General features: G+C 52.6%; 1 protein-coding gene across 1 annotated transcript; it reads left to right on the top strand.

The window, feature by feature from the left end:
• The first annotated feature begins 36,265 nt into the window (after positions 1-36,265).
• On the top strand, positions 36,266-42,325 carry TLX1 (T cell leukemia homeobox 1). Its single transcript, XM_005154562.2, has 3 exons — positions 36,266-36,734; positions 38,281-38,482; positions 42,103-42,325. Exons 1-3 carry the CDS (start codon positions 36,266-36,268, stop codon positions 42,323-42,325), a joined length of 894 nt encoding a protein of 297 aa, XP_005154619.2.
• Positions 42,326-65,949: the final 23,624 nt, after the last annotated feature.

Raw genomic sequence — 65,949 nt, 5'->3', positions numbered from 1 at the left:
GCCTGGTGGTTTAGAACAAACTGTCATCGTGGGAAGGAAGCCTGGAGATGCTCCATGCTGGAGAGGGCTGTCAGGACCCCTTCCCATGCACATCCCAGGGCTGAGCTCACACTCAAGGGGAGCTTTGCCCCCCTCAAACCAGAAGTGTTTACAAGACTTCTGGGACTCAAAACTTCCCTGTGGACTGAACTGCTGCTAATTACTTGGTCCCAGCTCCAGGGAGGTCCAGAGCTGCGGCAAGGAGCCAGACCCTGGGAGGAAGGAGCTGGCCAGCCCTAAGGCAAAAGCAGGCAGGATGTAACAAGGCTAGCGGCTAGGGCACCGGGCTGCTCTCCTTCCCTTGTCTTTTCTTGTCTTCTCTTCCTCTTTCTCTGGAGAGCTGGCTCAGACGATGCAATTACAGCATCAAAACCTGAACAAGCAAATAAAAGGGATTTGTCTGGAGTTGGCAGCAGAGCAGAATTCCTGCAGCCAGTGAGGCTGGGGCAGCCTGGGCCCCTGTGTTACAGCTTGATGGGGCACAGCCAGCAGCACTGCTGCCCTGCCTGCCTGTTCTCTATGGGAACAAACCCACTCTCGGCTGTGGAAACGCACAAGCCACCAGTGCCTCAGTTTCTCTTTCCATCTAGCAGTGTAATAGCATCCTCCTGGGGCTGCTATGTCAGGAGTGACCAGGGACAGGAACGTGCTATTGGCTTTTATTGTGCTTTTTTTGGGCTCAAAACCTGCTTATGGGAGAGCCAGAGCGTTTTCCCCATCCTGATTCCCCTCCCTGTTTCACACACTAACGGGCTGGTGGAATTGGGCCATGATGAGGCTGCCATGGGGAAACCTGAGAGTGTCTGAGAGCTTCAGCAGCGAGAGCTGCTCACTGGGCTCCCTGCTGGTGCCCAGGGCTGGCTCCTGGCCAGGGCTGCCATGCCAACCCTCCCCAGAGCCAGGCTCACCCTGCTTGCATCGGCACAAAGCCAGGTTGTGATGGATGTGGGTGCAGTGCCAGGCTGGCTAAGGGGGGGTTGCACCCCCAAACCTGGTTCTCCATGTGCTCTGCAGTGTGATGCCCTACCTGGGTACATGTGGGCATCTGCATTTTGGTCTCAGTCCTCTCCTCTAAACTCCACACACGGTCCCAGTGGCACATAGTGGTTGAGAGTGTGGGGAGCTTGAGCAAGAGCCTTTGGCCAAAATTAACCAAACTGGGGGTTATGTCACCCAGTTTGCTCAGATCCTGGTGCACCAGGGGGCTGTTTGAGTTGCAGGCTTGCAGATTGGCCAGTATTGGGACTTTACTCCCCCCAAAGCAAGGGGCAGCAGAATGGCCGCAGGGTCAAGGTGGGGGCTGGTGTTCCTCCACCCCAGCTCCCAGTCTTGCCGTTTCCAGCCACTTAAAAATTAAAGGAGCCAATATTGCTGCACAGCTGGAATCGGTCACTGCCACAGAGCTTAATTGAGGTTATTTGTTGGCTCTAAAAACGTTTGGTCAGCTCTGCTGCCAGCTGCTCTGATGCTTCCCACAGACCCTGCCCTGAGGAAGCATCCCCTCAGGCTCTGCAGAAGCCCTTCTCAGCTCCAGGCGCATGGAGGGTCCCAAGGCCCAGCCAAACCTGGTGTCAGTGTGGGAACAGAGTACCCTGATGGTCTGCAGCACCAAGTCCCTTTGCCAGCCAGTCTTTGGAGTGGTTGCTTTCTGCTGATGGAGGGGACCAAGCAGACTCTGCCAGCCCAGCTGCCCATGTTCAGAGCAGCCCCTCAGCCCAGATACTGGGTTGACATCAGGGATGGGGGCAGCTGGACTGTGCAGGCTGGTGGGATCTTGGCTCTTCCCATTGCACTTCAGTGATGGGGCAACACCCTGATCCCCAGACCACTCCAGGGACCACTGTGAGCCAGAAGACCACCGAGTTGGTCAGCGGCTGACCCAACGATGACACCAGGGTGCCCTGCTCCCCTGAACAGCCGACCAGGCACCCCCGGTGCCTCCCTCATCCTTGCAGCCCCCGGTGCTGCCCAGAGCAGCCGGCACCCCAAGCATCCGCCAAGCCACAGGGTTTTATGGTCTGCAGAGAAATCCCACCAGGTCTGGCAGGTAAATACGACCCAGCAGCAAAACCGCGATGTCCCTGCCTTTCCTGCTCGCTGGCCACATCTGCGCGTCCATCCCTCCCCCCGGTCCAGCTTTGAGCCACCGGCATGATTAGCCGCTAAACAGTGCCATCTCCTGGCAAGGCCACCGGCCACGCCGAGCCCCGCCACCGTGTTGGGTACATGGGCCCCTGGGCACCCCTGGAGCACCCCGATTGCCCCAGATTCATCCCCGCCTGCTCCATGCCCTCCAGTGCCCCTAGCAACAGCTCTGCCTTGCTGGGAAGGGCGATGCCATTGCAAGGGACATGGATGATAAACTGTCCCTCGGGATGATCAGAGAGCCAGAGCATCCTCTTGACACCAGCTTTGGGTGGCTGTGGCAAACTGGGATGGGGCAGAGCTTGGAGATGTTCAGCTGCTGTCCTTTGGGGGTGTGCTTTAAACAGGGGTTGCAAAAGGGTCAGAACCCCTCGTGGCCACACTGCTGGTGCTGTGGGTATCCACCATGGGAGTTTGATGGCTTCTGGCAGGGGTCTGGGCCAGTCTGAGATGAATGCTGATCATACCTGGGTAGAAAACTTGCATTAACCTCATTCTCCTAACAGGTAAACTGAGGCACAGAACAGCCAAGCATTGGGAATTCAACCAAAGCCAGAGAGACAAGCAGGGCAAAGCAGTCAGCTGCACCCAGGACTTTGCCCACAACCCGACCCCATCCCGAGGTGGGGGGATATTTTCCTTTGCATGGCACGTCTTCATCTTGCTGTGCCGGCTCAGAGAGAAAATAAAAGGAGCAAGACTGCTTCCCTTCCTCCACCCAGCACTTACGCCATCTGATAAACAAAATGGAAATAAATCCTCCTGCATTTGCAGCAAATAGGTCTCCATGGGGGGTTGCTTTCAATAATTCAAATGCTGTTGCAGAGCAGAGCCCACGCCAATGGGTTTTAATAAACACAGCCATAATGTGACATGCAATTTATTATTAAGCTTAAAACAGGAAGCAAACAGTTTAATAAAAGCACCAGGTTCCCTGTATCAGTCACAGCAAGTGGCGGGGTGCTAGCTGTGGGGGGAGGCTGGCTGAGCTGGCTGAAGAGACACGCAGAGCTGGGTTTGTTTTGCCATCTGCCCCCCAAGCTGGGGCCACAGGGACCGCAGGCAGGTCATAGAGGTGTGATCTAGAAGCGGGGGGGAAATTAGTATTATCACATGGAGAGGGGTAAGGCATGAAATGCTGCCTGCACCCTGCCTGCTACACATCCTACAGCTGCCCAGCCACCCGAGGCAGCTTTGGCAGAGCTCAGCCCTGGTATCATAGCGTGCTTTTAAGGGCAGGTTAGAGCCTTTATTTTAGTCCCTCTTCCCCAGGACATTCTCACCCACATCGTAACTCGGCTCCATCTGGGCAGCTCTGCCCTGCTCCACCCTTGCTGCCCCTGGGCTGTCTCTAAAAGTAGGCAGAGGAGGCAGCTCTGTCTCCTGTGGATACTGTGGCTGTGCAAGGTGAGGCGCTGTTAAGGTGTGGGGTACAGGAGCTGGTGACTGGTGCTGAAGCAAGCATCCATGCTGCTCACTGGGATGCACACCTGTGCTTCAAGACATCGTTCTGTCTAATGCATGGTGAAAAACAGGATGTGGGGAGGTGGCTCAGGTGAGGGATGGAGCTGGGTGTGAGGTAGCTGGTCCAGCTACCTCTGAAGGCACCTCTGTGCAGAGATGAGGGGAGAAGGAGGTGCAGCATCCCATATTCATCACCCAGCAAGAGCTGGGCACTGCTTTCCCACTATCCCTCCTGTAGGCTTCCCTGGATACTTGAATGCTGAAGTTTTCACCAGGGATGTGGCTTTTTGACCTCCTTTCCTTGGTCTTGCATCCTAGCAGCATCCTTTCTGTCTGGGATGGGTCCTGGCAAACCCCACTACCCACTCCTGCAGAGACCAGCACAGCAGTTGTAAGGGAGGTGAGAAGTGGTTCAGGGACTGCCCATGTGTGTTCCCAATGGAAACTGGGTTTGTATGAGTGCCCTGTGCTCTGGCTTGGGGAAATGGCCTCAAGGAGAGGCAGCTCCCAGCATGCAAGTTTTGCTCATGTTATATCAGACATCAGAGAGTCCCTTCTGCACCAAGACTGTGGGAGATAGTCCAGCCAAATTACAGCCTGGGGGGGGGGGGGGGGGGGGGGGGGGGGGGGTGAGCCAGGGGCACCAAGGCACCTGCAGCTCTTTCCAGCAGTGAGCAGCCTCCTATCTTAAGGAGGGCTTTCCAGCCAGATAAACCCACATGGGCAGCTCTCTGGGGTCCTGCAGCCTGGCTGAAGTGTTGTCAGGGCTGTGTGTGGGGCACCTTTTGTGGGCTTTTAGCTGGTGTTGACAGCAGAGGGTTCATGCTGGGATTGATGCTGGGATAACACTCTCTGGCTTCTGCCAGCACTGGTGCCTGGTGGAGTCTGTGAAATGCTCTAACCTGATACTGCTCTTTTTCTCAGCGTTGTTTGCTGAAAGCTCCACTAGCTCTGCCTTTAAAATCCCAAGGGCTGCCAATGTGACTTTATGTGGTCCACTACCGATGCTGTGAGTTGAACCTGGACCCAGTGAAGGGACATGGTATCTTGCCTGTCTCCTTGAAGTGATGATCCCTGTGCACGGCCATCAGGATGCATCAGGCACCATCCCAAGGAGGGCTGGAGGTTCCCCACAGCTCTCCACATGGAATGGAGTCTCCTTGCAGTGCAGGTAGCTTTTTGACCTTCACCCACGGTCAGCTGGAGGAAAAGACCTGCTGCTGGTAGTATATGGGAATGGTGTAGACACAGTCCTGGTGATATCTCAGGTCTTGTGTGCATCGGATGTCCTGGGTCTGCTCCCCATGCCCAGCACTGCTCCCTTTGGGCTGAGCTTTCCCCTCTGCATGGGGCTGAAGTGTGGGACTGGGGTCTGACCCCATGGGGAGAGGAGGATGAGCTGGAGCAGGCAAATAACCTGTGCCAGGGCACAACCTGCAGAGAGCACAGGTACGCTTCAGAGAGCGCCGGGGGTTTGTTATCTCGGAAGCAAGGAGGTGCTCAGCAGGGACCTGCCTTATCGGAGCACTGGTTGCTGTCTCTCCTCGCAGCCCTTTCTGCCCCAGGGCTGCTCTCTGTCACTTCTCTGCTCTGTAACAGCCGGAGGCAGGCGGAAATGGGAGCCCCTGTGCCTGGTCCCTGCCGGAGCACACTGTTTCGGAAGTGGGGGGGGTATCTGACTTGCAATTACTGTGCCTTGGCAGGCCTGAAAGTGTGAGTGATGGGGTCTCTGTGGAGCAGCCCCTGAGACCCAGTGGATTGGGAACTGCTTGGACCCATCAGAAACTTCCCCAGCTGCCTGTTCTCAGTGGTTTGGGAAGAGCAGTTTTGCGCTACTGGTGAGAGCACTGTGAGAGCCCCAAAAATTCACCTGGCTGGATGTCTGCATCCAAAGCACAGCCTGAGCCTTCCCCTTTAATAACCTCTCTCTTCCAGCCATGGCTGGGAGGAGAGGCAGAAGCAGTGGGAGACTTGCACCTCCCATTCCCATCCACCCTTCCCACTTTGCAGCTGCACGTTGCTGTATATGGTGCAGGGCTGGGGCAGCAGTTCAGCATCTCTCCAGGACATCTGCTAGAGCCAGACCTTCCCTGCCAGGAGAGCTCAGGTAGGGTGGAAAAAACAGGGAAACCCCAACCCTGTTATTGCATCTTGGCTAGGGAGTGGAATCAAGAAGGCCTTGAGACCCCTTGTCTGGTGTGTCCTGCAGGTACAGCTGTAACCAGTGGGTTGAAGCCCCTGTCTGTAGACAGCAAACCACCAGCACTGGGTTGCTTCTGCTGCAAGATGCAAGTGGCAGCTCCTCCACAGGCACTTTGGGAAGGAGGATGCTGCCTGTCTTGCGCAAGGATGGAGGAGCCAGAAAGGAGTGCTGTTGATTCCAGCATAACAGAGCTCACTTTAAACAGTGGGGAGAGGGCCAAAAACACCAAGCACATTAGGATGGTGTCCTCAGGAGTCATCCCAAGCTCCAGGTCTCTCCCATGCCAGCTTGCCTTGGCCTTGGGAAATTAAGGGTTAAGCTGTAGGTCTCAGCAAAGCAAGTGCTCTCCAAAAAGCCAGCCAAGCTACCCAAATGATGGCCTCCCCTCTGCCCCCACCCTTATTCATCTCTCTTATCTGCCCTGGGCAAGAGCGGGGCATTTCCCCTCCTCAGCCTGACAAGGACCAGAGCTGGGAGAGGCGGAAGCTGGCGATGTCTGTGCACAGGGCTCAGGGAGGCCATGGCCATGGTGTCCTGGCTGGGGGATAGCCTCTGTAGCTGCAGATCAGATGTGGAGGGGTGGTATGGTCCATTATGGGGCTGGAATGAGTGAGGGTATCCCCTGTCCCTGGCTGTCTCATACCCCGATGACCTCCAGAGGAACCTCTTTTCTGCAGTATGCATGTAATAAGCTGCTGGGTCTCAGCTTCTCTGGGGAGTAGGGCTCATATTGCAGGGGATGGCAGCTCTGCAAGGTATCCACTGAGCACTGATAGATATCAGTGCTGATATCTGTGGTACTGATACCAGTATCCTCTGGGCAGTGGTATCTGAAGGCATGGCAGCCTGGTTTGGGGTGGCACTGTGCAGTCCATGGGCTTGGCCCTCCCTGTGCTGAGGGTGCGGATGGAAGGGGGCTTCCAAGCAGCCTAGATAGGGGTGTTTCACCCAGTGAGGGCTGCAGTGTGAGCAGGGTGCCAGGGCATCTCCGGCAGCGTGGTGAGCTCTGCCGACATGAGGCAGGCTGGGATAGGCTGTTTAATTAAATGTGAAGGGCACTTGCACTTCACAAGCTGCGGCCCTCACCACAGCCTGAGCGACTTTGGGAAAGAGGCCTTTTATTAAAAGAGAGAGAGGCTCCGGCTCTGCCAGGCAGCCATCAAATGGCACATTTAATTGTCTCGGCTCGTTTAGCTGTCTCACAGGGAGGGACACGATCTGAGCTCTTCAGCCTTCCCTATACATCCTCCCAGGCAGGCACATGTGCTGCCTGCACCTCGGGTGCTCCCGACGCCCTCCGGGAAGGCTGGGGAGGAGGAGGTGGAAGATGAGCCTCCATTCAAGACCAGCACTGGGAGCTTGCCAGGGAGTTGGCAAAGCCCTGGCCAGCTCAGTGCACTGATGACCCAGCCTGCCTGGGGCTGAGCACTAGGGTTTGAAAGGGCTTGGAAAAGCAGCTGGGGAAGTAAGAGCCTCCTGGGGTCATGGGAGCCGTCTGGAAGGCAGGGGATAACTAAATGGCAGCTTTAAAGTATCTTCTCTTTTATTCCCATGGTATAAATGAGGCAGAACATGTCTGGCTCTGAAGAGGTTATCCTACCCTGGTTGCAATGGGGCACCCTCAGAGTGTAAGCCACAGGGTAGGCTGGCAGTGGGTTAGGATAATTGTGCTGCTCCTCTCCCCTAGGAACTTAAGCCCTTGGAAGTACCTTCTGAGCTCTGCACCATCCCAGTAGAGGCGAGCTGACCTGTTCAGGATGCACATGGAGAGAGAAAGGACCTTCAGGTGGCTTTGCTTTAAATCTGCTGGATTACATGGAAAGACTGAACTTGGGTTCAGGTGCTGGTACCAATCCCACTGCCCTGGGGGAGAGGCTGTTTGGTTGAGTGAGGGGAGATGCCCTGCGGGGGAGTCACAGCCTTTCCCTCACAGGAGGGAGCAGCCATGCTAAAGCTCACCATTTGGGGATAGGCAAGAAAAAAGGATGAAGAGGGGGAGGAAATACAGGCTTTTATCAAAACCTCCTACTTCAAAGTTGTCCAGCTGAAGTGCTCCCCTTTGGTTTAATTTAAAGTGATGTTTCCTTCAGCAACTGCAGCTAAATGGCATCAAACGAGGCTGAAACAGCCGGAAAGCCTGGAAAAGAAAGGCACCATTTGGGAACGGCTCAAGGCAGACCTTACCATTGGGGTCATTGTGAAAGCCATTCCACGGGGAAGAAAACTGCCAATGCTGGCATTTCTCATCCCTCAGCTCATGGCATGGGATAAAAATCCAGACCCTTTTAGGAATGGGAATGTGGGTAATTTCCCTGTCTGGGTGCAGCTCTACCCTCTGAGCTGGCCACAGTGTCTGTGCTCATGAGCAAGGAGAGGGCAGGAGATGGGGACCCCGGTGCTGCTCTGCCCCAAGGAGCCAGCACATCTCCGAGGCCTGTGGTTCCCAGCTGCCAGCCCCCACCAAAGCCAGATGCTGAACACTGCTTGGGCAGCCCCTCCGCATGGGTGAGAGCTAAACCAGATCGCATGGAGCACCAGGGGAAGGGGCATGAATCCATCTTCCTGATGAGCCCTTCCAAACCCTCCTGGAGCGGAAGAGGCCAGCCTCTGCTCCCGGCGCCTGGGGAATTCCTGTGTGGGGGCAGTGGGGAAAACCAGCAACAGCAGGATACGTGCTCCCCTGTCAGAGCATCCCTTAACTACTCAAAAACTGCCTGGGAGGCAAAGCAGCTGGTTTTTCCTGGGAGAGCCCAATGCGCTCCTCCCTGCTGCATAGGAACTGATTGTCTCCATCTGGACGGAATATGGAGAGAAGTTACTTTGAAGGCAGCTGTGTCCTGTCCCTGCTGGGGACAGGGGGCCGGATGCCTCCTGGGCACTAGGTCTGGTCACTGGGAGGACGAAAGTGGTCAAAAGTGGCCAGCAAATCTGAAAGCGTCTCTGGAGAAAGGGATGTGTCCTGGGAACTGGAGTGAAAGGTTGTGGTCAACTCTTCCACCTCCAGCAGTGGAAGCAAGGTTTTAATGGCAATGATTATGCTGTACTAAAGCTGCAGTCCAGAGAGGAAAGTGGAGGACAAGTCACCTGTCACTGCACATGGAGGAGGGATGCTCAGAGCTGTCTGTTTGCTGAGGACTTCTCATAACAACGCCTCCAAACCTTCTTCCACCCAAAAGAATTCAGAGCTGTTCCAGAGGCTGCCTTATGGAACAGGACTTCAGAGACCTGTGATGGTGCAGAGCTGGGACCCTGATCCCAGATTTTCCTACATGAAATCTGAAGGAGGAGATGCTCAAATACACGCTTGTGCTTGCAGTGATGGGAGCTCCACAGAGCAGAAGACATTTGACCACATTCTCCTTCTCATGCTCTCCCTGATGTCTGGGGAAAGGTTTCTACCTATGTGTAGTCCTAAAGCTGCATGAAGAGACAAGGAGGGAAGAAAAATCCTACTCCCATAAAAGTGGGGTGAAAGGAGTTGCAATTTCTCTTGTCCCAGCCCAGCAACCCTATGTCCCCCACAGCAGACCCATTCTAGCACTGGCAGGATTGCTGCTTTCTCAACTCTCCCTTTTTCTCTGCCTCCCCCCATCTCTTCTCCATGTGCTCCCAGCTGCTCTAGGACGATACAGGCAGGCGCAGAGTTCATGGGAGCCGTACCTGTGCTTTGTCTTCATCTGTCACCCCTCCTGACAGTCAGATCCATCTTAAACTGGGAGCGAGAGGGGAAGAGAAGGAAGCAATAATTAACCTCTGTGCAGGCTGCTCCCGAAATGCTGCAGTCTGGTGATGCACGAGGAGACATCCCTGACACTTTTATTGCTACTCCAGCGCTGTGCTGTAGGAGGTGATTTGCCTGGGCTGGGATACCTGAGACTTTAATTATCGTTGAAGAGTCACTGGCATCTGCAGTCCTTCCCTGCTGGGTGCCTTAGCGAGGGCTCCACACCACCCTTGCTTGCAGAGCTGGGGGAAAAGCTTGTTCAGGGTGTTTGCAGGCAGGCTGGGATGGGGTTTTCATGGCATGCTCCTTGGGCGATAGTGTTAGATTTAGGAGCTGAAATTGTCTCTGGTGTGGGTAGAATACAAGCATGCAGGAGCAGAGCTGGTGGGGTGATCTTGGATGGAGAGTCTCAGCCCCAGAGTAAGCTGCCAGGGCATGCCTGAGGTATAGTGCAGGAGTCCAGCTATTATGGAGCCTGAGCTCCCATTACCTGTAACAGATCCTTGGTGACAGTCTTGTCCTGGACTGGGAAGTATCCTTAATGTGGTCACGAAGTGGGGAAAGAGGCTGGGGTCCTTTGGTCCCACTTGTGATGCTGTGCTAGACTGAAATGCCACCATTGCAAGGGACAGTGCTGAACATCCTCCAGGATGCAGCTCCCTCCCTAGGTGTCTGTGGGTCCCTGTGCTGGCACCTTTGGGATGATGTGACCCCACAGCCAACTCCCAGCAAGGCTGGGACAGCAGTGACACTGCACAGTTAACAAAGCCAGCTACACACCTTCCTGCTTGGGGTCTGGTAGCAAGAAGACCAGCAATTTAAGCAGCACTAGCGGCCAAACACCACGAGATACAAACACAACATCTGTTCTTGTGAGCCCCATGGAGATCAGGGATAAACACAGCCTGACCCTGCATGGAAATAGGGAAGAGCCATTCAGGGTTTGGTATTTGGCTTGGCTGTCTGCTCCTTGGTTCTTCAGCAGGATTGCTGGGCTGTCAGTTGCAGCAGTGACTGTGTTTCATTGCATGTCGATGCCCATTCAGCAGATGTTGCAGCCTCATCTCACACAAGCGTGAGAGAAAATCAGTGCCAAAAGCACTTGGCAGCTAAACCCTGGGTCATGCCAACCCAAAGTGTCTCGCAGTCAGGCTGGTGATGTACCAAACTCCTGGTCCTCCATGTGGGGGTGTGAGGCTGGAGAAGGATGGGGCAGCACCACCTAGAGCTGGGGACTGGATGTAGGACCAGATCCTGGTGTGAGATGTGCTATTGTGCAGTGTCTTGCAGTGCCCTGGACATGTAAGGTCCTGTGTCTGGGGAGGGGAGCAGAAAGGACTCTTTGGGATATATCTCTGGGATAGCACTGGCATGGGCCATGGCCATGGGATTGATTGCAGCAGCTGTTCCTCCCCAGAAATGGTCCCAAGCAACCAGGACTGTGAGCAGGCAAGAGCCTGACATCAGATCCCAGTGCTGTTCCCAGGGTCTGCAGCAAGAGGCAGCCATCCAAGGGCCGTGAGCTTCCCAAGATCAGGGTCGGTGGGTCAGTACCATCTCCTGCATAGGGGGATGCCAATGGAGCTGGCAGAGGGAAGAGCTAGGCTGGGATCTCAGTTCCAGAGGAAGTGCCTTGTAATGTCTGGTGGAGTGGTCACTCTGTAAGGAGGAATTACCAAGTGCTGAAGGACTGGCTCATGAGACTGCGTGAGGTAACCATTAATCTGGACCCAAGTTCAAACCAATAGGAAAACACTTAAAAGCAAGATCCATTTTGTTTTCCAGTTGTTTTAGCAGTGAGAGGGGCTGTGAAATAAGCCCATCAACCAAGATAGAGGTCTTGGCGTAGCCTGCTCTTGTCTGCAGAGCACACTGGATCCACTTCCGTGTGCTTTTGTCATAGAAATGCTTAAAGCAAACCCAAGTTACAGCTGTTGGTCTTTGGAGGCAGGCTGATATGACCTGGTCTGGATAATTTCCAAAGCAACTGCAAAGGATCCTGGCATCTATCCTAGCCTTGAATTCTGTCGTTGTAGCCTCAGTCCTGGCAGGTTTGTTACTCCGTGTCCTGGCACCCATATCTTATGAGCTGTCAGACCCATTGATGTCCCAGCCTGTTTCTAAGGGCTCTAGGAAAAGCCTTTAAGAAAGGCAGAGGTGGCTTCTGTACATGCCAGAATTTGGGGGAAATTCCTAGTGGGAAGCAGTCTCTGCATGTAAGAAATTGTCGCTTGTATCAGTTGGAAATGGGCAAACTGAGGCATAGAGGAGGAGGCTGATTTTTTTCCCAGGGACCTGATGGCAAGCCCAGAGATGACTTCGTCTCATCCAGCTTTCCCTCTTCAAGCTACAAAAGCATCCATTGGGAACAGGTCAGCAGAATGAAGAAAACCAGCCCTAGGCTTTCCAGCTTCAAAGGGCAGTTTGGGGCAGGGGGGGAATGCTTCTGAACACCTGAAAACTCCAGACAGGCTGCAGACAAGGCCGTGCTCAAGTGCTGCCAGCTCCCTGGCTTCTGAGCAGTGGCAAGACTCGGCCTTTCCCTGCACAGATGGGGGTTTAATCAGGCACAGTTTAAGCACATGGGTGTTCAGCACTAATCCAATTTTCCTCCATTCATTAGGGTGGTTATTCATCACTCAGGAATGATGAAAGGCTGCAAGTCTATGTGGATGCTGGAGAGCAGCAGCACTGCTCAATGCTGGTATGTGACAGTGAGACCTTCCCTTGCTGCTGAGCCTGATGGCCAGTGGGACGGCAAGGGAGGTGCTGGATGATCCCAAGCTCTTTACAACACCAAACTGCAAGCTAAGCTTGCTCCACCAAGCTCTGGAGATCAAGTCATCTTAGGCTAGTCCAGCAATCAGATGGGAAACTGGCTGAAGCACCAGGTAATGCATGCAGAGAGGTGACGGGTTAGGAGAGAACCTGAAGGGATGGAATCCTGTGGCCCCACTCTGCTCCATCAGACCCTTACATTGCTCCTGAGGTTAATTCTATGGTAACCTTGCAGGGCAAAGCCAATATCCCACAGTTCTGTGGACCCACAAACTGCTGTGTTCAACAAGCTGGTCCTAACCCTATATAAATAAACGATGGTCTGTGAGAGCAGAGCTATGGGGAAAGAACAAAGTTTGCACAAATGTCTTTCCCTCCCATCTTTCAGTCCTGTCTTCAATGCAAATATTTTGGCCTTTAAAGCCAAAAAGCATAAATTACCCTCCATGCTTGGTGTAAATTGTTGTGTGTGGTGACTGAAAGGGGCTGCAAACACTGTGCGGGAAGAATCAAAGGCTGTTTAGAGGATGCAAGTGTGAGCATTTCCCTGCTGCATTTGTTCCCTTGGCTCCAGTAAAAGGTCCCTGTGACATGTCTCATGGGGATGGGAATTACTGCCCTGCCCCAGGGAGCTAAAGGGTAACTGCCAATTAGTGGCTGGAGAATTACTGGATAATTCTCATTATCATGAGGTGTCTGGGGAGCTCTGGGTCATCACTGCAGGGCACCTGGGCTGTGAGCAGGTACTTAACAGTGTTCTGGAGTGGGCCACAGTGACTTTCACACCCTGGCCAGGGCCTGGTCTTGGCAGACCCCACTTGAGGGTGCCAGCACAGAACCCAGGAGGGGCAGGGGTGAGAGCTGCTTACTACCACCCATGGACTTGAGCTTCCGAGTTCCTGGCCAGTCCGTTTGCCCATCCTGTGTCCTCCTTGGCTGGGAGCTGTGTACTAACACATCTGAGATGCTGTCCGTCTGGACCTGGAAGCTGAACACACCTCTGGTACCCTGAAATAGCCTTTGGGCTGCCTGCTGGCATGGGATCTCCTTTGCCTCCTCCCCTTCCCCCTTTTCTTTCCTCTGCAGGATTTTTGCTCCAAAGCACTGACCCCTCATTCAACCAGCCTCCAGCTTCCATCCCCACCCAGCATCCTTGCAGCCCCCTGCCTGCCCTGAGCCTATCTCCCCTCTCTCCTCAGCACCACACTTCCCAAACCCTGGCCAAGCAGCGAGGCACTAACACCGGCACCCCTCTACCTTCCGAAAGGGGCTGGTGGTTGTGTTTGATGGAGCAATCCATCTCCATCATTGTAATGACCGTTCCCATTAATCGGCCATAAACTAATAAAGTAAGCACTTTCCCCTCCATCCCCCCATCCCCCCCCAAACTTCATTAAGTCTTTAGTACATTAATATGTCTTACTTAGTGTCTGCTTTGGCCTCTCTTTGGTTTGGTGGGGGTTTTTTGCTTGGTTTTTTTCTCTTTTTCCTGTTTTTGCTGTGGGTAGCAAGGGTTTACCTGATGATGTTATTCCCTGCAGCCCTGAGGCCTGACAGCTCAGGTCATCCCTACAGCAGCAGGAGCATCACGCATGCTGGTGAGCCCAGAAGAAAGGGACAGGGATGGGGGGGGGGGGGGGGCAGAGGGAGGAATAAAAGATCCCGTACACCTCCAAATTAAATTTGTGATGCCTGGCATCAGATGGGCCCGCAGCCAGAGATTAATTCGACTGATCAAGTTATAAAGAGCGCTGAGGCGGGTAATCAATCTTGGAGCTGTCAGGCGAATAGGCAGCAGTATTAACCTGGCAGGACTCGCACACACATACGCACACACAAACACAGAAGCCTTTTTAATTCCTTTCACATTGTCTATTATTTCCCAAGCCTGTTTATTTTGGAAAGGCTGGGGGGAGGTGAGGGGTAGCAGCACTTTGCTCTCTCCTCCTCCATCCCCAGCAGCAATAGCCCCATCCAAGCAGAGCATCCTTCTCCCCCTCTTGTGCCCACCAACTCCACCTGCAAAGGAGAAGCTCTTGGCCATGAAGTTAAAAGCCTTTAGGGGCTGTTTTCGAAGGGACAGCACTGGATTTTCTACCTCATACTGCAAAGACTCAGGCTGCATTTCCTCCTCTACCCAGTGGCAGTGGTGCTCCTCTTCCCTGCCATTCCCCAGACTGGGACTGTCCCCAGGCTTGTGATGCTCAGCTCAGGGCACCACCCAGGCAGGCACAGTCCCCATGTGTCCCCAGAGGGTCACAGAACTACTGAGATGCTCCAGGCTGGCTGTAATCTGTAACTTCTTGGAGCTCAATCTGCAGAACCCACAGCAGATGAAGGCCAAGAGCTCTCCTTGGTCAGGAATGAAATGCAAACAAAGCAGACTGGAAGTGATGTGAGCTGGGCAGCTACCTCTTTGATCTGAACTTTTTGAGTGACAACCTGGAAGGCAGACCCTTGTATAGGCTGGGGACCTCTGTGCTGGCTGGGTGCCGTGCAGAGACCTTGTCTTGTCCAGTCTTGGAGGCAGATGAGGCATATCTTACAGGCTCAAGGGTTGGAAGTCCAAAGAGTCTTGGATTTGCTCCACAGAGACAAGGAGGCTCTCAGGGAAGGGGAAGGGCAAATCCAGCTAAGGACCCACAATGGGCTGTTTCAGAAGGGAGCTAACCTTGGACCAGTTGGAATGATAACAGAAAAGGCAGGAGATTGGGGTGCTCAGCCAGCACTGTAGTCTATCTGGAAGATGCCCTGTGTTCCACAGGACCATTGTAAATGTGGACCCAGTGGCTGGCTGTTCACAGCAAACCACCTGTGACAATTAGGAGGCAGTGGGATCTCCTTACATGAAGACACCAGGATACTATCCCCTGCTAACTCCTTTCTGGCTGGGAATGTCTTCTCAGGAGATATAGTCAAGAAGCAATGTCTGCATTCAGAAATCACTGTGAGCAGACACCACAGGCTGTTGTTTTGTTGGGTTTGTTTGGGGTTTTTGTTCCAGGCCAAACACGGAGTGTTTGACATCCTTTAGGAGCTGGGAGAGGACCATGGCAGGTCCAGCTTGTACTGGTCCTAGCTTTGAATCCAAGCGCTGGGTATGGCCCAAATGCATGGGGACTTGGAGCTGGCTCCCCCGGGTCCTTCTCCTGATGGCTGGTCATCATGTGGACCCCATCTGAGTGTGAGTGCCTCTTTAATGTAAAGGCTCTGGCACATACCCTGTACAGCAGCCCTTCTGGTTGTCCTGGCTGGCCAAGGGGGCAGGAACCTGGGCTTGTAGTCCTTTGTCTCAGAGCTGTGCTGCCCCATGCCCAGGCAGGCTGCAGTTTCACAGTGGTCCTAAAGTCCCTTCCAAGTGCCAAAGCTGCAAGCCATCAGTGTGACACAAGCAGGACACGTGGCTGGTGCTGCTGGGAACGTTGTGGCCTTTCTGGGATGCTTAAGTGGGTCCTCTGAGGCTGGAACAAACTGCGGGGGCAGCTGAGGGGTCTCTGAGAAATGCTCTGGGGTGGGAGCCAGCATCCCTGCCAGAAGAGATGCTTTCCAAGTCCTCTGGTCAAACATTTCAAAATCCTTTTGCTCCCACAGTTTCCCTGCACATTCCTTTCAGGAGTTGTCAGTCAGGCTGCAATGGCTCCGATGTGAGCCAGGGCATCCAGTACAGCTGGAGCTTGCAGCCAGCACCCGTATCTGTGCATCCAGCTTAATATTGACTAGGTTGGAAAAGACCTTTAGGATCCAGTCCAACCTTTACCCCAGCACTGCCAAGACCACCACTAAACAGTGTCACTGAGGGCCTCATCCACGTGGGTTCTGAATACTTCCAGGGATGGTGACCCCACCACTGCCTTGGACAGCCTGTCCCAATGCCTGATCACCCTTTTGGTGAAGAATTTTTTCCTAATATCCAATCTAAACTCCCCTGGTACAGCTTGAGGCTGTTACCTCTTGTCCTATCACTGGTTACCTGGGAGAAGAGACCAGCCACCTCCTTTCTCCATCCTCCTTTCAGGTAGCCGTAGAAAGAACATGTCCGTGTGTAAGGGCTGTGCCAAGGACTGAGGGAGGCACTCACCTTCAGGGTGCTTGGGGTGGAACTTTGGGGAAGGATTGTTGATATGCTCAACACCAACACTCATTCTCTGTGTCACTCCCTTTCTGAAGGGGATGTGGGCTCCCCACAGCCTTCTTGTGATGGCTTATGTGTCCCAGGGGTGTCCCCATCCCTCCTCACATTCCCCATAGCACACAGCAGAGGTGCTGGGACTGCTCTTGCCCTCATGGAGAGCAGACATCCTCTCCCCTCTGCTCAGAGCACGTGGCTGCAGCCATTTCCCCACTCCTGTCCCCATGCTGTCCAGCAGACCTCTGATTGATGCCACAGCTTCTTCCTCCGGACCTGCTGACAAACACCTGTATCCTCTGCTGGCTGTGCCGACCCTGCCAACTCACAGGGCTGCAGGCAAGAGGGCTGCATCCCGCTGCCAAGCCGCTCCCACTCAGCCGGCAGGTTTTGGAGCTGTTCACTGCCAAAGTCTGCTCCAATTAATCTTCCCCATCTCTGGCTCCCTCCCCTCCTCACTGGGCCACGTCTTCAGAAGGATCCATCGATCTCGGAAGTGCCCAACGAAGCATCTGGAGCTCAGGCTAGGCTGCATTGCCCAGCACCTTCTCCAGGTTGCTGGGTACTGGTGCGGATGCTGTCTTCATATTTGATGGGATTATTAGAACAGGGGGAGGAGGGGAAAGAAAGCGCTAATTGATCTGGTAATAAAGTTAATAGAAGCTCTTATGAGCTTGCCCATTAAGAATAATTAAGGAAGGGTGAGTAAGGGGAGGAGGATGAAGGGAAGCCCACTGAGGCTGAGGAGGGCTTGCTTGGTGGGGGTTTGCAGAGGCAAACCATCCCACACCCTCTGTCCTTGGCCTTTCAACTCCAAATCCTCGCCTGTCCCTTCTCCCAACGTCCCAGGCAGGTCCAGCTTCTCCTGCTGACACTGATGCAGCCACGAGCACAGGTCACCCACACTTGGGAGGAGTGAGGCTTGGACACCCCCCATCTGTACCCAGGCAAGGCTGGGGTCCCAGGGTAATTCGGTGGGGACAGTGACTGGAGAGGATGGGGGGCTTCTTCCAAAGATCTTGCAGCAAAAGAGCACCAGCTTTTGCCAGGCTTTTCAGGGATGCCAGGACTGCTCTGGCTCACTGGCTGGCTTGGCAGGAGCAGCATCCCTGTGCTGGGCTGTGGACCCTTCAAGCTGGGAAGGGCCAGGAAGTAGCCTGGGCTGGAGACAGGATGGCTGAGCTCTGGATTGGACTAAAAAGCCAACCTCCAAGCACTTGGTAAACACAAATGTCAAAAGAAGAAAAGAAAAGCTCAGTGGGGTCAGGGGTTAATATGGACAGTGCTGCTACTACAAATGGCAGGGAAAACAGGTGGGGTTTAGGTGGCTGACAATAGGAGGCAACCAGGACAGGCGTGTTGTTAGGCTGTGAGCCAGCAGCGGCAGGACCAGCCTGGCTGTGGGGCAGGGAACTGCTGGTACCTGGGGACAATGGAAAGTAAATCCCCTGTTCCTTCCTTGCCCCTGGGACTCCAGGCAGTGGAGTACAGGCTGCCCACATCATGTCCTCTCCAAAATCCTGAAGACACTATCCCTTACTTTCCCCTCCTTGCAGGCCTCATTGTAGATGCATGCCCAGCATGGTCAATGCTGCAAACTACCAGCAGTGAGCTGGATTCCAGGGAGCTGGGTGTAATATGCAAAGTAAACAAGGAATTCAGAGGATGAGCACAATGCTACAGCTCTCTCTGCAGCAAACAGCCATTGCCCAGCCACTGGGCACTGAGAGCACTTGGGAATCCTCAGCAGTGCTGGCCCTTGCTGCTGCCCAGCCTTGAGGTGAGGCTGGAGGCAGAAAGCAGGGACCTGCCTTCTCCTGCAGCTCTGCCCCTACAGTGGCACTGGGCTCACTCTGCCTGCGAGCAGCCTCTAAGAGGGATAAAGCTCCCGATGGCTTCCAGCTCCTCTGCCTCCTCCTGGCCTGCTTCCAGCCCTTCCGTTTGCAACCAGCCGAGACATGCCGCCGGAGCAGGGCTGCGGGGCAGGCGGATGCAGGGTTGCTTTGAGTGGCAGGTGGATTTTACCGCGGGCGCCAAAATGAAGACGTGAGCCCAGCTTCCCCATCACTGCTGTGCATCAGCACTGCCAGCACTCCCCCCTCATCCTGGGCTCCTCCACATCCCCCTGCCCTTGACTCTGTAGCTCAGATCTGACCCTCTCTACCCATCCCTTCAGTACCCTGTGGATGCAGTGCTGTGCCCATCTCCAGACAGCCCTGCCACGCATGGTATTATCTTGTGTTCTGCTTGTACCATACGAAGGGTGACTTTAGCTTTGTGTGAGTGGCACAGCAGTTCCTGTAGTCCCCTGCCATGGGGAGAGATGAGATGCCTTTGCCTGTCACTGGATTGCAAGGAGGAGCTGGTACCTGGGCCAAGAAGGGAGACGTAATGGGTGCAGCCTGGAACACCCAACCCAACCCAGTAAGCAGCATCCCATGGGAGGACAAATCCTGCCCACCTGTCCTGGTGCCCCCCTGGCCAATGCAGCAGGCAGTGCTGTCTGTGTTTGTTTGCTTTGAGGAAAGGAGTGAAATCAGATCCTGACTTGTTGCTGTTTGTGGTGAGGCCTCAGCCCAAACACAGGGGACATGGTAAACTGAGGTGGGAGGCCAGCACCCACCACAGAGACCATGTCTCTCCTGTGTGTGCCTTGGCCACAGGGAAATGTCTGCATGATGCCTCTCAGGGTATCTGCCTCTGTCCCGCCTATCCCTATCTGCAGCCTCTCAGTGTCCTGTCTGGAGCAGAATATCCCATTTGCTGGTGGTTTCATACCATTGGCATGTGATGTGCTGGGTACCAACATGGCTGTGGGGACCAGGATAGTGGTGTGACCATGCAAAGGTCCCTGGACTCTCCCACTGCTTCAGCCTCCATGACTGGCAGAAGGTCCCTGGGAGGAGATCGGTGACATCTTAAAAGCTTCTGCAATACTATCCAGTGGTTTGGAAACACCCATATGCTCTGCCAGGCCCTGGGGAGGGCAGCCAGGGCCAGCAGGCTCCAAATATTGATCACAGCCAGGATGCTCACAGAGCATCTTCCAAGCCCTGCCATCACGGAGATCCACAGCCAGATGTCACCACTTTAAACACCCTGTGGGTACAAAGAAGTGGTGTCTGCTCCTTGGAGTCCAGGCAACTCAAATCACCCCTTGTGTCAGTCATTGCCCATGGGTGACAGAGCCACAGCAGACCAGGCATGTCCTGTGTGACTGTGGATCATCTCTGCACACAGGTGACACACCTTCTCCCCTGTGAATACAGGCTAACTAATGGGGCTTGGGATCCTTTGTACTAATCCCAAGAAATGAGTTACATTTAATTAGCTAAATGAATATGAAAATAAACTCTGCCCAGGAGCCTGTTAATAACTTTCTATGTTAATAGCTTGGGCTAATATAACTCCTCTCTGGCAGATCATTGTGCCATGTGGTGAGGAACAAGTGCCTGGCCACGCTGCAGAGGGAACTGGAGCTGTGCACACTGGTGAGCAGGGCAGGGGGCTTTGCCACTAAGAGATCTGTGACAACAGTCTTTCCCCTTCTTTTCAATGGGTGCTGCAGGTGTTACATAATTAAGGCTTTAAAATACATAGTTATAACCTGACTGCACAAAGATGTCTCAGCTGTGGCTTTCCTGGTACTAAATTTGGTGTTGCATTTATTAGCAAAATCTAGATCTGAATAAACAGGCATTTTGTTATTGAGGCCAATGATACAAGAGGAAGGAGTCTCAGGTATCAAACAGCAAAACACAGTCACTATGCAGAGCCAGCCAGGAGATGGATCCAAACTGCATCACATCACATCTGACACCTGTGAGCATGGTAAGGGCCTGCCTACAAACCCCCAGAGCTTCCCCTCTTTGTGTCCTCTAGCAGATACAGAAGCATCTCTGTAAGGCTGCTGGCCATCAGAAACTGATCTGTTGACACCCACAGGGCAGAAGAGGGATCCTGCCCCAAAAGACCAAAGGCCCCATGAATGTTGGCCTGGCAACAAGTGCATCACAAGAGGCAGCCCTGGACAGGGTGAAACAGGGCATTTGGAGTCAGCCCTTAGCAAGGAATTAAAATAGCATTCATCTTGTTAATTAATTAATGCTAATGAATTTATATTCAGTTAATTATTGTTAATCAAGCCAGAGGTGGCATTTTTAACTTTGGTTTTTCAAACAGCCTCTGCACCCCAGGCTCACAGGGCTGGCCTGATAAACCTGCAAACCCGTGTGATGGATGTGGCCTAAGAACCAGCTTTGATGGCTTTGCACTAAATCACAAATGCACAGGGTTGTCAGAGCGTGCCTGATTTGTGTGTGTGTGTGTGGTTTCTTAACCTGTCTGAACCCCATTAAACCTGATTAAGGCTAATATGGGGTAGATCCACCCAAAATCCTTTACAGTGGCCTGGGGTCTTCCCAGTCAGTCTCGTTTCTGTTTGATTTCTTGCTGCCTGGGAGCCCCCAGCATCTGTAATTGAATGTAAGGGCTTCTGTCCAGGGGAGTGGCACTGCATTAATCACTGCAACCTGGCAGAGCCATGCCGATAGATCTTCCCAGCACGTAAAATAACTCATGTTAATCACTGCTTGTGATTTATCCTCTTCTCTGTCTCGTACATGAATTATTCAGGGTGGTGCTGGGGGAAGCTGGGGCAAGAAAACCATGAGAAAGTCCTATGGTTAGTGCAGGCAGCCCCGGGCCCACAGCTGGGAGTGCAGAGTGGGACACGGTGGGGTTCTCTCTCTAGCCCTAGGCACATCCAGGCTGCAGGAGGGGCTTGCTTGGGGTCTTCCCTCTCACAGGAGCTGCTGAAAGTTAGTCGCACGGTCAACAGCCACATGTTGAACTCTCTGGGCATCTCCACCTGGGCTTCTCAGGGCAGGCTCTCCTCCCATCTGTCTTCATGCTGGCTGCAGGGCTGTGTCCATCATTGGCGCCGCATTTGTTTTGCTGTGGGTATTTTTCTTTAGTCCCAATTACGCTCAGGCTTACACCAAAACAAACAAGCCCTGGGACCTGGAGGTACCTGCCTGGCTCAGACAGGCTGGTGCCACGGCTGGCCCCGGGGCTGATAAAGGACCTGCAATGTCGCTGGGCTGGAGTCTGGGCTTGCAGAATGTGACATGGTTTCTCTTGACAATTAATCACTGGGGAGCAAGCGGCATCAATTAATGGGTAATTGGCCTTGGTTTAGGTCAGGGTTTCCGGTCTGGGCTCCTTTTGGCTCTCTCTGTGCTGCAAGGATGGGCATCCCCAGTGCAGTGCCTGGATGCAAAGCCCTGAGGAAGATGGTGGATGGAAGTGAGGGCTGATTCCCCAGTGGTGGCATCCAAGGGGCTTATTTCCCTACGCAAATGGGAATATCAGCAGCAAACCCTGACATGGGGAAAATGGAAGCAGTTGGGGTGAGGATGTGACCAGCCTGGCGCTCACCACTGCCATCTGTGCCCCAGCCAGGCTGGCAGCATGTATCCATTTCAAGCCATGGGGTGTTCTGGGACCTGGATGCTTTCAGTGGTTCACTTCCCTGTGTGGCCCCACGGTGGGGCAGAAGCAAGAGCTGCTGGCTTTGGACCTGGGGGTGAACTGAGATGCCTCTAAAGCTGGTAAATACAAACATTTCTGGTCCACACTTGCTTTAGCAAAGGCAGCAGTGAGGCAGCTGCTTGCAACACTTAGTGGGTAAACTGAGGCACTGAAGCAGCTTTCCTAAGACTGAAAACCCCCTGATGAAATGGTGCCTTCCCAGCCATACCGTGAGGCACAGGGGTTAGTTCCTGGGACATCCTCATCCAAGGAAGCAGCTGTGTTGAAGGACAGAGATGCACATAGGGTTGCCAGTAGCGAGAGCCCTTCCCTGCCCATCCAGGGACCACATCCTGCTGCACAGTCCAGCATCTCCGGTGAGCACCCATCTGGAAGCTCAGAAACAGTTCAGAGGAGGGATAGGGGATGGGAGAGTAATTCGATGCTCTGAGTGTCCAGAAGAGATCCTGCTAGACATACCCATCTGACACTGCTTGAGATAAAGCAGGGGAGGCGGCTTTACTTTAGCTTATCAGACACATTTCCTCTAGAGAGATCTCCATCAGCTCGGGGAGGAAACTATTGAATTTTTGTGTTTTGGTGCCTGTTCTCCTTTCAAATTTTTTAAGAGGAACAAAGATGGTTGGGAAAAAAAAAAGTTTCACTTGGTCCTTATTTTGTTGTTGAGAAAGTTTTAAATTGGGAAGGTTTTGTCTCTATTTTGTTTTGGTACCAGAAATAGAAGATTTAGTGTTTTTGTTTTTTTCCCACAGTTGAGATGAAGTAAAAAATACTGCCTGGAGAATGAGGTAGAAAAGAAAGTTTTAAGTTGAAAAAAAGAACAAGTAACACACTTGGAAAGCTTTATTTTTCATAATTATTCAATGGAGATAAAGCACAACATGGGAATTTCCCCCACTACTTCAAAGAGGATTTAATGAAATTCCATTTTTCAGGGAAGGAAGCAGCTCATCAGAAAGCATTTGCAGACATCCCCATCCCTGGGACCTGACCCTCTACTTCCCACACGGACTCTGCATGGGCTGAGGAGGTGCAAAAGGGCATTGTGTATGCACTCACCCCATGAAGACCCATGGAGTGCTTTCCTTGGCCTCACCTGCTGTGCATGCTACTTCACCCCCTGTGTTTGCTGTCACCAGTCCTTGCTCGGCAGGTATTGGGGTTTCAGTGTCCCCCAGCTCCCCCAGACCCATTGCTGCAGGAGAGTGGTGGCTACCTGAGCCTTTTCCCCAGGGCCACATCCAGGCACTGGGACTCCCAGCAGGGACCTCCCCTCCAGGGCATCTCTTCCTGGGGAAGTGGGGACCCCCCTGTGCCCACCTTCCAGCACACCCCTGCCCCTCTCCAGTCCCAGATGTGTGCACAGTGAGGCATGTGAATGGGATGCTGTGGTGCCAGGCAGGATGGCTGCTCACCTGGCACAAGCCCAGGGAACTGTCGTCTCATTACTACCATGTTGTTAAGCATGAGGTATTCAGCATCACCACCCCAAAACCTATCAGCAGCTTCAGGGGATCCACCTTGCAAGCTGGAAGCATGAGAAGCTGTGTCATGGTGCACCACTGACTCATAAAAACTTCTGCAAGGCTGTGAGCGCACTAAGTACCAGTTCTGGTACAGAAGCATGCAGGGACCAGATGCTGGGGAGCACAGCCAGCCCTTAGAAGCTGAAGTCCCTTTGTCCATTTGACTTTCCTGCTCCTTTTAACAGAATATCTGAAAACTGCAAGTTTTGCAAGTGCTCTTTTTACCCTTGGCCTGGGAAACACAGCCCTGGGACAATGCTCTCCCCACTGATGTATCCTTGAAGCACTTTCATTCATTTTCTTTCTTGTTTTTTCTTCCATTAGTTCCTGGTCTGTTTCAGTGACAAGACACTTTTTCAGCTTCCCAGGTTTTCTGCTCTCATTTTTGGCTCTGTGATAACCTGTCCCAGCCATTGCTGAACATAAGGTTTGAGTTTGCTGGTAGTCGTATGGCACTTCCCTATGGTCCCAGCACTTGAGACCATTATGGCTTCAGGGGTTCCTATGGGCAACAGGCATGGAAAACAAGCACTGATCAGACACAGCAGTCTGGAGGAAGGCATTAGCAAGAGAAACACCCATTGCTATGGTGTGGGCAGGGCTGGGATGTGCAAGCCCAGTGGTGATCTGGGCCCTTTGCTGGTCTGACCTTAGGTCCATAGAAAGTGAAATGTCCAGGATCTCAGTGACCTCCAATGCCTGGGCAGTGTTGGGTGTGTGGCCAGGATGGGTAGTGCATCAGGTAGCTGATAGGGGTGGTGATGGATGGGCAAGGTGTTTGAGGCTCATTAATTTCCTGGCAGTGATCTACTTGTCACATCCCATAATGCAATCACAGGGGGAACACATCTCAGGGAACACAAGGAGCATTCAATCAGGAAGCAGAGCACTGCCTTGCATCAACCTCCTGCTGATAGAACATCCCCACCACTAAGAGCTTCATCTTGCTAAATGCTGAGCACCTGAGGCAGGGCTCAGACTTGGCCCTGTAGCCTTCAGTGGGGGCACTGCTCCCATTTGGCTGATTTCTCTTGGCTACCCAGTGAAAGATAGCTGTGTAGGGGATGCTAGAGCTAAGCTTAGTGCTACTTTGAAACTCCACCACCCACAGGCTGCAGGTGTCCTGGGAAGCCTTCATCCTTGGGAAGTCTGGATGGGCTGGACCACAGACCCCAACACAGGCTGTGGTCAACTTTCCCTCCCCTGATCCCAGCTACAGCCAAGCAGGGGCTTGGTTGTTTAGCAGAGGTGATCCTCTCAATCCAGATGTAGGCTGGGTTCCCAGGAGCATATGCTGGGTTACAGGCAGCACTGGCGGAGGATGCTGTGGGACAGGGCTGTAGTGGGGGGTTGAGATGGATGAGCTTAAGCTCCCTCCCATCCTGAACCTCCTCAAATCCCCAACCTTCTCTCCAAGAAGAAGCTGTGTTTCCTGCCCTCTGAAGGAATGGGAGAGCGCGGAAACAAAAAGGTTTTAAAAGGAAAAAGAAACAAAACAAAAGCCCCTGTGGTGACAAACACGAGCAGCATGGCTGTGAGCCAAGGCACTGCTCACCCACCCTGGGGACGAGCTCGAGACACACACACAGAGCCCTGTGGAGAGCAGGGGGGCAGTTTTTCCGGCTGCAGCATTGTTCTGCAGGACCTGAATAAACACCCATCTCGGGGCACCCAGGCAAAGAGCACGTTTCCCTTCCAGTGCCCGGAGCCTTCAAAGAAACCCCGTTTGTGTCTGCGTTCAGCTGACACTCAGAAACCACCTCTGCTCCTTGCAGCCAGCGGATGGGATGGGACTGTCCTCCAGCTCCTGCACAGACATCTGGTGCATGGACTCCTCTGAGATAATCAATATCCCTCATCTGTTTTCTCAAAGCCTAAACCCTACACAAGTGTGGGTATGCTTGAGAAGTACCTAAATTTACCCTTTTAATATGAATATTTTCAACAGTAATAATTTTATAACTATTTAGTTATTAATACTGTTTGTTTGCTACTACTGGTTGCTTTGGTGTTACTCTGAGAGAAGGGGGAGCTTAGAACAGATTCAGCCATCCCACAGCAAGCTGCAGCACCCCAGTCTGGGGAGAGATGCTCAGCAATGGCTGAGGTAGGATAGGACTGGGAGAATACCACTCCCTTGGCAAGGTTTCAAGGCTGCTGCTTTTGTGGTCAGCCTCAGCTGGGGGCTATGGCTGCCCTACTGAGCTGCACCTCTCTGCTTTTGTGTGCTTTCTGTCTCTGAGCACACCTATCTGTCACCCCAGGGGGTCCAAGGCTTGGCTGGGACCCCCGGGCTCTCATGGTCTGGGATGCTCTAACAGCAGAGAGGGAACTAGGGGTGAGCTGGCTGCTTGTAGTGGACACAGGGCCTGGAGCTGGCACATTCCCAGCTCAGCACAGGGCTCTGCCTTTGGCTGTTGTGGCTCTCACAGATGCAGCAGTACCTGATGGGCCCAGTACAGGACCTGGGTCACTCTAGGAGGGCAGTGGCACAAGGATGCTGCAATGACCAGGGAAGCTGCTGCTCCACAGGGCAGTGAAGGACTTAATGCAACCAGCTCCAGAGGCACCAGCAATTAGGACCTGCCAGGCAAGAGGCAGTGTCACGTATAAAATCTTCCCATGCCATTCACAATTTTAACCTGAGCATGTCAGTGCTTGGAAGCGTAATTTCATTCAATGCTGAATCAGATCATGCCCCTGAGTAGGAAAGAGCTACTGCCCACCCAGCCTGCTTCACTGTGCTCTACTAGTATCTCCTGGAGAAGACAGTGCTCTTCTCCCTTGTACAGGAGTGGGGGACCACAGGCTCCTGGCCAGGGAGCAGGTTAGCAGCCCACTTTGTGTCTGTTATCCAAAGCACTGAAAGGGCTGCAGATGAACTAAGTGAGGGACTAAGTAAATAAAGGATTGACCTTCCACCCCGGGGGCCAGAGGGCAGCTGCAAACTAGTGCTAATGTGAAATAGAGAGCCAAACTTTGCAGGCTCTGGAGGAATTTGCCCTGGAAACATCAAAGAAAGCAAAGAACTTGTGCATCCCCTGTTTGCATCAACACGGGGATGATGGCCCTGCCACACAGAGGACCAAGCTCCGGCCAGCGGCTCTGTGAGGAACATTGTGTTGGCTCAGGGGCTGAAGCAAGAAAGGGCTGCAAGGAAATCCCTGACTTGGAGGCTCACTCATGCTTTCAGCGTGGTGCCCTGTGGGCATCTTGGCACAAGAAAGTTGCTGTGTCTCCCTCAGTGTCCTGCAAAGTCATCATGGGTCTGCTGTGTGCCCTGTGGAGGGATGGACCTGGGAGCTGCTGCTTTTATGTTAACCTGTGGGCACTTGGAGCAAGGAGCACTGGAACAACTTGGACTGTGCAATATAGAGTTTTCAAAGGACTCTAAGAAGGGGGCACATCTGAATGTTTCAAGCTGGACAGCCAACATCTCTAGTTACTTCTGACAATGCACAGATGGGCACTTGTCTGACAGTCATAAGACAGAGGCAGAAGAGCACGAGGGGTGGATGGGTCAATAGGAGGTGACAGATGGACGAGGCCACTGGAGTGAAAGATAAAGAGATAAAGGTGAGAGCTGGAGATCAGCAGAGGAGAGCTAAGATTTGATGGGAATATTTTGTTCTGATCAAGGGAAGTTGGATCAAGGGATGCTTTTTGTTGCTTTTCTTAGTCTTGCATTGGCTAGGGAGAGAGGTGAGGCTCTGCCCATTATTAATAGCTGGGGATGCATGCACTGGCTGAGAGCACTTCTGATGAGCTCACAGGGCCCCCAAAGGCTGGGTAATGCATGTCTGATAGCAAGGCATTACAGATAGACATGTAGAATGATAGCCATTCAGTCACAGGATCACGATAATGTGCACAAATCTCCCTAGGCCTGTTGCGTTATGAAGTGCTGCAAGTGATTTACACCCTGTATGTATCTACGTGTTACCTACAGCACAACTGGACCCTCTGGGCTATTGCTGGCTCCACTTGCCATTTCAGTTGATCCCTGGGAATGGCTCTTCATCCACTGCAACCCATGCCACAGTACTGTGCTTACCTTCCCCCGGTGCAAAAAAAAAACCCCAATCCCCCAAAGCACCCTGTTAAGAACTTCCACATCTCATTGAGCTATTATTAATAGGGGGGATTGTCTGGTGTCACAGCACAGGCATAAAATACATTATCACATAATCTTATTTAGCAAACACTTGTGTCACTTCGCCCTTGGTAATTGCATTTGGGAGATGCAATATTTATGAAAGGGGAGAAGGAAATGTCTTGACTCATCTCCTCTGAGCAGTAAAAGTCCTGGGAAAAAAAAATGCTGGGGGGATTGTGGGAGCCTGAGCAGGGAATGTCAGACCTGCTGCTTCCCTTGCAGAGAGGGCAGCGTTTGACAGGACTGTAAGCTTGATCTTTGCCACTGGCTGCTCTTGGAACTGAGTGAGGCTGGGGTTTGCAAGGGCTCTTCTTCCTGCCCTAGCAGGACCCCAGCTCTCTCCTGGCATCTCTCTGCAGACACCGCTGTGAGCTCACTCGCTGCTTTGCTTTAGATCTTACTCTTAATAGCACCTGCGAGGCTCTCCGGTGAGGCTGCACTCGGGGCTCAGCTCCGCGGATGCTACCCACTAAGGATGGTGATTGATGAGGATTTCTCCTAGGATTTAAATCCACAGAACCAGCCTCACACTGCTGGGTAGCACCTCCCAGACCGGTACTGGGGTCTGAAGAGGAGAGTTTTGTCCTGGGTACAACATCCCCACCCTGGGAGCCCAGACTTGGGTCTGCATCTTCTCCTCACACACACCTCTGAAAGCCCGGCTCCTGCCAGTTCCATCTGGGGGAGGGGGGGGGGGGGGGGGGGGGGGGGGGCATTTTGCAGTAGGGTATGAGTTGCTGGAAGTTGTCCCTGTTTCTCAGGGCATGCTCTTCTGAGCTCAGCTATAGCAGCCGTACAGAGAGAGCCATCTTGGAATCATGGGATCATTTTGACAAATAATTTAGTGCCTCGGACAGTTTCATTCTTTCAAAGATTTCAAGTATTTGTCCCCAGAAACTAAAACCCATTTCCCTATCTGTCACCATCCAGATCCCTTTGTGCCCGCGGTGCCCACGGCTAACCCTGACTGGCCTCTGCGGGCTTTCCTGGGATCCCACAACGTCCAGCTTCGGAAAGCCGTGGAGGGCGCAGTGATATGGGATAGCGATTTCTCATAAACCCGAACCCTGTCGGTACCGGGGCTGACAACTGAAAGCCGCCGGTGATGTGATGTGCTGGGGACGGTGTCACCTACTCTTGTCCCCGACTTCTGTTTACACACCCTGGTTAATTTGTTTGTTTTCTGTCGTGCTCTCTCTAAGCTGGTTTTTGGGATCCTCCCTGGGAGGTTAGGAACAACATCCGCAAAACCTCTGGGATGGAGGCGGCTCTGCCTTCCCCCCGTGCTGCTGGAAACGTCAACTAATTGCAGGTGGAAAATACAATTAATACAATAGTGGAAAACGCAATTAATTAATTAAACTTAAAAGTGTGGAGAATTTTATTTGTATAAATGGCCGCTCCTGTTTAAACCCAGATCATCCCTTGCCCTCCTCATCGCTGGAGCATCGGTCCCGAGGCTCGGTGCTGTACGGAGCGGAGTGCGGTGGGGCTGTCTGGTGGGATTAGGGGTTGGGAACGCCGATGAATTTGTTTCTAGACCATTTCCCCAGTTTTATTTGTTTTGCCACTCTTCACCCCAAACGCGCTCCGCTCCTCTGCACCTTCTGCGCCGCAAACGATGTGCCTCGAGTTTTATAGGCGCCCTGCCAGAACTCGGATGTATTTTCGGCTGTGAAGGAAAGCGTCTGAACCCTGCAGAGTCCCCTCGTTTCGAAGGGTCCCCAAAGGACCCCCGGGTAGGACAAGGACTCGTCCCTCAGCTGTCCACCTGTGCGGCAGCTGCCTACGGTATGGGAGGGGCTGCCCCCCTCTTCTCCAAAGGCTATTGCAAAGAACAGCAAATTAGATTTAAGTTTACCCATTTGTTCCGCCACAGTTTGTATTTGCTTTTTGCGTGCTAATTAACCTCGGGGAGGGGAAGGGGGAAATAAATAAATCAACGGGAGGATTTACCGAGGAGGGGTTTGAGGTTTTTATAGCTAAGCCCGTAACAATGTTTGTAATAATTAAGACCATTATTATTGGATCTTCTTGTTCATTAGTGAAAGCCACTTTGTTAGTGAGACGGCGGAGCGAGACGGCTCCCTGCTTGCTTGGCCTCTGCGGAGCTGCCTGCGCCGCTGCCCTCGAGGGCTGCTTTTAAGGTGGGGGGAGAGGGGGCTGAGGGAGACACAGATCTGTTGGCAAAACAGGACTTTGTCTGACGGGGAAAAGGCCTCGGGCTCGGGGCGGGCAGGAGACAAAAGCGGCCGTCGCTCCCCGGCTAGCGAACAAGGCAGCTGCCGGCATCAGGGGCCGGGGAGCCTCCCCCATGGGCGCGGGGGATCCCATGTCAAGATTGTCACCCTCTGTACCGGGACAGGCCTGGCTGCCGCAGGGATCAGCGCTTCTAGGAGTGGGGGAGAGAGACCCAGGGGGAGGCCGCGGAGGTGGCCGGGTGTAAGTCCCGCGTCTGGTCCCGCACGCACGGCGGTATTACCTGGCACGGGGGTGTAATTAAGCTGGGAGTTAATAACGGGGCAGAGCCTGAGGTGTCCCCCGCTGCCGCTGGTGCCCCCCGGGGTGGCGGCCAGACGCCGTTCATTAGCGGGGCTGGTAAGGGCGGGTGGCCAAGGGGCCGGGGCTAATGGGATTACACGCATTTCTACACGGTGGAGAGAGGGGCCGGTGCTGCAGGACCAATAATTTATCGGCAGATGCTCCTCAGGCAAGCGACAGCACTGAATATTCATGGAGTGCCGCCGGGTGCTTCAGCCCCCATCGACCACCACCCCGCTCCCTCCCGTAGTCCCGGCAAGGGGTCCGAGAGGGAGAGATCCCCGGCCTGTTGCATGGAGCCGGTAGGCCCCTGGGCAGAGGGAAGTATGGAGAAAACCCGGAGATTATGGGGAGCAGGTCGACCTGCCTTTCGGGGCTCCGCGGCATCCGCTTTGCGTGAGCCCTTAGGTGAGACGAGTTGTGGCCATTCTCTTCCACCTCCCTAACCCATTTTCTCCAGGCAGTCAGCGGCTACAGGGAGTCGAGGAGGGAGTTTGCGGACCGCTCTAAATACTTATTTTAGGTGGATAACAGCTAACCCTCAGAGATGTCGTTGACCGAACGCGGAGGCGGCTGCGCTCCCCGGCAGGGCCCTGCTCCGTTCCCAGGGCCCCGCCGCTCCTTCCTCCCTGTATTAACTCGTAGCCTCTCAGTCGTTTGTAACCATAAAGGGGAGAAATATTGTTACGGGCGAAGTTCGTGCGATGCTGCGGCTCCCTCTGCGCCGGGCACTTTATACTCATTAAGTGCAGCGGCGCTAAGTCATTACTGTAATAAGGAGTTATGCTGAATACAAGGGGCCACGTTTCCAAAGCCATAAATTACAACTGTCAGTGCGTATTCGAGGGATCAACAGAGCTGGGAGTAATTATTTACGGCGTGCTTTATAGAGCAATTAAAAATTCCCCAAATGGTGTTAATCGCTTTTAATGCGCAGCAAGCTCGGGCCGCCCTTCCCGCGGATACGGAGTCGGGGAAACGCCGCCGCCAATGGGGCGGGGGCTTTGGGGACCGTCCCTAAAGGGTGGCTCTCGATGGGACCAGTGGGAAACGGGATTCCACGTTGGGAAGCCCGCACTGCCGCGGGAGGCCGGCGGCTTGATGTGGTGGTCGCGCTGCTCGACTGTTGTTGTCTGTCGCGACATTTGCCACATAACTCAGTGAGCGCGGCAGAGCAGAGTGCTAGAGCCCCGACGGCAGCAGGGACGGGCTCCGCACGGGCACGAGCTCCTCCGCCGTGACTGATTTCACACGGGTTGGAAAGGGAGGGAAAGAGCTGCTGGAGGTGATGGACGTGCGGAAGGGTTCCCCCAGCCCAACGAATTAAACAAATAAAGAAGCGAGGAAGGGAAGGAGCCGGGGTGCACCCTTCTGCTGGTGCGGTAGGGATGGGTTTGTCACCATGTACCTGCCTGCGGCGGAGCCACTCACTCTCCTTTTAGGAAAACGGGAGGATTTTGAAGGTTCCAGAAAGCACTGCTCTAAGCACAGGTTTTGAAGCGAGCCCAGTGCGTTTCCCTGGGACCTTGCCAAGGTCCCAGACACGTCACTTTTGTCCCCAGTCCCTGCAGGAAGGGTTGTATTTCGCAGCAGGCTCCCGGCCGGCAGCTGCGAGGCAGGGAGGCAGCTTGCGATGCCGAGCTCCCAAGAGCCCCCAACTGCAGGGAAACTCAGCTCAGCGCTAAGGCTAAGGGAAGCCCTGGGAAGACAGAAAGGCAGAAGGAGAGTGCAGGGTGGAGGTCAGAGCCCGGTTGGGCTGCCCCTCTCCACTGTCAGGAGGCAGATGCAGGCGATCAATGAGAGAACCTGGGAAAGGATCCCCAGGCCCTTATCAGGAGGGAGAGGGGAGACTTCTGCAGCACGGGCAGGGCCCTCGTCTCTATTTCCATCTCCTAGCATGGATATACCAAGCCTGCAGCCCTCAACTGAGGCAGGATTGACTCATCGCCTTGGAAATGAGCCTGTCCCAGCACTTGCTCGGGGCAGGTGAAGGGGGGGCAATGGCTGTAGTGGCTGTAGGTGCTTAAAAGGGGTGAGATGCTCTTGGAGAAGTAGAGACCAAAGGCTTCTCAATGTACTGATTTTACAACAACTTAGTGCCTGTATCAGCTCCTGCATTGGAGGCTTCCTTCCACCTCCAAAGAGGGCTGATCCAGCTTCCTGATGTTTCCTGTAAAAAGGAATTTCTCTCCCTCTGGCTAGAAAAGAAACCCCACTACCCTCAATTGCAAACATCTGAGAATGCCTGTCTCCCTGAGCTCTGTGTAGAGTGTGATCCCTGAATTATTTTTCTGCAGGGCCTGATATTGAAGTCCTACCAAAGATTAACAAATCCAGCCCTTGGCAGGTGGGAGGGTGCTGGCTGGAGATCTTCCTCAAAGCAGCAGCCAGGTACAGTGGGCTGGACTGGGGTACCTCTGACTCCCACCCCAGGGATCCATTTGTAGGATCGTTGGATGCACTTCGAAGTTGTGCTGACCCTTATAAACTTTCCCATTGGGATGGGAACCTGGAAGCACTAAGACTGCCGCTCACATATCCTGGTGCAGCACTACACATCCTCTTAGAGGACTAAAGTCCTGCTTATCCCTAGAATTGGGGAGCTGTATGTGTAGGATATAAATTAATTGCTAGTTCTCATAAGAAAGCACAGCTCAAGCCCCAGCCCTGGACAGCCCAAGAGGAAACAGAAACCAGGAGCAATATGAACTGGAGTATCTGAACCCGGTGTTGTCCTGGAGCTTAGATGTGCAGTGTCCAAACCTGCAATGGCAGGAGCTATGTAGCTTTCCAAAGGCTGCATGTGAGATCTGTGGCTTGTGCAGAGATTAAATCCTGGGGCTATGCACCGTCCCAAAATACCATCCATAATTCCCATTGACTTACAGAAGTAATGTATCCTCGTTGTGCCCTCCCTGCCCTTTTCCTTTGTCCTTGCTGGGTGGTGGGCAGAGAAAGGTCGAACTTACCTGTGGTCTGTCTCCTGTCAGGTTTTAATGCCAGAAGGCCCCTACTTTTGGCCCAGCAGCTGCGGGCTGTGACCCTCATTAGACAGTCTGGCTCAGTGGTGGTGACCCTGTGGTTTCTTGGGGCTAGTCCCTCCGGGGCCCTCAGCATCTGCTCAGTTTGGGGGATCTCTAGCACAGGGAAGGCCGAAGTCTTTGCTCAGCATCGACTGGGGCCTTTGGGACGTGCAAGGAGTATCAGACAGCTGTGTTACTGGAGAGAGGGCACCTCCCCGGTCTCTGCAGCAGAGCTGTGTCCCTCTGGATCTCAGAGCTCACTGGCAGGGGGCTCTGGCACTGCACAGGGATGGCACGGTGTGCTTTGCCACTTCTCTGTGAGGACAAGCTGACACGCTCAAGGCCGGTGAGCATGCTCTGCCCCACATTCCCCGTATGGGAAGGGGTTGGAGAACCCCAGGCTGGTCCTGAAGAAGTGCAAAAGCAGCTGCAGCCTTGGGGCGTGAGAAGGCCCCTGCCCGAGGGCAGCCTCCCGGCCCTGCTAGCCCCAGCCCTCGCTCCCTCCCTCCCCTCCCAGCTCCTCCTAACCACAAGGACTTTGGTTGATGGAGCTGGCGCCAGCGAGTTCCCTGAAGAGTTCAGAAGTCAAGAACTGAGGCAGGTACGGGGAGGGGGGGAAACCCGACCCCGGCGGGCAGGCAGGGCTGGGCTGTGGCGGGGAGAGGGCCGGAGGAGCACCGGGCACCGGCTGGGCATGGGGCTGAGGGGAGCCCGTGAGCTGCTGCTGCCCGCTGTGCCTCTACAGCCTCCCGGTGTGGGGACATGGTTGTGGGTGCGCTGATAATGGTGGAGTGAGGGTGGCATCACAAGCCCTGGTGTGTCTGTGTGTATCTGATTGCACAGGTATAGTGGTCATCAATGCATATTGTGGGAGCGAATGTGCGTGTGTGAATGCATACGGTTGTGAAGGTGTGAGTGAGAACGCGTGTGTGTGTGTTTGTGTGAGCGCAGGAAGGATTGTAAGTGAGAATGGGGGACACGGAATAAGTGTGCACAAATGTAGGTGTGTGCAAGTGAATGTGTGTGACTGCGTGGCCGCCTTTGAGCTCATGGGGGTGTTTCTGCGCATCTTAGCAAGGGTGTTTGCAAGGCCGTGTGAGTGGGAACGTGCATGAGGATGTGCACGGTGTAGTATGTATATGTCTGTGAGCGAGGAGGTGTAAGGGAGGGCACGGCACGGCTTTCTATGCCAGTGCACTTGTATTGCGTGGGGACCTCTACGGCTCCCCCTCGGCCACTGACTAACCAGTATGCTGAAGGCACAGAGGGCAGCGCTTGTCCTGGCGGGGAGGATGGGGCCGCTCGGAGGAGCTGTGGGGACAGAGCAGGCTGCCCGTTGGGGGAGCGGGGAAACTCTCGACCGGCACCGCCGGGCCGCACTGGGCAGAGTCGGGAAAGAGCAGCGTGGGGCAGGACCTGGCAGTGTCCCCGCCCCACCAGCGGCTCTGCCCCAACCTCCCTATCCCCTGCTGCACGGAGCGGGAGCACAGACGGGCAGGCCCAAATACATTTTGCAGCAAATTACAGCCGAAACTTCAGATTTTTTCATGCATTTATTTATTCATTTGTTCAGACTTCATGTTTTTAACGAAAACGCTCATCGCTCACGGGCAGGCTCGGCGGAGGTCCCGGCAGCAGCAGGAGCCCCGCTCAGCCCTCGCCCCGCCGCTGCCCCGGGGGGGATCAGCTGCGGCCGGAGCTCGGCCCGAGGGAATGAGCTCCCCCAGCTCTCCGGTGGGAGGTGTGCCTCAGGTGCCCAACGCCTCTTTCTACGGCACCCCCTCCACGGGCCTGGCACTCGTGGGGGCTTTCCTGGCAGCTCCCGTGTCCCCGTTCTGGCTACTGGAGAAGGGGGAGACCCCCACCCCCTTCCTCCGCGGCTGTTTTGAGAAGTGCTGACTTCAAACTGAGAACACCCCTCCGGAGAAAAGGGGCCAGTAGGGTCTGGAACCCCTCTAGGAAGGGATCCTCTGGCTTCAGCCCCTCACACGGGATCACTTGGCAGCTCACGGTGATCGCGGCCCAGGGCGTCATCCCACCGCCACGGGAGCTGACAGCCTGGATCCCCTTGCCCAGCAACCAACAACCACAAACTCTGGGACAAAACGTTCCTCTCTTCTGCCACTGAGTACCTGCTACTTCTTTACCCACCCCAGTGCCCTGTGCTGACTTTATAAGGCCGAGACGAATGGTGATCTTTTTTTTTCGAGGGAGGGGGAAGCTGGGGAAGAAGAAACTCATTTTCTCGTGTGCTCTTCTCTGCTGTCATTCACTCGGCTCCTTTCAGCATCCAGCCAATGGAGAGTGAGGGCCCGGGAGCAGTAGGCCTTGGGTAGCGTGATTGATGGGCAAGCGGGGCGCTCACACTCGCACTCCACCGCGCTCCGCTTTGCGCCTCTCCACGGGGCTCCCGGCTCCCCACCGCCCGCGGCGGGGAGGGGTCTCCGGGGCACCTTCGTGGGGGTGTGGGTCTGTGTGTGTGTGGCTTAGGTGAGCGACTCGTGACTTGGGGTGGCGGTGTCTTGGTGGCGGCAGGGTGCTGGGACTTGTCGGAGCTGGTGAGGTGTTGAGTCCCTGTTTCAGGAGGCTTTCGGTCCCGTAGGGACGTGGGGGTTGTCGCGGTTGTGTCTCGAGTGTGCAGCTCCCGCTCCCCTGCGGGGCACGACTGTCGTGTCCTGGACTGCGGGGTTGTGCAGCTCCCGTGCCCCGGTTGCGCATGGCTCTGCTGCTGGCTCTGTGGGCTGAGCGTGTGGCTGCCGTGTCCCGGCAGTGTGTGGCTTTGCTGCTGGGTTTTGGGGTGCGCGAACGCTGTGCTATGGAACTGAGCGTGTAGCCGGTGTGAACGGATTGTACGCGGCTCCGTTGCCGTGTTTAGGGGCGGTGCGGAGCTGTGCTGCCCGGCCCGGGGCGGAGGTCCGGCCCCGGTGTCCCGGGGCATTGTACACGGCTCCGCTGCCGGGGCCGGGCGGTGCCTCCCGTCCGGCGGCATGGAGCACCTCGGGGCTCACCACCTGCACCAAGGCCAAGCCGAGCCCATCAGCTTCGGCATCGACCAGATCCTCAACACGTCGGAGCCGGGCAGCTGCATGGTATCGCACCCACGGCTGCAGGACTCGGCGGACTACGGATTGGGCTGCATCGTGGGCAGCGCCTACAACACGGTCACGGGTGGCTACGGGGCGAGCGGCGGTGCGGCCGGCGCCTACACCGGTACCTCCTGCAGCATGGGCGGCCTGCCCGGCTCCTACAACGTGAACATGGCGGTGAGCATGAACGGCAACACCTTGAGCTCAGCCGGGGGAGTGATCCGCGTCCCGGCCCATCGCCCTGTGACCGGCGGCGTGCACCAGCCCCTCTCCGCCGCTGTACCGGCGGTGAACGGCATGAACAGTATCACGGGGCTCACCTTCCCTTGGATGGAGAGCAACAGGCGGTACACAAAAGACAGATTCACAGGTGAGTCTGGACACCGGGACCCCCCTTCCCTTCCTGCTCCCGCTGTCCCGCTCCCTTTTCCGCCGCTCGGCTTCGGCGCGGCAGCCAGTGCCCACCGGAGAGACAGGATCCAGCCCCGGGTGGAGGGATAGGCCTGGCTTGCCCTGGGAAGTCGATCCCGGAGGAGACCAGGAGCAAGAAGAGGTGGACAAGCGGGCTCATTCAGTCCCTCCTAAGTGCGTTTTATTATAATTTTAAAATTATTTTACTTTTTTTCTATTTTATTTGTTTTGATTTAATTTTTGTTGTTCGTCCTTTAGTGGTGGGTTTGGTTCGGTTTGGTTTTCTTGTTTTTCCCCGGGATGCCGCTCGGTAAAGGCGAGCAGGGAGGAAACAGGATGGCAAATTTCGCACACCTCCCACAGACCCGGCCACGGCTGCTCGCTCCCGCCGCCAGACCCAAAGCCCAGGGAAAGTTTCTTTTCAAACAGCGGGTTATTTCGGAGGCAGAGCCCGGCCCGCGGGAGACCCTCGCCCACACGGGAAGGTCGGCCCGTTGCCGATCGCCCGCAGAGCTGTTTTTCCGTTGCGTACTGTAACCCGTCTGGTTAATCTCGGCTGCGGGTTTCGGGTCAGCGTTTCCCCCGCCAAAAGGGACCTTTTTCTAGTCCCGAGCAGAGCGGGGTTCGGGCTGGAGCCGCTTTCCAGACCCGGCGCCTTTTCCAGGTGTACCTGGGCTCGTCCTTCGGAGCTAATAAGGCAAAAACTCGAAACAACGAAAATAAGAAAACAAACAAAAAAAGCAGCGAAACTGCAATGGGGAAAAGAATCGCCCTCCGCTCCTGCAGGGCCCGCACTGGTTCCTCTTCCCGGGGCGAAAAGCGAGGCCCGATTTTTGGAAGTTCACGTTAAATTTCGAACCGAAGGCTCTGGCACGGCCACGGGCGAACCGACGGGCCATTCCCCTGGCAGGCACCGGGCTGCACTTCTAGGAGCTTCTGCCCGGCCCGGCCGAGAGTTTTTCTGCCAATTATTTTTCTCGTGGGGAAAAAGAAAAAAAAAAAAGGAAAGAAAAAAAAGAGAAAAATTATATTAAATCCCTAACCAGAACAATGATTGCAACTCCCATTTCTAGCCCGGGAAGTTATTTCCCGCGCACGAAACGCTGGGCCGAGCACGGTGAAGTTGCCCAAACGAAATTAAACCAAGCCCCCTTCGCACGAAGAGCAGAGCCCCGGCTCGGCGCCAGCACCGGCTGCCGCTTCTACCGCCCCACGCCGGGCACTTCACCGGGCAAGCGGCCGTCTTCCCCTCCACCAAACTCGAGCGGTGCCCGGCGGGTGCCCGCAGCACCTGGGGCAGGCGCCGGGACCGCCGCCGGTTTAGAGTCCGTGCGCAGTGTTGGCGGGGAAGCGGCGGCTTCGCAGCGGGGGGGTGCCCAGTCCAGCGCCCGGGAGCCGGAGCCCCTGTGCTGATATGTCGCTGCTTGCTTCTTTGCCTCTCATCCCCCCTCCTCCCGTGTCCCCCCCAGTGGCCCTCTCACCCTTCACTGTAACACGCCGTATAGGTCACCCCTACCAGAACCGCACGCCCCCCAAGAAGAAGAAGCCGCGCACCTCCTTCACCCGCCTGCAGATCTGCGAGCTGGAGAAGCGTTTCCACCGGCAGAAGTACCTGGCCTCGGCTGAACGCGCTGCCCTAGCCAAGGCCCTCAAGATGACTGATGCCCAGGTGAAGACCTGGTTCCAGAACCGACGCACCAAGTGGAGGTGAGGAGCTGAGAGGGCAGCTCTGGGGGAGCAGGCCTGCTGTCGGCTGCCTTGGTGGCTTCACATGGGGGTACGAGCCGTGTGAGTGCGTTGGGTGGGTGTCACACGTGTGTGAATGTGAATTTGAGCATACACACACATGCAAACACATGTGTACTTGCACAGCCACATGTGTGCCTGTACACATGTGTGCCTGTGGGCATGAATGTGTATGTGTGCGTAGGCCATGTGTGTGCATGCCTGTGCATGTGTGTGCATGTAGCATGTGTGAGCGTGTGCGCTCCTGAGGGGTTGTGTCCAAGAAGGGCATGCATGTGTCACTGCGCAGCTTGCGTGCGGATGCTTTTGTGTGAAGGCCGTGTGACCACACATGTGTGGGTGTGCGTGCTGGAGGTGTGCATACAAGCCGGACACCTGCATGGGGATGCGTGTGCAACGTGTGTACAGGCTGTGTGCATTCCATGTGTACTGTATGTGAGCACACGGGGTCTACATGCATGCAACGAGGCTGAATGTATGTGTGCATACACACGTATGCAGGATTTACGTGTGAGAATGTTGTCCAGGGGGTGCGGTCAGTGGTACCGGAGGGCACCCGGCACCTCTTTCCCCGGCGGTAGCGTGTGGGATCCCCGGCCCGATCCGGCTACGGACGGAGCGGGGATCGGCGGCCGAGCTGCGCCGTCCCGGGAGCGGGTGGGACCGGGACCCGTCGGAGCGGCGGCAGCTGGAAACCCGGCGCCGGGGCAGGGCCGCACCCGGCGTGGGCCGCATCCTGCACCCGGGGCTGCCGGGATCCCGGGCTGTGCATCACGCGAAGGTTTTTCACCCCCGCGGGCTTTCGGGCACCTCCTTGCCAAAATGTTTTCTTTTTGTTCCCCTGCCGGGCGTGTCGGTAAAGCCGGGCAAGAGAGGAAAAGGAGGCTGCGCTCCACCGCCGTGACCCTGACCCTCCCAGGCTGCAGCTTCCCTGGGTGTCCCCAGGGGAAGCACCCTTTGTCCTAGGAACATCCCCTGCTCCGGGCTGGGGACAGACCCCTGCGGGGGTCTGGGCAAGGGACAGCTCCCCGCAGCTCAGGGAAGAGGCGTGTTGATGGGTGCTGGGTCTAGGCAGGCTGTAGCTTCTTCAAGGCAGGGAAAAGGACTTCCCAGGGCCTCCCTGAGAGTGAATGGGACAGGGAGTGCCCGAGGATGCTGAGGTTGGATAAGAAATGAGGTTCAAAGAACTTGAAGCCAAAAGTGTGGGTGAATCTCCCCCCTCAGCGATTTCTTCCCTAAACAGTATGGAAGAGCAGCTCCCCAGGTGCCAGGAAGTCTCTGGCTGGAGTGATCTCTGTTGGCTAGGAGCAGAGTCCTGGAGGAGGAACTGCCATGGCCTGCAAAGCAGGGTCAGCTATGTCTTCTAACCTGGTTTCCTAAGGAAGTGAGGCAAATCCATCTGTCAATACTCCTTGCATTTGTTGGCTAAGTTCAGCTCCCTTTGGCAGAGAAGAAAAGGATACAAAGCTATTCATCTATTTCACAAAAAATAGCTGGGGAAAGAGAAACAAACTCCTAGTTCTGCCTAAGGGAAAGGCTGCAGCCTGACCTCAGCCGAAGTCTTAGACATGGGAGAATCCTCACTGGCCTGATCCTGAGGGATGCAAACTTGTAAGCGCTGCTTGTTTGCATCAATGTACATTGGGTGTTGTGATGGAGATGTGGGTGCCCCTGGCTGACAGGACACCCAGCTCACTGGTCTGGGCCCCTGCACAGGGCAGTGAGCTCTGAGCAGTGCCTGCAGTGCTGGATGCAGGAGCCACTTACAGTCACAGTCTGAGCTGTGCAGGAGGGAATATCTGAGAAAAGAGTTGCTCTAAGGCCTCCGCGGGATTTAACTGCTTAAGTAAATGCAAGCTGAGAGGAAGAGTCTTGCCTCTGCCACTTTCCCAAGTATCTCTGCTGGAATAAGTAGGCTCTGTGATCCCCTCCTTAGATTTGGGCTCTTGATTGAGACATGGGCATCAAGGTTAAGTTCCTTCCAGGCAGATCTGAACTTGTAGATCACAGCCTGACAAAATGCATGGATTTACCAGATGCTTAAACAGGGAGATACTTGGGAGCCCGGGTGCTCACAGCCATCCTGTTCCTGACTGCTCTGGATGTGGGGCTCCTGCTCTCCCTAGAACATCTCTTCATTGTGCAGGGAGTCATTAAATATTCATCAAGGCAGAGATGCTGTGCAGGGAGGGCCGGTGCTGTTCTGAGCCCCCTCTCCTCAGGATGTCTGATGTGAGATGTTGACACAGTGATTAGAGCAGGGACTGAGCCTTGAGCTACATGCTCCAGGGTGGGAGCCTTGGCTGCATGCCTGGAGGCTTGTGTCCCATCACCTGCATCCAGCTTTCACTCCCTTGCCTGCTGGGGAGCCAGGGTCCTCCTGCCCTGCTCTCACAGATATCACTGTGGAGCTCAGGACTGCCACTTCAAACCCACACAGCCAAAAAAGATGAGACATCTTGCATCCCCCTGAGTTGCTAAATTAAAATGCTGCCGTTTCCCCTGTCACTGGTCCACAGAAGCTGCTGGGAGAGCATCAGCTGAGCCCAGGGGTGTGTGGAAGAGAGAGGGGGTGCTTTGGGCATCATCCTGGGACTGGCACTGTGAGCTGCCCTTGGGTTTTCCCAGCAGCATCACTGGAGGTGCCAGGAGATGTTCACCACTAAAAGCAGAGGTAACCATAGAGTGCAGCTTCCAGACTGACCGTGCTGCCATTCAAGCAAGGGAGGGGTGGGATTTTCATTGTGGATTTAAGTGTGTTCAGGTCTTTTCTACCTATCTTATCCCCTCCTCCAAGCGATCCCAGAGCTGGAACCTTACCAGCACTGGAAAGGACCCAAATGGGCCCTTAATTTCCCCCTCAGGAGGATCAGCTCTGCTGGTTCATCCCAGATATATGCATATCCAACCTATTCTTAAATATAGCTTCTTCACCCTGCTCAGACAGTTTATCCTGTTCTTTGAATCTTCTCACTGCTAGAAATATGTTTCTAGTCTTTAGCCAACATTTTGCTGATTTTTGTCCTGCCTGCCTTGGACATGCTGTTGCCTTCATCCAGATTCCTGGCAGTTGGTCTCCACAGCCCAGCAAAGGAGATGGGAAGGGGATACCCAGGGTGATGTTGCCTGTCTCCCAGCCACGTGGCACTGCCAGTCAGTGGTGTCTCACCTTGCTCCTACCCCACGCTCCTCATTAGGACGTTGTGCAATTGGCTCTCACTGCTGGGCACAGGGCATGTTTGCAGGGAATCCCACCTTTTGCAACCCTGTCATGTGCTCCTGTGGGTGTTTTTGCTCTGCTTGGATGTTTCCCATGGGTGGAAAACAAACCAAAGCTGTGGGCTGCTCCTGGCTTTCTGTGATCAGAGCAATTTTTGCTGGGGCTAGTATGATACAGCCCGAGTCCCCAGAGTTTAAAGGATTTACTGTCAGTTTGGGCTGGGGATGTGGGTCTATGCCATGGCTAGGCATTCTCTTTTGCTACCCTCCACCAGCTCTAAGCATTGAGCACAACCTATATCTCTCTGGAGATACCCCTCCTTTGCTCCCCCAGACACATCTAACTGTTCCCTCTCTCCTAGGAGGCAGACAGCAGAGGAGCGGGAGGCTGAGCGGCAGCAAGCGAACCGCATCCTCATGCAGCTGCAGCAGGAGGCCTTCCAAAAAACCATCAACCAGCCCATCCAAGCCGACCCCATCTGTGTCCACAACTCCTCTCTCTTTGCCCTCCAGAACCTCCAGCCTTGGTCTGATGACTCCACCAAGATCACCAGTGTCACCACTGTTGCTTCTGCTTGCGAATAAGGCTAGCACCCGCTGGTGGCATGTGCACCTTCTGCTGGTGGGGTTGTCCCCAGGGGACCCACGGCATCACTGGTGGGACATGTGCATCCCTGTTTCTCCCTGGGGAAGACTGTCACCCTGCGGTCATCTGGCCTCGTGTGCATCCCATGTGTCCAGCTGGGGAAAGCCTCCACAAGGACCGAAAGGAAGGGAAAACACCCTGAAAACTCTCCTTGCCTGTGGGGTTGCTGGAGCAGCAGTGGTGTCTCGCCTCCTCCCAACCCTTTTGTTCTCTTGAAAGTCTCCAGTGCTGACCGTGAACTTACTGACTGCTGCCAGACAAAAACCAAGCTCTGACACATGGCTGCCAGTGTTCACCCAGCTGGGAAACAAAACTTCCTTTGGATTCTGCTGGTGGCAGTGCAAAGTGTGGGGTCACCCTTATATATCCGTATATGTATATATATATATATGAAGTGTATATATATATATACATATATATGTATACTTTGGACTGATGGTTTGAAACAAAAGGAGGAGGCTCCCTGGAAAGCACGTCTGCCATGAGCCTCCTTGGGTTGTCCGCAGCAGAGACATTCGGGGATGCAACAACTGGAGGAAACAGCAGCAATTTCTGCTTGCTCCAGATGGGAACCCTTTGTATCTCACCTCGCTGTGTCTCCTCCCCTTTTTCATTAATTTTTTCTTGTGAGGAGGGAATAAGAAAAGGATCTGATAGACTTCTGAGGATGGTAAATATGATATCTCAATTGTATGAAGAGCCCAAACTGTCCCCAGCTGCCACGGACTCCGTGCCCATCAGCGTGTATTTTAATAACGAGAAGACCTGGGTGGCAGTTTTATGGGGGTAATGCAGTTTCTTTCCATGGAGTATTTCCATATAATTTGCAAAATATTGTCCAATGTTTTATTTTGCCCATTTCCCTTTAGAAGGCAGTTCCTGATGGCAAAAATCAATTTCACTCTCAGATGTTTAACCTAGGTGTTTCTTTAATTGTACCAAGGGAATGAGACACAATTAAGCAAAGCACTTCTTATAGCAAATACCAGGAATATATATAGATATATATATACAGTATATATTTTTCAGTTACTTATAATCTAACACAGCACTGCCAATTTAAGCAGCTAGTACAAACAAGCAATCAGAAAACCTATTTTCAGTGAGATTTTTTAAGGCATTAGTTTGTTTGGGTTTGATTTTTTAAGTTATGCACTTATAAGGTGTTTTCTGTGTACTCATTTTATAAAGTGCTTGTGTAATTTATGTGGAAACAAACAAAAAAAAGAATAAAAAGAAAAATCTCCAGGGTACTGAATAAATCATTTAAAGCCTTGCTCTTCCCTGTCTATTAGTTCCCCGCAAGGAGACAGCGTATCACAACTACTGCCGCAGCCCCTGCTATTCTCTTTTATATGAAAATAGAGTTAGCGTTAGACTTTGCTGAGGTCCGCTTGGCTTTGGCAGCTTCACAGGTAATCTGTTGTATTTTAACCCCTGATCCTCTAAACGTTTTCAGGCTTCTATCCAGCAGTGCTTTAATCAAAGCCCTTCTGGAGGGGGCTTGCTGGGGTGGTGGGAATTGCACAGGAATTGGCCTTAAACTCATGTTAAATAATCTCTTGAGGAAGACCTTGGAGTGGGGTCTCACCTGGGCTGGGGCGGGTCTGAAGATACTTGTGTCTAAAACTTTATGTGGAAAGTGGAATTTGAATATAAGGAAATGTGTAAGAGTACATTTTAGAGACAAACTTGCAGGGAATTATTCGAGGGACCCTGTTTTCTGTTCACACTCTGCCTTACTCAAGGACATTGTTCCCATCTGGGCAAGCCTTACTCAGTGGAAAATCAAACTGGTGGGAAAACTCCCATCTATTTCCTTGGGGAATCTCCCAGCTTTACAGCCAGGGAAGCTGCATTGACTTCAGCCTTGCATTTCTTCCACCACTGGGAATTACTGGGTAAAGGATGTTGGAGGAAAGGACTGAAAAGGGTGGCGAGCCGCAAGTCCTAAATCTGGGTTGCCTGTGGGATATGTGTGACAAAACACACAGAGTCTTTGACACCCAGTTGATAGTGCTCCTGGAAGCTGGGTTCTTTGGATGCAGCATTGCTGGGAATCTTGTTATGGGAGTGTATGAACACCCTGCTTTATCCAAAATTTATTACTGCAGGATTGGGCTGAATATTTATGGTATATTCACTCATCCACTGTGTGAGTGAGCACAGAGAAACATCCCCAGCGACAGAGAGACAAGAAGCCAAAAAAGAGACAAGAAAGGAAGAAAAATTAAAGAAAAACCACAGGAAAATAAGGAAATACAGACAACACACATATTTTTTGAGATGTATTTAAAATATACTTGATTACCTCCCAAAAACTACTGAAGTAAAATACCTTCTATTCTTTTTCCCAAGATAAATTTCACAGAAGTCTTTTGTTTGGATTCTGTTTCATACCACAGACAGATTTTTAGGTCTGGATTATGGTAATTATTTAATACATGCCCAACTTCTGCTGCAAAGATAATGCTGGGGGTAGGGCTTACTCCTTCAGGAGGCATCGTTTTGTGCAGATCTTTAATGGTTTACAGTTTGTTGCAGTGTACGGTTTTGTTTTCAAGGTTTCTGTGTAGGAATAAGCACCAACCACAAGATAATAATAATAAAAGGACGATAGAGCTCACTGTTGATATTAAAAGTGTTTTCTATTTTATTATCATGACACATCAATCTCATAAAATTTAATTCCAAGACAGCCATTTTATAATATCCACATTATTCAGTTCATATTCCAAAATGTTCCTCAGTGAAGTCGAATATATGATAATGCACATCCAAGGGCATGTGTTTAGATACAATATTTAGCTACATCTTGTTCTCAAAATTGTTGACTTCCTCCTTTTCTTATCAATCTTTCCTGATTAAAAAAAAAAAAAGACAAAAAGAAAAGAAAGAAATCTCAATGTGAGATGACAAAATATGGAACATTGGAACTAGAAAAATAGCCATTATCTGGTCTTCCTTGTCCTGGAACAATTGCTTCTGGAAGGGGCTTCTCTTAAAGTATTTCTCCTGGATTCATTTTTTAAATTGGTTTAGTGGCAGGAAGTGGTTTTGATATCTGCATATGTGTTTCCAGTTATTAATATGATCATCTGTATGTAGACAATAAAAGTTGCCTGAAATATGATGGAATTAAATCCATAAGCAATGACATGAAACAATGACACGTAATGATATGTTTTGTAGATTGACATCACCTCAGCCATATCCTGGGGTCCTCTATACCATGTTGAAGGCTGATTTAATTTTTCATATTATACCTATTTGGGAACAGGGATAAAATTGCATTAAGATGGCTTGAAAGTCATTTCCCCCTTCCCACTCTCTTGAAATATAGCAAATTCCAAATGTGGAATGGGAGTTAGGAAGAAATGTTTTTTCCACTGTTTGCCTGTATCTAGGAAATACAGACCAAGGCAGAGTGAATCGGGCTGGAGGAGGAAAGCCTGTGTGATATCGGCAGCTGAGGGCACATAGGCAACGCAAGAGAGTGGTCATGCACACCTCTGTCATCCACAGCATTGTTGGGGATCAAGAGCTATCAATCATGTTGGAATGGCTGTGGATGTGCTAAGCTTTACTAGGCAAAATCTGTGGGGTTGGGGGAGAAAAAGCAGGCAGAGTATTAGACATCTGTGCGGAGCTGGAAGAGACAAAGCCCAGCTGGATGGGCTGCGGTTGTCTGGGTTTGGTCCCAGCTCAGCAAACTATGTGGGCAAGTGGGACCAGAGGTCTGGCCCCCATTTAGCCAATTAGTTAAGCACATGAGTCATCCAGGATCAGTTGATCTATCTCTGTGGAGCGATGGGCCCAGGGAAAGGCTGAAGGGTCTTTGCTGGAGACTCCTGCCTCAAATGGAGCTTACAGTTGTGCTTTTTCCTGGGCACGGGCCAGCATGTGTGGCCCCTTGCAGTATGTGCATGCCCCAATTTTTGTGTAACTTGTAAAGACCACATGCAGCTTTTCTTGGACTGCATTATCCCATCTATGGGGCATTTGTTGTATATTTAGTGCTACTTTTCCTGCAGCAACATCTGTAAGAGTCACCTGTCATTTGCTGGAGGAAGATGCAGCAAGTGTACCTGTCCTCTATACAGTTTGTATAACTGATAATAAAAGGAGGCTCTGACTCCACCAACACTCATATAAAGGACCATTTTCATTACCTAACCACTACTGTAGATCAGCATTTTTAGCTGTGCTCCTAATTAAACAACCCACCCTAAAAACAGCATGCAGAGCCCCAGCCCCTCCTTGCTGCTGAGGACAGCTTGCATGCAGTCCTGGTCTAGATGGAGTAGAAAACACAAGTGGATTTACCGACCAAACTGAAAATGGCTTTGCTGAAAACTGTTTGGGTTACAGCAAAAAGCCAGTCCTGTCTGGGGTCCTGGGACAGCTGGAACTTCTTGAATTAATCTTTTTTTTTCCCCCTGCCAGAAGCAGACTGGCTGAGCGACACTGATTTCTTTGTGCAATACTGAGCTTTGGCAGCCGCTTGGCCGAAAAACGTTTGTGAAATACAACATTGAATGACCCAAGTATCCCGGGTTGAAACTTTTACAAGTGGAAAAGTCTTAATTTGTGAAGAAAAATCAGATTTCACAGAAACACAAAATGGTTTGTGTTGGAAGGGACCTTAAAGATCATCCAGTTCCGAACATTAAAGGAAGAAGGAAAGCACACAAAGCTTACAGACTATCGCAAGAGGCTTCTGCTGAAGTCAGACCAGGTTGTCTGGTTTTGCAGATCTTTTGTTTGTCAGCCTAGCTGGGACCTTGATTTGTTTTAATTATTGTTATTATTATTAGTTTATTGCCTTTGTTACAGTAGGAGATTTCTGTTTGATGTGTCCGTGCTTGCTCAAGATTAGGACAGAGATTCTTTGCCGTTATTCATTTCCATTGACAGGAAACTCCTGGTTATTTTGGTAGGTTTAAATGGATTTCATGCATTTATTCAAGTCAAAATTACGTTCAAAGAGATTTTATTTTTCCCCCCAAATGCACCAAAAATCCCCTTGGTTTTCCAAGTCTAGAAATTAATTTTTGGCTTCCTTCTTTTTTCTTGCTTCTGCAGCTGGCTGTGGGAAGCATGGGGCTGGCTCTGGCAGCTCTTACCTGTGGAACTCCTAATCCAACCTCCAACAGAAACTCCATGAGCTAAAGGTGTGTGAATCCCCTGCTAAAGAGAGCATCCCCCCCGGCCCTGCTCTTCCTTGGGGCTGGAAATTCAGTGCTTACCTTCAGATCAGCCGCCCTTCACCTCTCTGCTTCTGGAGCAAAGACAAAATGAGCAGAAATAGACAGGGAGTCCCTGCTCTGAGTTTTGAGCAGGAAGGAGCAAGGCTTGAGAAAACTTGTTTGCTCATTGCCTGCAAAGAATGCAAACCCGCTGGTCTGAGCACTGCGGTTAACTGTCTGTCTCTCAGACTCCAGCCGCCTAAAAATAACAAAGCAGCGATTAAAAAATATCAATCAATACAGACTTCTTTTAACTACGGTTGGGAAGCAGTACAAAGATGGGGATAGACGAAAACATACAGAAAAGCTGTTTCCCAAGGACTCTTCTGTCCCAGCAAGAGCAGTATTTTGGGAAGTCACGTTGTTTCATAATTGGTACCTGCTGTTGCCAATGCTTGGTTTTTGGGTAAGTCTCAGAGCTGGCATTTGGTTTGTGATGCTGGTGCTCAGCGGGAGCAAGACAGAGCCTGGGCTATCAGGTACATTGGACATAAATGTGCTGAGGGGCAGGGCTTGACCCCAAGATCTGCCCATGTAAAGTGGCAGAGGGGAAAAAGGGAGATACAGGCAGGGAAAAAGCTTGCTCAAGATTGTCATGAGGAAGAGAGCACAAGTGCACTGAGTTGTGGTCAGGCCTCTGCACAGCAATCCCTCTGCAGGAGTAAGAACTTCCCCAGCTGATCCGGCTGTTTTCACAGGAGAACCCTGAGAGCCTGAGGGAGAAGAGGGAGTCCACTGCAGTCAGGCTGGGGAGAAAAGGGCAAACACCAGCCATGATGTACCAGGAAGATGCTTGTTTGAAAGCCACAGAAAAAAGAAAACCCAAGTGCTTGCAGACTCATGGGATATGGGGAGAGGTGGGGGGAGGCGCCTGGGACTTGGGATCGTGGTCCAGCATGGGCTGGGTAGAGGAGGGCTGTCTACCCATAGGGACTATACCCATCCATCTCTTCCTGCCACAGGTGATGTGCTGGAGGGGCTGTCATGGTCAGGAAGCTGCTGCTGAAATTGAGGTCTTGGCTATGACATCCCCTGGTGACAGGAGCAGAGTACAGCAGTAGCTACTGGGCCGTATCCAGAGCTCTGTCTTCCTTCCAGGATTAAGCTCCAGGAAGTTTTATACACATCTACAACACTGTTGGGTTTCTGCCACTGCCAGCCTCTGCTGTCCTGCCATTGAAGACACCCCTGTGATTGCAGAGGGACATGTCCTGCCTGCCAACCACAGCCACATGCAGAGGCAAGTGAGGGATCTGCTGAGGGGGCATTCCCCACCACCCCCATCCTTGTGGAAATGCTGGAAGAGATCTGGCTTTCACTTTGGGATGGAGTGAAAACAAATGTTGAAACCTTATCGGTTGTTATGACAGGTCTGAAACCTGCTTTGGCCATGGCTCATATCACCACGTCCAGGGGCAGGAGGTGGGGTGGAGTGGAGTGTGCTCCCCAGAGAGAAGATTAGAGGGATCTGTTTGTGGACCTACAACAGTTCCCATGCAGTCTCCCTCCAGGCACGGTCCTTTGACGATCTGGTGGTATATGTACACTTGAGTGCTGCTGTGCTACACAGCAATGGGCAGAGGCAAGACTCACAGCACTCAGGAAAGGGAGCCCGTAGTCCATGCTGGGACCATGGGTGCATTGTGTGTGCTAGCCCTGGGGAAACACACCACAGCTGTGACAGAAAGTCCAGGGATAGGCAGAGGTACACCTGTAACATCCAGTGGAAAGGCTTTTTGAGAGTGCCTGTGGCTGCAGATGCTGCCAAAGAGGCAAGGAGTGAGGACTGTGTCCTGTTGCTGAACATCTCCTGTGTCTCAGGAACCAGTTTCTTTCTCTTCCTGTGACAAGTGGGATTGCAGAAGGTAGATGCTGCCTTGTGTAACTCTCACCTCAAAGTTCTTTTTTCCTTCCTTGTACCCCCCCCCTCCTTTCACTTTCAGAACACACCCCCCCCTGCCCCCCCCCCCCCCCCCTTATTTACCTTTATTTTAAGGGCCAATGGATATTTTCTGCATGGGAGCCACGGAACCTCAGATATCTCTGCAGCGGATGGAGAAAGGGGCGCTTGCTTGCCCCTCTGCCCTCCAAAAGATGGAGTCTAGGGCAAGACAACCCCTTACACAAGTGTCTTGAGACGAACAGGAAACAAAGCTTTTGGTGTTCCCCCCATGGCACCATGCCTTCAACAGATGAACCTCGTGCAAGGTGACCCGGGCCAGAGCTGCAGGACGGTGGCCACCTCTCCGGCCAGATGTGGGCACCCATGGGTGAGTTAGACAAGCAGGACTGGGGGGGGGGGGAGGCACAGCCTGCCCCTCTCCTCGCTCCTGTGCTGGTGGGCGGGGGAAGTTGCCGTCGAGCATCCCGCTGCCAGCCCTGGGGCCGCGCAGGACCGAACGGCGGGTACCGAGCTCCATCTAGGGGCCGGAGTGCGCCAGCCGCTGCCCCCCAGACCCTCCCTTCACCGCGCCACCACCGCCCCGTCTGTGCGGGTGGGGGATGCTCCCAGGCAGCCCAGCCCCAGGATACCCAGGAGGCAAGAGGGACAGGCAAACCCAGACCTGAGAGATTCGGGGGATGGATTCGCCCCAGTTCAGGACTCCACAGAAGGATTTAGAAGTGAGACTTTCCGTGGACATCCTCTCTCCATGCGATGGGTAGAGCTGAAAGGAAATGTGGCTGGAAGGGACATGGGGGTGCTGACTGATGGCTGCTGAACACATGCCCATGCAGCCAATATGGCCAACAGCATCCTAGCTTGCAGCAGAAATAGTGCAGCCAGCAGAGGCAGGGAAGTGATCGTTCCCTGTACTTGGCACTGGTGAAGCCACACCTTGAATACTGTGTTCAGTTCGGGGCCCCTCACTGCAAGAGAAACATTGAGGTGCTAGAGCATGTCCTGAAAGGAGGGTGTAGTGAGGTGGGGATCAGTCTCTTCTCCCAGGTAACAAGTGATAGGACAAGAGGTAACGGCCTCAAGCTGCAGGAGGGGAGGTTTAGATTGGACATTAAGAAAAATTTCTTCTCCAGAAGGGTGGTCAGGCACTGGAACAGGCTGCCCAGGGCAGTGGTGGGATCACCAGCCCTGGAAGCATTCAAAAACAATGTGGATGAGGCCCTCAGTGACATGGGTTACTGGTGGACTTGGCAGTGTTGGGGTAGTCGTTGGACTTGATGATCTTACAGATCTTTTCCAGCCTAGTTGGTTCTATGAATCTATGTTTGGGTGGGCTGGGCAGTGTCAGGATGGTGTCTGTGACTGTGTGCAGAACCACTGCTCGAGAATTGCCGTCACAATGAGGACACAAAGCTGAGACCCCTGTGAGCCCCTGACTCCCTGAGTTACAGCAAGGCACAGAGAAAGGGGTCTGGCTCCATCCCTCTCCCCCTGGCTTGTGGGGTGCAATAAGCATTGGGGTCAAGCAGCTGGGATCTTTTAGGCACAGAGGGATGATTTTTGCTCAAAGCAGGTGGCTGCAGTAGCTCTTTAGGAGAGCCAAAAAGCTCCTTGCATTAACTGAAAGAGAAAAAAATAAAGCCAAGAAATGCTAAACAAGATAAACAATGAAGCAATGTTTTCCTCTTTGTGGCATAGGAAGTCAATAAAGTTCAAAGAAGCCACCTGTATTTTATTATCACATATTCATACGTTTAATGCTATTAAAATAAGAGTCTGGTGTGAGCTGCAGGAAATCAAAGCACTTAATGGTGCAGACACAAACCCTCTCTCCTCCTTCCCCAAAGGTGATTTGAACCAGTTTAAGCAAATATGTCTTCGTCTCTTAGAATAATTATGTGATTTGGAGACACTTTTCCTTGGCTCACATCAAATGGCTTTAATGGGGTCTGTGTGTGTGTGTCTGTATGCATCTGTTTAACAAGTTATTGCTTTTTAAAGCTGCGTTTATTCCCCATATTCACCAGAAAAGTCATTCTCTCTGAGAAGGGATTATTTGTGTTCCACCATCACTTGGCATTTATTCCACGGTGCATTTAGTAGTGAAAAGGTGCCCAGAGGGCAGAGGCCACGATGTGATCTGAAATGATATGCTGAAATTCAGGATAAACCTCCTCTGGGTGGTCTGCCAGCTGTGAACTTTCTCTTCTTTGTTTCCTCTGTTTAGCCTGGTTTCCAAAAGAAAAGCCAGAGTTTTGAGTGCGTTTCCACGTGTGGGTGCATTCAGATGAGTTGGGGGGGGGGGGGGGGGGTGTCTGACCTCTGTCTAATAGTTTTTTCTTCTCTGGCCCAATTTTGGCCAAATTTTTTCTGATCCCTTGGCCCTCCTCAAGTTCACGCTGAGCTCTGCCCTCCCTGTCTGTGGGAGGGGACTGCTCAAAATGGGACTACCCTGAAGCAGAGGAGAGCTGGCACCAGTCCCTGCCAGCCTGTGATGGGGACCAGAAGGTGGATTTCACTCCCGCCACCATGTGAGTGGCAGATGTTCTTGGTGGCATCACCTCACAGGTGACCCTGATGTCCTTGTCCCACAAAGGCCTGTCAGTGCTGGGGAGAAAAGGGATGTTTTGGGGGCTGGGTGAGCATGCAGGAGCCAGGCTGCATTTCCAGCCTCCCCAACCATAGCTGGGCTGGCTAAGGAGTGGTGTCCCCAGACACTCACGGTGATGCTGAGACTGCTTCCTAATGTACAGAACAGGAAAAAAGCTGTGAAGAGTGAGACTGTTTGTGTTTAGTGGGAAGGAGGGCATGGGAATGCACAACAAATCTGCTGGAGTACATAATTTCCTGCAGTGAGGAGAAAGCATTAGTTCTGTATGATAAAGCCTAGGTGAGTCCTGCTTGGTGCAGTCCTCAGCTGTGGTCGGGTGGCTGGGGAGACCAAACACTGAGCTATGGGCATGTCTGCCCTGAGCCATGCTCCTCTGGGAAGATGCTCCCTGGGTGAGCTGCTTCATTTACCAGTTGTGCTGGAGGCACAGGGTTCACCCAAGAAACTGAGCTCTGTCACTGAAGCAGCTAATTTCTCCTCACAGTTATTTGGCTGCTTCAGGGAAGGGTAAAGGGAAGTCTCACATGCAAGTAATCAGAGCAGTCTGGGGACCAAGGGGGGCTGTGACAGCTCAGCCACAGCCAATCTGTGTTTCTTGGAAAGAAATGTCACCAGCACTGATATGGAGAGGTGCAAGATAGAGGGCTCACAGTTAAAGAATCAGGCTGTTCATGGCATAAATCTTGTGTTAACAGGGTAAAGAGATGGTCTCAGTAGGATGTCTCCAATCTCAGCCACTAGTACAAGGGAAGAGATGGGTACCACCAGGTGAGGAGCCAGCAGGATGAGTGACATGGTGCTGTCTGCAGAGTGCCTTTATCTAGCCACAGCCCCTCATCTGGCCATGGAGTCGTGGAGCTAAGCTGGCTCCAGCAGAAGTGGCAGGACAATCTCCTCCATGGGATGCTGGTGCAAAGGCCACTGGCTCTTTGGTGCTCTGGTGACCACTGCAGCCCCATGTGCCTGCAAAAGGACCCCAGGGAACACTTCCCCTGCAGCAGGACCAAGTCATTCCAACAAAGCAAGCACCAGCGTTGCAAAGAAACATTCAGGGCTGCAGTGAAGAAAGTCCAGGCTATTTAGCTGGGCCAGAGCACTGGGTTTGGTTTGCAGGTCTCCCCTCCCAGAACCAAATGTCTTGGAGCCTGGAATTGCTGAATCTTTCCAGGATGGTAAAGTAATCCAGAAATGGGGGTAGGAATATGAAATGTTTCAGTGACTCATTTGGGTGAAAGATGATTGTGTTTTGTGACTGCAAGAGATCCTTCTTACAATACATCTGACCTACTGGATCTCTCAGACACAACATCTTTGCCCTTTAGTTTGTGCTTCAGACTGCTCCTTCCACTTGTAGCAAAATGTCAGCATTTGACTCAAGGGGCCCTTTGATGGAGAACCTACCCATCTATCCCAGCTCTACAAGGCTTCTAGCATGTTAAAAGCTGCAACTTTAACCCCAAATTGCTTTGTGTCACATCCTGAACTCAACAAGTCTTTTGTGTCTCTTCAAGATTAAAGCAGCAGATTCCAGTGGAAGTAGGTTTTGTCCCCATGTAGCTTAAATCTTTTAATGTAGAAGAAATCTGATCAATTCTCACATCCTTTGTATCTGCAACAGCTGTGATTGCCAACAGCTGCAGTCCCTGTTCTGACATAAAGCCATTGAGAAGTGCTATTGCTCTCTGTTGACCTTCCATCTCTTTACAAAATCAGAGCAAACCACTCCAGCTCTGTAAATGGTCTCTCCTGCTCTTGGTCTGCATCACCCAATGCGCTGACAGGACCTTGCCCTTGAGTGCTGTGAGGGAGCTGGGAAGTGTGGGTTTCCCAGGAGGCAAGAGCCTCAGCTCCTTTGCTGTAGTCTATCACTGAGGTTATTCACTGACAGCAGGCCAATAAACTGAGTTGATTTCCTCCTAGATGATCTCATGCTGCCACTACACCAGCGATGAAATTGGGGACAATGTGGAGGTTTTTTGGCAACCATGTTTTCAGGTGTGGTAATGCAGTAATGGAAAAGTAATGGGCTCATTATGGAATTTATACTGGAGTGAGGTACCCTGAAACACACCATTGCAGACTGATTGTTGTTGGAAAGTGTGTTAGCAGCCTGGGTCCATCCAATCCTTTTCCTTCCCTTGTAATCCCAATCCTCAGGAGGTTGTTCACTCACCTATTTCGCAATTAAAAATTAGTTACAGGCTCTGCCTCAGACTGCTCACCAAGGGACATGGTGCTGAGCCACCCAAGCATCCCCATGTCACCCACAGTGGTGGGATGCAGGACTAAAGAATAGGTCTTTCCAGTGGAAGTGCTGAGCTCTGATGCCAGGGTGGAAATGATTCATTTTAATCATTCAAGGTGCATTTTCTGAACCTTTCAGCCTGGGCCAACCCAGCACTTGAACATCCTGAAGCATCACAGTGAATCGGACATGGCATGAAATCTGTCCTGTTTTCCCCTTGAGATGGACATTTGGTCATTCCAGCATCCCTCTCAGGAGTTTGTCTCAGGCCCTGATGACATCTGCCTGAAAGGAATAAGCAGCTGTATGGATCTGATCCCCCTTTGCCAATCTCCTGGCTGGAGGAAGGGAATACTATGGGATTTACAGGTGGGGAAGCCATACCTGGACTGCAGCACTCTCACATTTATAGCAGAAAAAACCCTTGTCCCCACACTTACATGGTGGCCTGCAAGCTGCTTGTCATGATGGTTTTCCATGGTAATGCAGCTTCCATGGAACTGGGTGGTAAGAAGCTGGTGATAACAACCTAGGTTCTCCCCATGCTCCAGCCTGAGGAATGCCCTGGCATTCAGAGTGCCAGCTTTGTCCCCTGCTCCTTCCCACCCCTGGTGCAGCACTTCCTCCCAGCAGAACCACAGGCAGGACATCCCTTTACTCTGCAGACAGCAGCACATAGGGATAAGGTAACTAATTCCAGAAATGACTCCAGCCATCAGTTTGTTGAGTGACTTGGTGGGAGAGGTTTGAATGATCAGCCGAGTCTCACGCATGCTCCCTGCCATTCACTTGGGCTTGAATCACCCTTTTATTCTCCTTCCTCCTTGTTCTCATTGCCACACCACTCAAACTAAAATTATTCGCTTACAACCGCAAACGCAGGGATATATCACCGGGAGTGCTGTAGGGCTGTCGCCATATATAATGCTCTGAGCTCAATATTTATAGAACTACATAGGGCACAAATCATATCCCGAACGCCCGTTGAGCTGGAGAGCTAGGTATAAACTCCAGAAATATCGCAAGCCATTGCTCACAAGAGACTGCCCGGCAGACCCGCCGGCCGTACATCACGCTGTAATGCCATCCGAGTCTGTGCTCAGTGCTGGAGTGGATCGGAGGTCACTGCCAAGCTTTTCTTCCATAAATCCTGGGCGCTGGCTCTCAGCAAGGTTAGGGGCTGAGAGAGCCCTGCTCTGAGTGCTCCTTTCTTCTGCTTGCTGCTCCTGACACTGAGGTGTCCTGGCACCATATGTGGGCGTTTATCGTGGGGTCTTGTCCTCCCTTCTCCCTCTCTGCTATAGGAACTGGAGAGGAAAGGGAGAAGGGATGTGATGGTTCTCACAGCACAACTCTACAAGCTACGAGAGCTGATAGCTTGTCTGAAATGTCCTTTCACTGGGCTTAGGGGGAGTCTGAGCCCCTCTTCTTCTCACCCCTCTGGTCACATTCTCCTTTGTTTCCTCCCCTGTGCCAGGACATGAATTTTCTCCAAATCCTGCATCAAACCCCATAAGACTAAAGGCACCCAGCAGCCTGCCTAAAAGCACACAACAAAGACATGAGCATCAGTCCCAAGATAGGTCCCTCTGTCATTGCTTTCTCTCCTCTTCTCATTTCCCCTTTTCCAGCGTTTCTCCTTGGCTTGGCTGGAGCTGGTGATTCCCTTGGGATGGAGAACAGGGCAGACAAGGGCAGACCCTGTGCTCTTCCTACCCTTTGTAGCCCCCATCCTCATGAGCTGGTGGTCTGCAGCAGATGTAGAAGATCCAGATTAGACTTGATGGAATGAGCATGTGAAGCCTCTCTGAAGCAGGGGAGCAGTGACATGGTTCTTTACTGCCTAAGAAATCACCAGCCAGTCACTTGTATTTCTGAGCTGAGTGTGATGGACTTGAGCTAACCAGTCTTTGGCTCTCCCTTCTCCCCCAGCAGCGTGGCAGGCAGACTCTGACATTAAGCAAAATAAAATCCAACCCTTAGCATTAAGTAAAACTCCCAGCGTGATGGGTTTGTGGCTTGCAGCAACATCTCAGCAGGGGCGTGTTAAAGCCGGTCTCCAGCGAGTGGAAGAATGAAGCTTTGCAAAACCCTGACGAGGCAAAGCTCCTAAAATAACAATTGAATTAAACTTAATTCATTTTCACTTAATACCCTAATAATGCCTTTAGCAAATGAATCTATTATTATTTTGAGGAGGAAAATGGGGAGGTGCAGTCTGGATGCAACTCACATCTGCTTACTGAAAGAAACTTTGGTGGAAATAAAAAAAGCCATGGGAAGAAATGCAGACAGTTCAGGTTTTCCATGTGGGATGAAACATCCTCAAACCCAGACAGTCTCAGGTTCTTCAAGATGTGCCCCAGACTCCAGTGTGCAAAACCATCTCTTTTTTGCTAGGTGCTGGGCACTTGTTGGGCTTGTCAGGGTTAGACACTTGGTCACATCCAGCATCTGTGGCTGGCAGGCCAAGCCCTTCCTATCCTCTTCTCCTCCAGCTTTTTGTGCATCTCTGAGGCATTTGAACCCCAGATGCTTGCTTTCCCCTTCATCAGCCCAGTGTGCTGGATTTGAAGCACTATCCTTCAAAAACTCCCTTTTGTTTCCATGGATAATATGTCATTGTGAGCCCTTCCCTCAGGAAAGCTGAGCTAAACCCCTACTGCCAGCCCTGACTCAGTGGGACATGCAAGCACAAGTTCAGGGTGGCCCTGCACCGTGGCAGCCCAGGACACTCAACCCTCTCAGCCTCTGATCACATGCCTGATTTCCAGCCATGCCTCCTGTTTGCTTGCACTCACCCACATGTCTGCTGGGAGTGGAATTCAGCAAGCCCCTGGCTACCAAGATTTTCTCTGTCTGTTGGGGCTGCAGGTCAGTGTCAGAAGGGGCATCCCACAGCTCTTCTCCTCAGACTGCCCAGCAAAGAGGGAATATCTCACGGTCCCACACTCTAGAGAGGAATGGTCAACCAAAGCAAGCAGCAGACAGACACAAGGAGCCATCCCAACCCTGTCCCACAACTTTCCTGCTCTGAGCCTCGGGCTCTGCAAACCAGAAGGAGCAAAGGCTGCTCTAAAATGGCCATGCAGGCACTGAACTACACTTCCCAGTAGGCCACAGATTAAGTGCCCTCCTGGTATTAAAAGCCTCCAGTTGACTTGCTCGATGGCCATGGTGATAGTTGGGGGATTTCAGGATTTGAGAGCTAGAAGCAGCTGCTGTTCATCGCTGTGTAAGAAACAGTAATAGCAGGCATTAGAGCAAAATTAATTTCCTCTTTTAATGCAGCTCTCCTCTGTCGCTCCCGGCTCTGCAGTCTTCCTCCCTGAGCTCTAGAAAATAGCCCAGACAGGCTTTGCAAGGTTGCCTCGCCCTCTGTCTTGCTTGGAGGCAGGCTCTGCTCCAGCTAATCCTCTCCTGACAGACCTTTCTGTCTCTCCTGCTCACAGAAAACTTTCTCCACCTGCCCAGGTTAGGGCAGCAGCTTCTTAGCTTTAAGAAAAAGGAGAAGAAACATTCTTACTAAGACACAGCTTTCCAAAACTCTCTGCTCTTCCCATCAATTAGAACTGCTTAATTATAGAGTTATTCTATCAAAACCCAATGAGAAAGTTCCTGAGACAGCAAGCATCCATCCTTCCTAGTTGCAGCCTCTCTGCTACCAATAAGTGCTGCTGCTTCTCTTTCTCACGACCAGGCAAGGAGAAGTGATATTTAGAGCCTGTGTCTGCAGCGGTGACAGGAGGCAGATAAGAAATAACTTGACTGAGACATTTTCCCATAATGTGAAGAATTAGCACATTTGGCTATAGTTTTGCACCTTTCTGCTGCTGGCAAGCCACACCTCTTGACTCTGAGAGACTTTCAGAACTATTCCAAACAAAACCCAGCTCTACTTTCAAAAGCAAGGATTAATGGGAAAACAATTAGCAGACCTGTGGAGTACTCCATCAAAATCTGTCTATCAGAGGGTTTGTTGCTGGGTTTTTTAATTCATTGCAGATGGAAAAGAATATGAGCTGCAGGGAGTGAAATCCACCACCTCTGGGCTGCCATGAGCTATTCACCTTCCAAGAAATGGGTTTTCTTAGGTATTATTGCTTTGAAGGGAGATCCCTGCCTTGGGTGGGAGTACTAGGTAATAATTTGTTAAAGCTTGTGGATGGACTTCTGCACCTGGCATGTGCCAGACCCACACCCAGTAGGAAACTGTATGGCAACCCCCCCCCCCCCCCCGCTCCCAGTCCAGTCCTGGCAAGGTGAGCATTTGAGGTGCTGTGAGGCAGCACTAACCTTACCCAGAGTGTTGTGCAGCAGCAAGGCTTCCTCTGACTGAGTCCTGGGGCTCTCAAGACCAGCAAAGGCCAGCAGGAAGACCTTGCAAACAGCCTCTGACAGGACATGGAGTGTTTTTCAGGGAGCATTGCTGAGCTCTTGTGCCTTGCTTTGAAGGTGCCTGCTGAGAGAGGGCAAGCCATAGCCCACACTGTGCACAGTCTTCTGACATGTCTGCAGGTAGTATATCTGCCCAGTTTCCCTCACCCAAAGTTTTCTTGTCCAACCTTTTTCTCCTCTGGAAAATAATCCTCATCCTCTGTGCTGTAAAGGGGAAGCTAGAAAGGCACTGAAATCAAGGGCTGTGACACAGCAGAATGGAAGGCAGGAGGGTCTGGGAAGCTTTCCCTAGGGAGCCCTACTTCACCAGTCCTTTGACTTTCTTATCATCAAAGCCATTGCAAAAGGGTTTTAGTGAAGAGACTTGTCACCACTCCAAAGTGAGGTGCTTCAGAGCCAAGCCCTGCCCATCTCACTCCAGCTATTGGTTACTGGAGCGGGTGGTCCTGATGGTAGCCCCAAGTTACCAGCTGTTATTTCTTCTCACTTTGGGGTGACTTACATCCAGCAGTGTTAACTATCCTTTTGCTTTCCCCTGATACTGTCATGGATCAAATAGGGCAAATTCCCTCCCCCTTGGCCATGGTTTCTGCACCACCCTGAGATGGGCAGGGCACATGGAATGAAGACACGAGCTGTTTTGCAACCTTGCTCCTAGATGTCACGGCTGATTCCCCCTGCAGGGCAAAGAAACAGAGAAGGTAGTGAGAGAAATGAAAGCTATTAGTATCAAATAATTAAGAGCTATGGTTGAATTAGGTGAAGAACAAATGGGACTATTTGGGAAAAGCATTAGTGGATCATAAAATAATGTGATATTAAGAAATGAGATATAGCAGCTGATTACAAGCTGTGTGACACCGGCTTTATATTGCTGCTTGTGCTGATGGGCTTGGAAGTTGCTTGGCTGCTCCAGTTTATTTTGCTGTGCTGGGAAGTGCTGATGGATGAGGCAGATACTGGAGCAGCAGCCAGGGGTTTGTTTGGATCATCATTGAATCATAGCATAATTCAGGCTGGAAGTGACCTCAGAGAGTCTGTGATCCAGACCTCAGTCTGAGGAGGACTCACTGCTGCAAGGTCAGGGTGTCCAGTTCTGAATGTCCCCAAGAGTGGTGACTCCAAAGTCTGAACCCTGTTCAGTTCATGTGGAAAGTCTCTTTCCCTAATATCTAATCAATGTTTTCCTTGAATCAACTGTGTCCTTTGCTCCTGATGTCCATTGCCCCTTAGCCTTTCCCTGTACTTCAAGAACAGTCTGGCTCCATTGCCTCTAACACCCCACCAGTCATCCCTGGCATGGGTGTAGGTACCCATGCAAGAGATATGTGAGCACACCACAATGCCTGAGGGAGCTGCCAGCTTGAGCATAAAGGAATGTGACTTGTGATACCCCCTACACTCTAGGCTTCAATACTTCCACCAAAAAAAAAAAATGCTTCACATAATGATATTTTCCTTCAAATTATTATTTTTCTGAAACTCCCTCACTGAAATTAAAGTGGCTGTAATCATCATTTGTGTGATTTAGAGGCCGGACCATTACCTGGGGCTAGTGCCCATGTAAACCAAGAGCAGAAAATAGCCTGGGGACAGTGTCTGTCCATCAGCTGTATAGTCAGCATATGTGTAACCCTTGCTGCTTGCTGCTCTGCCACCCTCACAGCAGGGTGCACATGATCCTCTGACCAGTGAAGGGGGGACACTGACGATTTGATGGCAAACACTGATGATTTGGGAGGTTTGCTGTATTTTAGAACTGCAGCAGCTGCTCACTTCAGAACTACAGAGAAGCAGGTTAAAGTCTGGGATGTGCTTCTGCCCCAGCTCTTTGGATGGAACCGTCATGCAACAGCATCACTGACATTGATAACTAAGAGCAGTGCTGCTACCCGCCAGCGTGCCCTGCTACTGCTGGGAGAGCAGGGAGCACACAGGCCAATACTTTCATGCAGTAATATTCAAGAGCTGCTCCAGATGCCCTAAGAAGCCCCTGCTGCACTTGGAAATGCAGACTGGCAGTACCAAGAAAAGGCTAGAGGTGGCTCTGGATGCAAAAGAGCTGTGTACGTGCATCAAGAAGCTCTCTAAAGTTCACTTTCCCAAGCCAGCAGGATGCAAAACACTCAGGCCCTGAATTTCCTGCAGTTGTCATGTCTCTAGTCACAGTTTGGTCAAAATTCAACAAGACATTTAAATCTGGGGGACAGGGACTGAGGAGTATGCATGGTGTGCCCATAAGGGAGGAGCTGCCTGATGCTTCCCCACTGACCTGCTGTTTCTCAGAGTGGCCAGGTCATGCTTAAGCCTGTGCCTGGCTTTCCCCTTCTCTCTTGTCCCTAAGATCTGTGGCACTGGTGTCTGGTTTTAGCAGCCTCTCTGAAATCACTGAACAAGCGGATGGGTTTCACCCTTCAGCCTGTGTTTCTAAGGTAGCATCTTTCTTACTCAGGTCCTGACATGGGTCGGGGGGCAATGTGCTCCTTCAGTGTCTGCCATTAGTAGCGTCACAAGCCCTGGGAAAACACGACTTGCTTCCTCTGTGGAACCCAAAGCCGCTGCTCACCTAGCAGAAGGGATGCTCCGGGGCCTTCCGCTCACAAAACCCTTCCGCTTTTTATGTTTTCACCTTCAGAAGGGGGTTGTCCGTTATTACAAACGCCCGTCGCTAGGCAGCACGCCCGGCTCTGTCCCACAAGGTGGGGTGAGCAGCCGCGTTTCGGGGAACCGGGGAAGCAGCGGCGGCGCGGCCTGCAGAGGTCCCCATCGCCTAAGCTTTGAGAGCAGAGCAGGGCGGCAGAGCCGAGCCGAGCACCACCGAGCGGGCAGGGGAGCACTGACGGGGGGGGACGCACCTGTGGGAGGAAGCACCAGCGGGGCAGGGCCTCCCCTCGCATCCCCCGTCCCCTGTCCCGCCTCCACTGCCCGGAGCAAAGCGGAGCTTGGATGCCCAGGGGCTGGTCGGGGGGATGTGGTGAGATGAGGCTGGAGAAGCGGTGGTCTTAAGTGGGGTAGCAGGAAGGCAGGAAAATGAGCAACTGGGCTAACCAGCACTGTAACGAGGGGGCAGGTCTTGGCGGCTCGGCCTGCCCTGCAAAGGAGGTCCCCGAAGCAGGAAGTGGCCAAAGGCTGGTGGGTGACAGTGTCACTTTGGATCATGCCAAGAGCAAAAGGCAAGGCTTTACAGAAGCTGAGGGGACAGGGAGCAGGACAAGAGACTCCTCTTTCCCAGCTGCTCACGGGCCCAGTTTTTGCCTGATTTCTGTAGTAGATTTGGAGCCCATGTTAATGCTGTGACTGCTTCGTTTTGGCAGTGTATGGAAACTGGGGGAACAACAACTGTTCCCAGTAGCATTAAAAGGTACTACCTACTGGGGACTCTCCAGAGAAGAAAAAAGTGGCATTCTTTCCTGTGCTCTGTGGCAAGTTAAAGCAGGGGTCCCACAAGCAGATGGAAGGGTGTCCCCATGCCCAGCTAATGCTGTACCCCTGCAGGGTGCATGCTGCTTCTTCCAGCCTTGCTGCAAGGCCAGTCCAGGCAAGGCAGGGGTATGCAGGATGTGCAAGGTGCCCTGGGCTTCACTCATGTCCTGGATCCCCACCACAGCTTGCCTGTTCATGCTTGCAGGCATCCCCTTGCTCTCAGTGCATGGGCAATGCACTCACTGGCAGCCAGAGCACTTGTGTTTGGTACTCAGGGTTTGGGCATGAGGGCAGAGCTATGCCCTCTTTTAATTTCCTGCTTTTAAAGAAAAAAACAAATAGGAGACAAGATGATCCATCCACACAAGTGTGAGTACCTGGGATTTTTCCTGTGGGAGCTAAGACATGAGCTGCCAGCACCACCAAACTCCTCCTGAGCATGGGCTGGTGTTTAGGAACAAGTGGCCTCCCCACAGCCAGCAAGTCTCCTGTTCAGTCACATCACTTTTCCACCAAATATCATGTTCCTCTTCCCAAAGAAATGACCAGGTTGTTTTGTTTTGGTAGGTTGGTTGGTTATTGTTTTTTTTTTTTTGGGGGGGGGGGGGGGGGTGGGGGTGTGAGGGAAAGAAGAACAGCAGCCAGCTAATGGTGTAAGTAGAGTAAAACCCTGTGATGGGGTCCTCTGGGGGAATTATCACAGACTCAGAGTTTCTGCCGTGCCTTGCCCTGTGCTGTCCTGCTCCCACTGCTCTGTCCTCTGAGTGCGGTGTGAGTCTCCTCTAAGGAGAAAATTATTTCCATAATAAATGGGGGTAGGGGGTGTGTGTGTGTGTGGAGGAGCCGAGAGAAATATTGGCTTTGTCAGGAAAGGACAGATCAGAATTGATTTATTTGGATGAATTCGACATCTTGGAAAAACCCAGTCTGGTTGTAATAATAATGTTTTTGGGGTTAAGGAGCATTTGTGCAACAATGTGGTCCTGGTTCTATGTGGCCTTGGCATTGCCTTAGGCTATGATCCCTCTGCATTTTCCTGAGTGGCCTGAACGTGTTTCCAGCAGTGGGCTAGTGAGTCTGTAAGAAGAGAAGTGGAACTGGTGTTGGGGAGGGTGGGCTTGCTGCGGGTGGTGGGGAGGGGCCACTGGGTCTCTGAGAGCTGGTGCATTTGCAGACTGGGACACTGTGCAGAGCATCTGTAATCCTGGGGGTTACAGCCCTGGTGCAGCAAAACCTTCCCTTTGCCCTGTGCTGTCCTGCCTGCTCCCCTGCCCAGGCCAGGCACCGGGAGGGGTACGGGGGGGCTCCCACGGGGCACAGCGGGACAGGCAGTCACTCACCGATTGCCCCCAGGGCAGGGGCCACAGGGACTCCTTGGTTTGCAGGCTGCTGGGACCTCCTGCACCCTCTCACGGCCATTTTTGCTCAGGATTTAGGGGGAGGTGGAGGCTGGGGGTGCTGTGGAGGTGCAGCTCATCTATCCGGTGGTCAGGACACCTCGAAGAGGAGGGGGAGGATGTTGGCTGCAGCATCGGAAGTTGCCTGTATCCCTCTGAGGGACCCCCATTAAGTCAGGGGAAACTCCCCCCCCCACAGCCTCCTGAACCCGGGGAGGGTCTGGGGGAGCTGAGAGGCAGAAAGGAGCCCAGCACGGGCTTCCTCGGCCGTGGGGCTCACGCGTGAACTTGGGCCAGCCCCTCGCTCCCTTCCCCGCAACGGCCGCTCCGTTCCCGCAGCCCCCCCCGCGTCTTTCTGCCCGCGGAGCCGTCCCCGGGGCGGGGAGGGTTAGCGGGGGGGAGCTGTCTTGTTCGGGAAATGGGAGACAGGGGTTGGGAAGGAGGGAGAAAGGCTTTTGCCAGAGGAAATCGATATCCCGTGAAAAGTAATTATTGAAGCATAAATTTATCATAAGGGTGATCACCAATAAAACATCTCTTGGCGACGTTTTAATTTAAAATCAAATTCGAAAAGGCTCCCCTCCCCCTTCCAAAAAAAATCCTTAACAAGCAGAAAAATAACTGCAGCCCTTGGAACACTTCATTATACGTTCAAAGAGAGCTCCATCATCTTCGCACCGACGCCGGGCTCTGCTCTTCTGATGGATCCAATGCAGCTGATTTATGGAAATGACTTGCAAATCCATAAATGTAGTTTGCAGTGACAGCCGTGCATATCACTAGTAATTCCTTTAAAGTATGCAAAGAAAAATGATTCATATCTGGTTGGACCCTGCCTTTTCCAAGGGTCGCCACTCTTGAGTCTTGATGTGTTTGTCTGGATTGGTTTCCCTCTTGATTTCTTTTTTTAACTCGGTGATGGATGAGGCTGAGATCTTAGAGCTGAAGCCCGGAACCCCGAGGCCGCCGGCGAGGGAAGGGTTAAGCCTGTGGGAAGGTGGTTTTGCCCCGCGGTCCCAGGGGACACGCGTGGGTCGGACGCGACACACATTACCGCAGTCGTTGTGTCCCCTGCGCTTTCCTCTGCACACTCCCCCCCCCCCGCCCCGGGTTTCAGCCCCACGTCCAGAAAGCTTAATTGTGAGAATTAATTAGTCCTCCACGTCGGGTTGTTGCAGGGCGAGTGGAGGGGGATGCCTGAGGGAAGGGGGTGTGTGCCTCAGTTTCCCCACCCGCAAGCGGGGCAACAGCTTGCCCGTGTCGGGGCAGGGAGGGTATTCCTCTGTGCCTCTCCCGGTACTCTTCCTGCACAACCCTAGCACACAAGGCTGGGCCCGCACGCACCGGGCAGAGGCAAACCTTCGTGGGGGGATAGGGGTGAGGATGGAACAAAATTAAGAGATCTCGAGATTTCTTTCCTGGTTTTCGCAGGTATCCCAGGCACCCCCACCCCGCTTTGTCTCATCAAAGATCCTCCTCCAGCGGTATCTCTGCTAATGCATTTATTAGGCTTCATGATGCAATAACCAGAAGCAGCCAGAAAATGCAGCATATTTCCACATTATCATCCAATTTCCCTTCCTGGGTATTTAGTTCAACTCTTTAACACCAGCCACATAATTAGAATTTGGATTTCCATTAATTTTCCTTGGGCCTGCAACCATCTTAAGATCACACTGGTAATTAACGTGATACATCACTAATTTCACCAAGCCCAATGTAAGCAGGAGCTCCCCCTCCTATCCTCCCTCATTCCCTCCCTCCCGGTGGGCAGGGCGGCGAGGACGGAGGGGGGGCGCTGGGGGTCGAGGGGTCCCCGGCCGGTGGCTGTTGGGGGCTCTGCCTCTCCTCCCCGGCCGCTCCAGGGAGCGGAGCCCGGTCCCGCCGCATCCTCCGCCTTTGCCACCGAAAATACACTTTTCTTTCCAGTAAATTTAACAATTAAAAATATTTATCGGTAGCAGATTTACGTTGTTGTGTCTCCAGTCTTGGGGCATATTGGTAGACTATTAAGACTAATTAGCATCCTTTCTGCATGCAGATTTACTAAGCTGATTGCAGTATAACTCATCCCTAAAAGCCCCTATCCCTTCGCATTTGCGGAGTGTAGCTGAAGGCAAGGCCCTTCCGTCTCTCTCCGAGCTTGCAAGCAGCTCACGTTAGCCGGGCCTTTTGCTAAGTAAACTTTAAAAATGTGAAGCAATAACAATTTGAGTTAGAAGCTTGCAAAGTACTAAAAAGGAAATATTACCTCGGGAGCTTCCACAGGAAGGATCGGGGAGGAAACAAGAAGCTTAAATGTACAGAAGCGCGCGGCAGATACAGGCTGTATATTCTCAG

The sequence above is a fragment of the Melopsittacus undulatus genome, chromosome 4 (genome assembly GCF_012275295.1).
Source record: "Melopsittacus undulatus isolate bMelUnd1 chromosome 4, bMelUnd1.mat.Z, whole genome shotgun sequence".
NCBI classification, from domain to species: domain Eukaryota; kingdom Metazoa; phylum Chordata; class Aves; order Psittaciformes; family Psittaculidae; genus Melopsittacus; species Melopsittacus undulatus.
The sequence above is the reverse complement of the archived record's forward strand: the minus strand, read 5'-3'. Positions and strand labels throughout refer to the sequence as shown.

What these genes read in the sequence shown, in the direction of transcription:
- TLX1 (XM_005154562.2), top strand. Translation starts at nt 36,266, where the DNA reads ATGGAGCACCTCGGGGCTCACCACCTGCACCAAGGCCAAGCCGAGCCC. An exon ending in CACAAAAGACAGATTCACAG is followed by an intron (nt 36,735 to 38,280) that starts GTGAGTCTGGAC and finishes CACGCCGTATAG; the next exon opens with GTCACCCCTACCAGAACCGC. An exon ending in AACCGACGCACCAAGTGGAG is followed by an intron (nt 38,483 to 42,102) that starts GTGAGGAGCTGA and finishes CCTCTCTCCTAG; the next exon opens with GAGGCAGACAGCAGAGGAGC.